Source organism: Selaginella moellendorffii, unplaced genomic scaffold, assembly GCF_000143415.4.
Source record: "Selaginella moellendorffii unplaced genomic scaffold, v1.0 SELMOscaffold_6, whole genome shotgun sequence".
Lineage (NCBI taxonomy): Eukaryota > Viridiplantae > Streptophyta > Lycopodiopsida > Selaginellales > Selaginellaceae > Selaginella > Selaginella moellendorffii.
In genome coordinates, this window is record NW_003314267.1 from 3040491 (window position 1) to 3091954 (window position 51464).

The 51464-nt window shown below is 45.2% G+C and overlaps 14 protein-coding genes and 1 long non-coding RNA gene across 26 annotated transcripts; 5 read left to right on the forward strand and 10 right to left on the reverse strand.

Moving 5' to 3' along the window:
• Positions 1–1059: 1059 nt before the first annotated feature.
• On the reverse strand, positions 1060–1508 carry LOC112344865. The gene is made up of 2 exons (XR_002991853.1): positions 1468–1508; positions 1060–1424 (listed from the first exon to the last, which is right to left on the reverse strand). It is a non-coding gene; the product is annotated as an uncharacterized LOC112344865 (long non-coding RNA).
• Positions 1509–1530: 22 nt separating this feature from the next.
• On the forward strand, positions 1531–2871 carry LOC9652047 (box C/D snoRNA protein 1). The gene is made up of 5 exons (XM_002965626.2): positions 1531–1756; positions 1807–2002; positions 2065–2133; positions 2198–2345; positions 2400–2871. Exons 1-5 carry the CDS (start codon positions 1573–1575, stop codon positions 2781–2783), a joined length of 981 nt encoding a protein of 326 aa, XP_002965672.1. The 5' UTR covers positions 1531–1572; the 3' UTR covers positions 2784–2871.
• LOC9634950 lies at positions 2806–3416 on the reverse strand. Its single transcript, XM_002965981.2, has one exon. The coding sequence runs from the start codon at positions 3391–3393 to the stop codon at positions 2833–2835; it is 561 nt and encodes a 186-aa protein (XP_002966027.2). The 5' UTR covers positions 3394–3416; the 3' UTR covers positions 2806–2832.
• On the reverse strand, positions 3399–4425 carry LOC9652048. The gene is made up of 2 exons (XM_002965982.2): positions 4130–4425; positions 3399–4077 (listed from the first exon to the last, which is right to left on the reverse strand). The coding sequence occupies exons 1-2, from the start codon at positions 4213–4215 to the stop codon at positions 3522–3524; spliced, it is 642 nt and encodes a 213-aa protein (XP_002966028.2). The 5' UTR covers positions 4216–4425; the 3' UTR covers positions 3399–3521.
• A 41-nt stretch (positions 4426–4466) lies between these two features.
• On the forward strand, positions 4467–6181 carry LOC9652049 (glucan endo-1,3-beta-glucosidase 12). The gene is made up of 3 exons (XM_002965627.2): positions 4467–4573; positions 4647–5972; positions 6021–6181. The coding sequence occupies exons 1-3, from the start codon at positions 4495–4497 to the stop codon at positions 6053–6055; spliced, it is 1440 nt and encodes a 479-aa protein (XP_002965673.2). The 5' UTR covers positions 4467–4494; the 3' UTR covers positions 6056–6181.
• A 1210-nt stretch (positions 6182–7391) lies between these two features.
• LOC9634951 lies at positions 7392–8017 on the reverse strand. The gene has a single exon (XM_024670393.1). It carries the CDS (start codon positions 7974–7976, stop codon positions 7419–7421), a length of 558 nt encoding a protein of 185 aa, XP_024526161.1. The 5' UTR covers positions 7977–8017; the 3' UTR covers positions 7392–7418.
• Positions 8018–9107: 1090 nt separating this feature from the next.
• On the forward strand, positions 9108–9719 carry LOC9652050. The gene is made up of 2 exons (XM_024670394.1): positions 9108–9312; positions 9373–9719. The coding sequence occupies exons 1-2, from the start codon at positions 9162–9164 to the stop codon at positions 9669–9671; spliced, it is 450 nt and encodes a 149-aa protein (XP_024526162.1). The 5' UTR covers positions 9108–9161; the 3' UTR covers positions 9672–9719.
• Positions 9575–11312, reverse strand: LOC9634952 (endonuclease 4). Its single transcript, XM_024670392.1, has 9 exons — positions 11012–11312; positions 10781–10952; positions 10607–10720; positions 10497–10552; positions 10332–10415; positions 10181–10270; positions 10058–10116; positions 9920–9993; positions 9575–9851 (listed from the first exon to the last, which is right to left on the reverse strand). The coding sequence occupies exons 1-9, from the start codon at positions 11123–11125 to the stop codon at positions 9733–9735; spliced, it is 882 nt and encodes a 293-aa protein (XP_024526160.1). The 5' UTR covers positions 11126–11312; the 3' UTR covers positions 9575–9732.
• Positions 11313–11345: 33 nt separating this feature from the next.
• On the forward strand, positions 11346–14519 carry LOC9652051 (integrator complex subunit 4). Its single transcript, XM_024670763.1, has 8 exons — positions 11346–12029; positions 12085–12165; positions 12215–12445; positions 12501–12695; positions 12750–12890; positions 12937–13026; positions 13075–13352; positions 13408–14519. Exons 1-8 carry the CDS (start codon positions 11346–11348, stop codon positions 14234–14236), a joined length of 2529 nt encoding a protein of 842 aa, XP_024526531.1. The 3' UTR covers positions 14237–14519.
• LOC9634953 (ABC transporter G family member 11) lies at positions 14233–17197 on the reverse strand. Of its 2 annotated transcripts, XM_002965985.2 has the most exons (11): positions 16605–17197; positions 16458–16537; positions 16047–16339; positions 15818–15989; positions 15655–15768; positions 15471–15599; positions 15200–15394; positions 15055–15141; positions 14721–14993; positions 14550–14657; positions 14233–14492 (listed from the first exon to the last, which is right to left on the reverse strand). In XM_002965985.2, exons 1-11 carry the CDS (start codon positions 16927–16929, stop codon positions 14268–14270), a joined length of 2001 nt encoding a protein of 666 aa, XP_002966031.1. In that variant the 5' UTR covers positions 16930–17197; the 3' UTR covers positions 14233–14267. The 2 variants fall into 2 exon arrangements, with proteins under 2 accessions (XP_002966031.1, XP_024526458.1); XM_024670690.1 differs by having other exon boundaries at positions 14233–14657.
• A 289-nt stretch (positions 17198–17486) lies between these two features.
• Positions 17487–19711, reverse strand: LOC9652052 (histone deacetylase 9). Of its 3 annotated transcripts, none has more exons than XR_002991908.1 (14): positions 19626–19711; positions 19459–19571; positions 19280–19397; positions 19147–19221; positions 18865–19084; positions 18747–18810; positions 18496–18697; positions 18398–18447; positions 18254–18344; positions 18127–18200; positions 17973–18071; positions 17826–17892; positions 17625–17770; positions 17487–17569 (listed from the first exon to the last, which is right to left on the reverse strand). XR_002991908.1 is itself a non-coding variant. In XM_024670691.1 (13 exons), exons 1-13 carry the CDS (start codon positions 19663–19665, stop codon positions 17688–17690), a joined length of 1296 nt encoding a protein of 431 aa, XP_024526459.1. In that variant the 5' UTR covers positions 19666–19711; the 3' UTR covers positions 17487–17687. The 3 variants fall into 3 exon arrangements, 1 of the variants encoding a protein (XP_024526459.1); XR_002991907.1 differs by having other exon boundaries at positions 17487–17574; XM_024670691.1 differs by having other exon boundaries at positions 17487–17770.
• A 34-nt stretch (positions 19712–19745) lies between these two features.
• On the forward strand, positions 19746–21056 carry LOC9652053 (thioredoxin reductase NTRB). Its single transcript, XM_002965630.2, has 2 exons — positions 19746–20781; positions 20837–21056. The coding sequence occupies exons 1-2, from the start codon at positions 19758–19760 to the stop codon at positions 20905–20907; spliced, it is 1095 nt and encodes a 364-aa protein (XP_002965676.2). The 5' UTR covers positions 19746–19757; the 3' UTR covers positions 20908–21056.
• A 38-nt stretch (positions 21057–21094) lies between these two features.
• LOC9634954 (aspartyl protease family protein 2) lies at positions 21095–22934 on the reverse strand. Its single transcript, XM_002965987.2, has one exon. The coding sequence runs from the start codon at positions 22706–22708 to the stop codon at positions 21191–21193; it is 1518 nt and encodes a 505-aa protein (XP_002966033.2). The 5' UTR covers positions 22709–22934; the 3' UTR covers positions 21095–21190.
• Positions 22935–23119: 185 nt separating this feature from the next.
• LOC9652054 (7,8-dihydro-8-oxoguanine triphosphatase) lies at positions 23120–25989 on the reverse strand. 9 transcript variants are annotated; one of them, XR_002991915.1, is made up of 12 exons: positions 25222–25989; positions 25091–25169; positions 24935–25024; positions 24778–24871; positions 24674–24721; positions 24541–24623; positions 24321–24414; positions 24169–24276; positions 24004–24085; positions 23801–23943; positions 23575–23740; positions 23120–23478 (listed from the first exon to the last, which is right to left on the reverse strand). XR_002991915.1 is itself a non-coding variant. In XM_024670694.1 (7 exons), the coding sequence occupies exons 1-6, from the start codon at positions 25410–25412 to the stop codon at positions 24541–24543; spliced, it is 585 nt and encodes a 194-aa protein (XP_024526462.1). In that variant the 5' UTR covers positions 25413–25989; the 3' UTR covers positions 24150–24414. The 9 variants fall into 9 exon arrangements, 2 of the variants coding, with proteins under 2 accessions (XP_024526462.1, XP_024526461.1); XR_002991911.1 differs by having other exon boundaries at positions 24004–24052; positions 24169–24414; XR_002991912.1 differs by having other exon boundaries at positions 23120–23475; positions 23807–23943; positions 24169–24414.
• Positions 25518–27067, reverse strand: LOC112340407 (protein MIZU-KUSSEI 1-like). The gene is made up of 2 exons (XM_024670692.1): positions 26977–27067; positions 25518–26895 (listed from the first exon to the last, which is right to left on the reverse strand). Exon 2 carries the CDS (start codon positions 26752–26754, stop codon positions 25996–25998), a length of 759 nt encoding a protein of 252 aa, XP_024526460.1. The 5' UTR covers positions 26755–26895; positions 26977–27067; the 3' UTR covers positions 25518–25995.
• Between the last annotated feature and the right edge of the window lie 24397 nt (positions 27068–51464).

Below are 51464 nucleotides of genomic sequence, written 5' to 3' on the forward strand. Positions count from 1 at the left end.
CAGGCACTAGGAGAAAAAAATTTTGGGTGGGGGGGGGGACACACACTAGATTCCCCCCCTTCCCCCAATTCCAATCCTAGATCACTAATGGGGTGTATGGAACAAAATTCCCCCCCTTTAAAAACATCCCCCATAGGGACATATAAAGCTTTGGCCTTATATACTATACTAGATAAAGATAAAGATCATAAATCCAAGTTAATATAGGCCTTGGAAGCTGACTAAAGAGAAGAGGTAAAAATAGGTTTTATTGATAAGTCTAAGCTAGATTTAGAGGCTCCCTAAAGGGCAAATATAAAAACAAGATTTTCCATTTATTACAGTGATGTTTGGTGAACAGTTATTCTTGAAGTTCTCTACTTTCGTTATAGTTTCAAAGTATTTGGTAGATATGCAGAAGGTTATAATTGGTTAAATGGGATTTCATAGTTAGTTGATATCTATGCCATGGATTTGTGGGGTAGATCCATCGGGGCCTCGCATTGAGATTAATCTTGTATTTATAATTTATAAACATGTTTATAATGTAAACTTTCATTTGATCCATTGGATTAATAAATCTACTATTAAGAAACATAAGTGTTGTTGTGATACACTACTATTAAATGTTGCTGCATGCACCATATCCAACATACAATAAATTATTCAATATAGTAATAGTTTTAAATTTTTATTTACATAAATATGACTATGTATAAATAATTTTTAAACATAAATCACATAGATGTTTCATATAAATAGCTAGCTAGAACATGAAAAAAATTCAGGCCAAAGTAGATAAACAGATCCTCTGATGCAAACATCAGAAGTCTACCATCGGTTTCTGCAAAACACCAAACTCAAAATCAACACATGCTCACAAAGAATCCTAGCTACTGGAGGTGGAAAATTAGAATCCATGTGAGGAGGCTGAACATTAGAATCCAACTGCTGGGGTGTCACCACACGATCTACGGCATCCAGCACTTCCGCCCAATCAGAGGGGGGCATCGCTCAATGCGAGGTAAGTTTCTGCTTCCGCGCGCGTCGCAAAACCCTTAAACTGAGCCATAGCTTCAAAACACGAACACGGCATTCAATTTTTTGAACACGAACACAGAACACGGAAATGAACACGGATAAACACGGGTGAAAACACGAATATTCTCTAGAATATTCTACTTATCACTCCATCTCATCTAAAAGCTCCTCATTAGCAGGATCATCATCTTCGTCTTCGTCCTCTTCTTCCATGGCTTCAATATCAACATCAGTAATTTGAGGAATACTTCCTGTCTGGCTCAAGTCACTTGGAGCATTGACCGAGTCAATGAACACGGCCTGTGTTAACACGGCTGGGGGCCGTGTTCATGTCACCACGCCAACATGCCGTGGTGCACGGCATGTTTTGAAGCACTGAACCGAGCACCAGGGTAGCGATGAACCTAGGATAAAATGTAAATCCAGAATGAAACAAGCGCAGCAAACCTGTGCACTGCACTCCTCCCATGTGTGGTAGATCCCAGGCTGCCGTCCACACACATTCTTGGGCGAGTGAAGACTTAGGGTTCTTGGGTTTAGGGTTTTGTTGCGATGAGCGGCAAATGCGAGGAGTGTGGGCAGAGCGCCGCCAAGTACAAGTGCCCCGGCTGCGGCTTGCGCTCGTGCGGCTTATCCTGTGTGAAAGCGCACAAGGCTCGAATCGGCTGCACTGGGAAGCGCGATCCGACAGCGTTTGTGAAAATCTCGGATTTCGATGACAATCGGATCATGTCGGGTAAGTGGATTCGATTTGCACCTAGTGAGGATTCTTATGTGGAGTTGTAGATTATAATTTTCTCGAGGAGGCTCTGAGAGTGGCTGATGTTGCGAAGCGATCGAAATATAAGTCTTTTGTGGGAGGCCGCAAGCCGGGCGTGTTGAAGGAGCTGATCTACCAGGCTCGCTTTCGCAAAACCAAGTTTGTTCACATGGCAAATGGAATGTCGAGAAGGATAGCTAATACCACGTACTTCAACAGGAAGTAAGCTCTCCCACTTTCCTCCTCACGGATTGTTCTTTGCTAAAGCTTTAAATGCACTCTAGGCGGAAGTGCATGTACTGGAGAGTTGAATGGATCTTTCATTCCACCGACATTCGCCTTGTTGACGAGAAGTATGTTCATCCCTGCTCGACTCTTCAAGTGTATTGACTGACACGATTCCTCTATTTTTTCCAGTTTGGACGAGCATGTCAACCTTGGTACCGTGCTTGAGAAACATTTATCGCCCCAGTCGCACAGTCCGACCGCTCGACACCAATTGCGGGACTTTTTGCAGCAACCAGTAGATCAGCTGAAGCTTCTCTTCAAGAAAGAGCTCGATGATGTAAGAACTTGTGTGTGTGTTTTGTATCCGGTTGCTAATTCTGGTAACCATCAGGCCAAAGAATCGTACTACGAGCTAAACATCAACGAATCTCTTCGCCAGCAGCTTTCTTTCAAGACAGTATTGGAGTTTCCAGAGATCAGGGTCGTGCTGCCGTCCGATATAGACAGGTTTTCCATTGTAGAAGAAGAGCCGAAGCCCGTCAAGCCTGCTGCTTCCCCTGTTAAATCAGTGGCGGAAGAGTTGGTCGAGCAAACTGGTAAGACGTTTCGAGAAGAGGAAATCAAGGACGAAGAGCAGGACAAAGAGCAGGACGATATGAAAATGTATGATTTCCTCGGAGATCTACCAGGACAGGCAGACTTACTATGGAAAAGTATGGAGGTCCAGCCGCCAAGTTTGATGAATGACGTGGAAGACGGAGAACTCTCGGGCTAGTTTCTGGGACACACAGGCTTTCTTTTCCAAAAGTTTTGTAGAATTCGCATTAGAGTTCGATGAAAGCAAAGAGAACAGATGAGATGAAGATGAGGAGACCAGAGGCCGACAAAACTATGAGGGGAATTCCAGCGCGTTCCGTCCAACTGCTATCACAACTAAAAGGTCCCAACCTCAGCTCGATGAGACTAATCATAGACAGCATGAGGAAGATCGTCCCAGCGACAGAGCCTATGGCCGATGCCAGCATTCCGAGCCTCAAGAGGCGGTTGTTAATCTCCGCGGCCTGGGATTCTTCGATGTGTGTGCTGTTGGCGAATATGATGTAGAGCTTGAGTCCGTGAGCTACAAGGCTAGAGAATAGGAAGGAAGCAAACGCGAGAACTTCGTAAAGAAAAAGGTACTTCACTGCATCGGGTCCGACGGGGCAGTCTGTTTCCAAAGCGGCTGCTTTGGTGCTGGAGAATGAGAGGCCCAAGAACACAGCTATGGTGAAGAAGGAATTCACAGCTACGACTTCGTCCAGCGTGGTGACATGAACCTGGGTGGCTCCTTTGAAGGAAACCATTCTGCGGGAGGAGCTAGATGGGAGCAGCGTCTTGCCGTCCATTGGGAGAGAACGCAATAGCAAAGGTGTCGAATTACGACAAAGTTCTCGACAGTGACAATTCCGTGGGGACCGTGTTTACGTTCTGACCGGGTCACGTTGGAAGAACACGCTGTCTCCCGGGTGCCTTGTCAGTGAAGGAAAGCATAAAAGACAGCCGAGATGAAGATGACAACGCCAGTAGAGACGAGGACGATGAGCGGGACGGCAGCCTGAAGCACCCAGGAATCGCCGCAGACGAGGCTTCCAAATCTCAACTGGACGTAGTTGATGAGGGAGAGCATGAGGAAGACGGTTCCAGCGCCAGATCCGACTGCTGACGCGAGTATCCCCAGGCGTAGCAGCTTGTGGTTCATCGTTGCCGAGTCCACCGAAGCCTCTTTGCTGTTCTTGAAAACCATGAGGAGCTTGAGGCCGTGCGCCACGAGGCTCGAGAACTGGAAGAAGCTGAAAGCGACGACTTCGTAGACAATGAGACGCTTGAAAGTGGAGGGGCCGGGGATGCATTCGTGCTTGGCGTCGTTGGGAGAGCCAACGTGGAGGTTGGAGGTGGTGAGCGTGATGCCGACGAAGACCGCGACAGTGAAGAAGGAATTGACACTTACGACTTCGTCCAGGGCCGTGACGTGAACCTGGCTTGTGCTTGCGCTGAAATGCCGGCGAATGCTCTCCAGCTCCGATGGAGTTCTACAGCGAGAAAGAACTGCTTGAGGAGGATCAAGTCGGAAGAAGCTGTTACCTGGCTACTCGGTAGGGGATTTTGTCCATCGCCTCGCCATCATCTTCCATTTTTTGCGGATCGAGCTCTTCGTCAACAGGGCACATAGGAGATTCGCAGATGGTCCAGAGGAATCCAATGCTCTTTTACGCCGAGATTAACGGGTGACTTACGGGCAGCGTAAAACTAAAGGACGCTACCGTTTTCGCATGAAAGCTTAAAGAGGAAAGTCCAGATTTACGATGACTCTTCAAGCAACGCATGCAAGCTACACGACTAAGATTTAGTAACTTCAGTTTACGGCAGTTGGAAGATCTGAGTTTCTTGGATCCGTATAAATTTCGAGCTCAGGAGATGGCACCGCCGCGTCGCGAAACCAACCAACCATGGGTGGAAGAACAACGCAGATTGTTGCGGCCGTTGCGTTTCTATGGCTGGCTTGTCTAGCTCGCGACCGCACTGCTGGTAAGTCATTCCTTCCTTGTATTATATGTTTCCTCTCGTTCTTATTGAGTCTTGTTTTGCTTGCGTCCATCAGATGCACAAGGAATGGGAATCAACTATGGAACTCTTTCAAACGAGATTTTGCGTCCGCCAGAGGCTGTTGGACTGATCAAGGACCTCGGGTTTGACAGAGCCAAGATCTTTAGTGCCGACTCCTCGATCATCCGGGCGTTTGCAAACAGCGGCGTGAAGTTGTCGGTGATGGTGGCCAACCAGCAAATCCCGGAGATAGCATCAAGCCAGAGCAGTGCAGACGCATGGGTGAAAAAGAATGTAGCTGCGTACTATCCAAAGACAGCCATAGACTCTGTTCTAGTCGGCAACGAGATTTTATCAGACAGTAGCATTCGAGAGTCGACTTGGCCGAAGTTGGTTCCGGCGATGGAGAAGATTCAATCAGCGCTTGAGAAGTTTGAGCTAGCAGGTTCCATCAAGGTGTCAACGCCCCTGGCTTCCGATGCTCTGGGAAACTCTTATCCTCCATCGGCTGGCTCGTTCAAGAGTGACATTGCAGAGTCCATCATCCAGCCGCTTCTCGAGTTTTTGTCCCGAACGAACTCCTTCTACTGCGGGAACGTCTATCCATACTTTGCTTGGGCTGGCAATCCTGGCGAGATCCCACTCGACTACGCGCTCTTTGGCTCGCAGCAGGAGGTGGTGAGAGATGGGTCACTCAGCTACACAAACTTGTTTGATGCGATGGTCGATGCCACCATCTCTGCAATCGAGAAGCTCGGCTTTGGTTCTCTCGATTTTGCTGTGTGCGAGACCGGCTGGCCGAGTAAAGGTGACGGTTCTCAGCCAGGCGCTACAGTCTCCAATGCTGCTCGCTACAACAACAGGCTGATCGCGAAGACCCTCAGAGCTCAGGGAACTCCCAAGAAGAGAGGCTACTTTCCGACGTATATCTTCGCTCTCTTCAACGAAAACCTCAAGAACGGTGCGGTCACTGAGCGGAACTTTGGCGTCACGTATCCGAATGGAGAGCTGGTTTACGCTTTGGATATCGCGGGAGGTGAGCGTGACACCCATGATGACACTGGTTCTTCTGGTGGTGGAAATGGTACTGAAAGTCCTCCCGGCGGTGAGAATGGTGGTGATGGAAATGGTAGCACAGGACGGAAGGAATGGTGTGTTGCCAACTCTGATGCTTCTCAAGCGCCGCTTCAGGCTGCTCTAGATTATGCTTGCTCCAGTGGAGGGGACTGCACTGCGATTCAACCCAACCAGCCGTGCTTCTTTCCGGAGACGATGGTTTCTCGCGCCTCGTATGCGTTTAGCAGCTACTACAGCAAGATGAAGAGCTCCGGCGGCACTTGCGACTTTAACCAAGCAGCTCACGTAACCCAAACAGATCCAAGTAAGTTTTTTGTTTTGTTTCTCTTTTCTTACGAGCTTCTTTACGCAGGCTATGGATCTTGTGTCTATCCCAGTCCAGCATGATCGACTCTTGGACTCTTAACTACTTCAATGGCTGTTGTACATACGAGCGGTTCGTTTATCTTTTATAGACTTACATTGTGTCACGTAACGGTTTTTAAAGTTCCAAGCCAAGCGCTTTGACAAGCTTTTGTGATGGATTTCAGAGGATCGCCATTGGCTTTGTTCTCTCAGTTGTGGTGGTGTTTGCAGAGAATGAGAACGATCCTCCTCGAGTTTCTGTGGTCGAAGGGATCGTCTACTGTCAGGATTGTCAAGGGCATTGGACAAAGAAGATCTCAGGTACTTTGAAAGCTCCATTCTCACCAGGATTTCCTTCTTCTTTTTCTCTCTTCACAGATGCTCTTGTGAGCGCTGTCTTCAAGAACAAGGCAGGTTGATCACAGCGTACGCCATGGACAACAGTGACGACTCTGGTCAAATTTCCAAGCCTCCACCAAGAAAACACGACTTGCCTTGCACAGCTCGTCACAACATCTGACGAGACTTGCAACAAAACGACCAACGAGGGGGACGGTGCTCAAGGTGCCAAGCTGCGTCCATTCGCTTCTTATTACAACGAGATGTTCTTCAGAGTCGGGCCATTCGCCTTCACTCCACACTACGTACTTCAACAGGAAGTAAGCTCTCCTACTTTGCTCCTCACGGATTGTTCTTTGCTAAAGCTTTAAACGCATTCTAGGCGGAAGTGCACGTCGTTCATTCCACCGACATTTCGCCTTGTTGACGAGAAGTATGTTCATCCCTGCTCGACTCTTCTCGACTCTCCAAGTGTATTGACTAACACAATTCCTCTATCTTTTCAAGTTTGGACGAGCATGTCAATCTTGGCACTGTGCTTGAGAAACATTTATCGCCCCAGTCGCACAGTCCGGATCAGCTGAAGCTTCTCGTCGAGAAAGAGATCGATGACGTAAGAACTTGAGTGTGTTCTTTCTTTATATCCGGCTGCTAATTGTGGTAAACATCAAGCCAGAGAATCTTCCTACGAGCTAAACATCAACGAATCTCTTCGCCAACAGCTTTCTTTCAAGACAGTATCGGAGTTTCGTTGTGCTGCCGTCCGATATAGACATTGTAGAAGAAGAGCCGAAGTCCCGTCAAGCCTGCTGCTTCGCCTGTTAAATCAGTGGCGGAAGAGTTGGTCGAGCAAACCTGTAAGACGTTTCAAGAAGATGAAATCAAGGACGAAGAGCAGGACGATATGAAGATGTATGATTTCCTGGGAGATCTACCAGGATAGGCAGACTTACTATGGAAAAGTATGGAGGTCCAGCCGCCAAGTTTGATGAATGGCGTGGAAGACGGAGAACTCTGGGACACAGGGAAACGGGCTTTCTTTTCCAAAAGTTTTGTAGAATTCGTATTAGAGTTCGATGAAAGCGAAGAGAACAGATGAGATGAAGATGAGGAGACCAGAGGACGACAAAACTATGAAGGGAATTCCAGTGCGTTCCGTCCAGCTGCTATCACAACTAAAAGGTCCCAACCTCAGCTCGATGAGACTTATCATAGACAGCATGAGGAAGATCGTCCCAGCGACAGAGCCTATGGCCGACGCGAGCATTCCGATCCTCAAGAGGCGGTTGTTAATCTCCGCGGCCTGGGATTCTTCGATAAGGTTGCTGTTGGCGAATATGATGTAGAGCTTGAGTCCGTGAGCTACAAGGCTAGAGAATAGGAAGGAAGCAAACGCGAGAACTTCGTAAAGAAGAAGGTACTTCACTGCATCGGGTCCAACGGGGCAGTCTGTTTCCAGATCGGCTGCTTTGGTGCTGGAGAATGAGAGGCCCAAGAACACAGCTATGGTGAAGAAGGAATTCACAGATACGACTTCGTCCAGCGTGGTGACATGAACCTGGGTGGCTCCTTTGAAGGAAACCATTCTGCGGGAGGAGCTAGATGGGAGCAGCCTATCGTCCATTGGGAGAGAACGAAGTGGCAAAGGTGTCGAATCGCGTAACAATCGAACTTAAAGTTCTCGACAGTGACAATTCCGTGGGGACCGTGTTTACGTTCTGACTGGGTTGCGTTTCGTCCGGGAGAGCATTCGCCGGCATTCCAGCGCGAGCACAGGCCAGGTTCACGTCATGGCACTGGACGAAGTCGTAAGTGTCAATTCCTTCTTCACGGCATCAGCATCACACTCACCACCTCCAGCCTACATGTTGGCTCTTGCAACGACGCCAAGCACGACTGCATCCCCGGCCCCTCCACTTTCAAGCGTCTCATTGTCTGGGAAGTCATTGCTTTCAACTTCTTCCAGTTGTCGAGCCTCGTGGCGCACGGTCTCAAGCTCCTCATGGTTTCAAGCACAGCAAAGAGGCTTCGGTGGACTCGGCAACCATGAAACCACAAGCTGCTATACTCGCGTCAGCAGTCGGATCTGGCGTTGGAACCGCTCTCCCTCATCAACTACGCCCAGTTGAGATTTGGAAGCCTCGTCTGCGGCGATTCCTGGGTGCTTCAGGCTGCCGTCCCGCTCATCGTTCTCGTCTCTACTGGCGTTGTCATCTTCATCTCGGCTGTCTTCTGGATGACTTGTCAGTGAAGGAAAGCATACGAGAGAGCGTGTTCTTCTCGAGGAGGATCAAGTCGGAAGAAGTACCTGGATACTCGGTAGGGGATTTTGTCCACGTCTTCCATTTTTGGCGGAACTGCTTTTTACGTCGAGATTAGTGGGTTAAAGCACTCTACCAGCTTAAAGACCATGTATATTTGCAAATAATGTTCTAAAAATGGAATGACACCAGATGATTTACGATGACACTTCAAGGAATGGTGTATTGCCAATTCTGATGCTTCTCAAGCGGCCATTCAATCTGCTCTAGATTATGCTTGCTCCAGTGGAGGGGGGGACTGATGCTTCTTTCCGGAAACGATGGTTTCTCACGCCTCGTATGTGTTTAGCAGCTACTACAGCAAGATGAAGAGATTGCAACTTACCCAAACAGATCCAAGTAAGTATTTTCTTTTTCTACGCAGGCTATGGATCTTGTGTCCACCCCAGTGCATCATGATCGACTCTTGGACTCTTAACCATCGTGTCACGTCTTTGCAAACTTGGGCTTTTAAAGTTTCGAGCCAAGCGCATTGACAAGCTTTTGTGATGGATTTCAGAGGATTGCCATTGGCTTTGTTGGCGCTCTCAATTGTGGTGGTGTTTGCAGAGAATGAGAACGATCCCCCTCCAGTTTCTGTGGTCGAAGGAATCGTCTACTGTCAGGATTGTCAAGGGCACTGGACAAAGAAGATCTCAGGTACTACTTTGAAAGTTCCATTCTCACCAGGATTTCCTTCTTCTTTTTCTGTCTTCACAGATGCTCTTGTGAGCGTTGTCTGCAAGGACAAGGCAGGCTTGATCACAGCGTACGCCATGGACAACAGCGACGACTCCGGTTACTTCCAGATCAAAGTTCCAAACTACGACTGCCTCCACCAAGAAAACACGACTTGCGTTGCACAGCTCGTCACAACATCCGACGAGACTTGCAACAAAATGACCAACGAGGGAGACGGTGCTCAAGGTGCCAAGCTGCGTCCATTCACTTCTTATTACAACGAGATGTTCTTCAGAGTCGGGCCATTCGCCTTCACTCCTTACACTTGCAACGAGTAAAAGCTAAAGAATGTGTCAAGGATGTCAGCTTTTTTACATACACACTTTGGAGAAATCATTTCTAGATGCTCGACTCGCTCGATTTTGCTCCAAAGATCCGGTTGAGTATTGACGCCAGCCTGACCCCACCTTGAGCTAGACGTTGCTCCACGATTGGAAGACGTGATGAGAAGTAGTCATCTATGTAAACAATCAGTGAGAAATTGTCCTCGGAAGAAAACTAGAACGATTTGAAAGTGATGACTGACCTTCGAGATAGGTTCCTTCGAGGGCGTCTTTGTAAGCCCATCTGCAAGAAGTATGTATACTTTCTGTGGCATAGCTGCACGAGGAAGAACAAGCAAAGAAGTGTGGTTAATAGCTCAAACTCGAGGAGATTATTTTACCTGTCAATACAAGCCTCTGGATCGGTCTCACACCTGCTCCACGCATCAAAGTTTTCCTTCTGGAAGAAAAAAGATAACACGTTGTTTTCAAGCAAGCCAGAAGAAACTAGGTCGAGTTCTTACGGTTATGCTCATGCTTATGTTACGAAGCATCCTGAAAATGTCGTGGTAGTATAGACGCTTGGCTCTATCAATAAATTCGGTATCCCAGATCTGGCACACAAAAAGTCAGCACAAACAGAAAATTATGTTCGCTTGAGGATCATAAACTTACATGGTGTAAGTTTGCCTTTCGTCCAAACCAGTGGACATGGACGCCATTCCCTCCAGCATCAGCCGTAAAGGCTACGTGCAGAGGCTATACACAAAAACGCATGTTTTAGATCCTTTCGAGAAAGAGAAAAGGAAAAAAAGAAAAAAAGAAAAAACAAAGACCAACCTGGTGGATGTCTCCAACATAGTGAGCCAGGAAGAGCAGTGCCTCGGTCAAGTTATCTGGATTTGAGAAAGAACATGAGATACTCAACACGGATCCAGCGAAGAACTTACATGATTTGTGCAAAGAGAGCTTTGCTTCCTGAAATGTTTCTAGCTGCCGTGAGTAATTGTTGATAGCACCGGCGACACACATATCCTTTTCTCCACGAGAATCGTGGCAGTCCCCTACGGAAAACCACGCAAGGCCATGAAACTACCAAAGAAGGAAGTTTCCAAAGAGCTTACGATCGTAGTCATAGCCACAGAGATTGTCGGGCGTGTCAATGTAGTGTAGCGGGCCAGTCCATCGAAATCTATATGATCTGCGAATATCATCCGCCCAGGAGCACAATTCTGGCAAATCTCGTCCAGGGAGAAGCTCCTCCAGAGCGGCCTTCGATTCGGAGCTAAGGAAAGGCTGCAAAAGGAAAGAAGAAAACTATGAATCTCCAAACGAATTGGAAATAAGCGCTGTACCTCCGCGATCATACAAGTGAGACGATGGCCTTCTCGCCCCCACGCCGCAGCTCCCACTGCTATGGAAGCAATCAAGATCACACACAGCGCCATTCCATACGCCTTCTCCGCCATGGCTCCTTACGCGAAGCCCTTGAAAATCCCCCTTTTTTTTGCGCTTAGAAAACGCTTAGATATGCTTGCTGCTACGGCAAGAAGGATCGACCGGTAGCGAAAAGGATGGAGAGCTTCCATTCGATCACGCATTGGCATTCGATAGCGCATTGGCAAGAAAGCTTCCAAAAGCTTTAGCTCGATGGACAAAGCCATGAGTAAACCCTAAATATCGGGGACGATGAAGAAGAGGCGATGGCTGGAGCGCGATGGCGATGGCGATGGCGATGGCGCCACCGGGCAGTCGTCTGAGGATTGCATGGTGCTGGTCGCGGATCCAGAGGTGAGAATGCGCTCCATCGCGATCTCTGGAATGATTGCCGGGGCGCGCGGTGCTCAGCTGGGGCCTGTGAGGGAGGCAATGCAACGGAGGCTGTGGGAGGAGCAGGAAATATCGGTGGTCCAGCAGATTGTCACCGCTCTCTCGTCGATCTTCGCGGATGAAACGACCACGTCGTGCTTACAGAGGTACTATCTCTTAGATGGCTGCCCCGAGCCGATCAAGATTCGCATCCTCGCGTCCCTCGTTCGGATTTGCAAGACGAGCAACGAGCATTCGGAGGTGGTGGCGGCACTCCAGCCGGCCTTGTTGCAAGATCTTTACGGGAAGAATCCGGTGCTTAGAATGTGGGGCTTGAAGTTCGCGACGAAGTTCTTTGAGCAGCAACGAAACAAGAGCTGGATCATCGCTGCGCTGCACAAGAGATTTTTTGATACTCATGCTTTCGTGAGGAAAGCTGCCTTGGATGCTGTCATCTCCCTCGACGCGGTGGGATTTAGCTTCCTCGATGGTTTGAATGCTATTGCGCTCCGGCTCTTGGAGGATCACGTCTCGGAGTCCGTTCGACTGTCCGCCATGGAGCTTGTAAGTTTGTTTGCAATTTCCTTGTCCTCTGATATATCTCGTTTACTTTGGGCAGCTCCGGCTATGGGTGATGGAAGTTCAAGCTGGAGAAATCACGGCATCGCAACAACGCGAGATAAACTATACTTATCTAGAGGTAAGTCTTTTGCGCTCTCGATTAGAACTTTCAAGACGTCACTACCCAGATTTGCACCATGCTCACAGACCCGTGCACGCGAGTAAGGAAAGAAGCTTGCCGTGTGCTTGGCACTATGACATCAGTAAGCCAGAAAATTAAGTTGCATTCGGTGAACAAGAAGTCAGTGCTAGTCACCAGTGGTGATCCTTTGATCTCGTGCAACATTAATGGTAAATCGCCACGGACGGCAATTGTGGCGGGTGCTTTTGTTTCTGCTGTCGAGGATGAGTTCCCAGAGGTAGTGGACTTTCTTTTATCTTTCTTATTACCATCTCGTGTTCGCGTGTCCGCAGGTGAGATCTGCTGCTGTGCAAGCTCTTTCCAGCTTGAGTCTGGGTTCTAAAGAAGTCGCAAATGCCGGTGTACTTGGGCTTTTCCTGGACATGTTGAACGACCAAGATCCCGCCGTTCGCAGGGCTTCGATTCAAGCGCTATATGACCTTGCTGGCTGTGGCGTTTTCTGCGTGGAAGACAAACATCTGCGTGTGGTATGTGAAATTGGTCTTTTTTGCTACATGGTTATCACATCACTGATGTTCCAGATTACTGCTACGCTGGAAGACCAAAACAACGAGCTCCGACATGCGGGTCTAAAACTTTTGTCTTCCTTGAAGCTCCCGACGCTTGTCATGTTCGAGTCTGCAGTTCAAACTTTGATGAAGTGCTTAGATCGTCATCCGCAGGTGCCTTTGGTATCTTAATTTCTTTACATGACACTCGATGCTTCAGGATAGGAAGAACGTCTATGAGGCGCTATTATGCCTGGGGAAAGGACACGGCTCTCATGTAGAGGCTCTAAAGTCTGAGCTTTTGACTCAGGTAGCAAGCTTCTTCTTGGAACAATGCTACTAACATGTCTTTTCGCAGGTTAAGTTCGTTGTGAATGGAGAGAAGGGGTTAGATGATCCCAGGTTAAAAGCTATCCTGAACCTTTGCTTGCCAGCATTGCGATCGACAGGCTGGATTTCTTCGTTGCTTCCCAGTGAAATGCTCTCCTGCAAACGAATTACGGATTTTACAAAAGAGCATGCCCCTGCTGAATCTGGTGACAGTTCCAGTACGGTGTTGATTATGGTGCAGCAAGCTATCAAATGTGCTCTACGCGCAGGGAGCGTTTCAAACGACAACCAAAGAGAAACCATCCGGTAAAGAACATCTCGTCTGGATTGTTCACGCTAACCTGTCAAATTGTATCTCCAGCGGCTGCAAGAAGTCCTTACTAGTACTGGAGCGCACTTCGCTCGTCAATTTGGGACTGCTGTACATGGACTGCCTCCAATTGGTCGCACAAAAAAACTCGGCAAAAGAACCTGACCATCAGAAGCTTGGCTCGGTACTAGGACGCATGCAAACCTGTTTCTCTGGATTCTCAGCCTCAGGTGCTCTACAGTTGCTGGAGCTCAACGCGTTTTATATTGTCATCCAGGTGGAAGACGACTCCGAGCTCGTCCAGCGCTTCTCTCAGCTGGCTTCAATAGTCGAGGAAAGTAAGAGCTTGTCGAGCACTTCGGTAGCGTCGTTTTCGCTCTTGCAAGCAGTGGAGGAAAGTTTACGCAGTCAATCAGATCCGGAGAACGTGAGCACTCTCAAGGCAGCTGCTGCTTCTTTCTGGCCGAAGCATGATATTGTCAGTGCCAGTGTCGAGGAAATGCGAGCCGATCTCGCAGTAAATTCCAGCAGCTTTGAGCACCGGCTGAAAGTTTTGATGGCGAAGTATCCTTTTCACTTCACTGCGAGCGGTGCTGTGCATCACATTACAGCCGGAAGTAGAATCTGGGTACAGATGGAGCTGGAAGGATTCCCGTCGCAGTACAGGTGCTTGGAGCTCGAAAGGAAATCCAAGGAAGACAAGTTAGTCGAGTTTAGCGAAGAGCTCGGCTTTTACAACGTGCCATCGGTTAGCAAAGCGGCCTTACGAGTTTCCATCGTTGTGGAACTTGCAAAGGGGAAGCTTTCGGCTCTGCGCGGCCCTCAAGCTTGTCTAGCTCCAATCTCTCCGGAACGAGTCATCTATCTCGAGGGAAGTTAAGCAAAAGGTTCTCTCGTCCATATTATTCTTCTCAAGTTTTTCCAGTCGCTATACACGTCCTCGTCAAGGAACGAACTCTATACGAGAGGCGGATCAACACTACAGACAGCGTCCGGTAGAAAATTGCCATCCCGGCGAGAATGAGAAGACTCCACCACTTTCCGGGGCTTGCGGGAAAGTTGTACTCGCCGTAGACAATGTAAGCTCCGGTGTGACCACCGTAGCGAGACCCCAGGAACTCGTTTTGAAACATTCCCTGTGAAAGTAACCCACACATCAACAATCCTTGGAATCCTGGAAGAAATCTTTTTACCCGCAGCGAGTGTGCATGGAACGAAATGTAAGACGATGGATACTTCCAAAACGCCTTCGGCAGATTGTTGTCGTGACGAACGTATCCTCCGACCAGCATGAACAGCACCTGTGATCGTTGCAAAGAGTTTTAAGAAAACAACTTGGAAATGTGGAAGACTGCTCTGCAAACCTGGACGCACGATCCTAGTATCATTCCAGTGTAGGCGTTTGGAACAATGCAAGAGATGGCCATCATGAGGCTCTCGCTGACGATCAAGCTGAGGTACAAGTTGACGACGAAGTAGATGAACTTGAGTGCTCCAGAGTGGAGACCCGCCAGGAAGTACATGCTGCAAAGCGGGACGAGGGAGATGAGTAACAGGAATGGAAGCGACGCGATTGAGTTGGCAACGACGAAGTTGGCGACGCCGTAGTGACAATTAACCATTTCTCTCACGTGCATCTGATGTAAATAAAATAAAATACTTCAGCCACCTCTTAGTTTATGTTTCCAGTTCGTCTACCTTGACCTCGTTGTACATGTAAGGCACGCCTCCAACAGACAGGTATATCATTCCTTCGAGAGCGAGAAAGATGCACGCTGCTCTGGCCTGTGGGGGAGGGGGGGACAACAGCGAGGATTGGAATATCAAAATTTTCGGATCAAACCTCTATAGAGCTCTTCGAGTGATCCAGTCTCAGGAAAATTGTGCCGATTGAAAGCATGTACAGGAACGAGAGAAGTATCCGGATCCAGTAAAATCCAAGAGCTCTCGTTGTGTTCAGCAACGATCTGTAGCTTAGAGTGAAAAATTCAGAGCGTGAGGCAGGACGCTTTATCCTGTTCACCAGTACTCCTCCTTTCTGCATCACGTAACAGTGTGTTCTCAGCGTTAGTATATAAACATAGAAAGCCCTCGAAGTTTTAAATAAGTCTTGCCTTCTTGACAAGCGTATTAACTTTACAGACCAATGCTGCATTGAAATCGGAGCTTTGATAGGACGCTGATAGGAAATTAACTATCTGGTGATGGTCCTCCTTTGCAAAAGCTTCAGCTTTTTCCGCGTCCTGCACGGATTGATTAATACATGCCTTACGAGAATGAGAAACAGGGTCCTAATACCTGAACGTAAAGAAATGGAGCACGAAGCTTCTCGAATTCGGCACCGATCGTATAAAGGAAGTGATCACTAGGATTATGATTAGGCGGGCAAGGAAATCCCGCCGTGGAGAAGTGCTGAAGAAAAACCACGTAAGTAACATACAGATATGTTTGAGATGTTTACCTCCACTGCTGCGATGTTGTCACCAAAAAACACCATTTTCCCATTGCTTAGCAAGCACAAATCATCCAGAAGTTCATAAACCTGGCTGGAGACATGCTCAGTGCACATAATGACAGTAGCTCCACCTCTGGCCAATCCCTTCAGCTTGATAAGCAAGGAGAGCACAGAAGCTCTAAGAACGTAATATGAGTAACTTAAAACCAACAAATATTTGAGAAGTAAAACATACCCCTCCAGGCCTTTGAATGCATCATCAAAGTAAATCAAGCTGGGACCAATAAGCAGTTCCACTGCAAGGTTGACAAGTCTTCTTTCACCCCCACTGATTCCCTTGTGAGGGCACTTTCTAACATATCTGTAGGCCAACTCAGTGAGACCCATTTCTGACATTACGTGCTCTGCCACCGCCAACTTCTCTTTACGGGGAAGGTTAGACGGAAGTCGCAAAAACGCAGACAGAATAAGGTGTTCTTTGACGGTAAGACTGTCTGGAAGAACTTCATCGTCCGGAGTGAGAAACGTCTGAAACAAACAGCAATTCGTGAGGGAAAAAGCAGAAAACAGTCAGCATACAAGAAATTTGTGTGGCTTTGCCAGTATATGCAATGCTAGAGGAGAACCTGAGGATTAGAAAGCATACAGAAGTGCCATATGTGAGCTGCTGCCTTCTTCCATTGATTCGAATGTCGCCTTGGTACTTTGCTTTGCGACATAGCCTCCCTGCAAACACACAAGGAAGCGAGGTGTGAGAAAACCGATGAAACTCTAGTAACACCAAAAGCTCTACCGGAAAGCGCTCGAAGTAGAGTAGATTTCCCGGATTGAGAAGGACCCATGATAGTAAGCATTCTGTATGGCTCTGCATACCCTGCGACTCCATCCAAGACGACCTGAGGGGACGAACTGCGCTGCTCAAAACTCACAGTGACATCTTTCCAGGACAAGCTCGCAGCCGACTCTGTATCGACTTGGGAGAGTGGTATGGAGGACGCACTCTCTGGAGGTGGACTAGTGATGGGGCTGGCCTGGCTTGTCAGCGGAGATGGAGAAGGCTGATACTGAATGCTGTACTGCCGCAAAGGTAAATTATCACCAGTAGGACTCTGCGCCATGTTGAAGCCAGTTGCTTGAGCTGAAAGTCTGTTACTCCAGTTTTCTGCTGCTTCCCTGTTTGCTGGAGAATGCTGGGCAATTCCTAAAGTGGCTCGCCTCTAACAGACACTTCCTTCGCCTGTTATCTGGGAGCTTCACTCCATCCTTCCAATCACTCCGTGTTTGAAGATCCTTCATATCTTCCATTCTTATGAGCAACCAGCCGCATTTATCTGAAAGTGCCAAATGCCAGCTTGAGTCCACAAGTGAGCGACTTCCCTCCGGTTATCCAAATAATATCCTCCATCGTAACTGTTAGCATGCCCCTGATAAGACACCAGCCTTCTTTCCAAAAGGCTGGCAGATGTCGAGACAGAGACAATGGTCTTAATCCCTGCTTTTGAATGACGCGTTGTTTTCTTCTTTTCAATCGAGAAACTTTGCCTGTCCGTGTGAATGGAAAAAATAAACCTTCCATCCCTGTCTATCTGACACAAGGATTGACATACGCACCTGTTGGCCTTTACTCACCACCACCGCAGTTTTACAGAACAATTCGGCAGCGGCACCCGGAGAATTATCCGCTGTCTCAAAATTCACGAGCAGCGTTTTCTTGACTTCACTTCATTACGTACATCTGGTGAATTAGTACCTGATAATCTGGCCTGCAGAACTTAGAGAAACATCTAAATTCTTACAGCTCACAGTTTCTTACCAGGTCTACCAGCCGCACAAAATACAAGAAAGGTATATTGTACACGGTCGAACTTGAAAATGCTCACGAATCCATGTCATGGTCATTATCGTTGTCGCCATCGTAAAACTCTTCGTCACGCTGCACACTTTTATCTTGCGTATGTTCTGCAGACAAAGCTCGAAAATAAGACTACTGACAAATGCTATACACCAAACTTACGGTCTAGTCGCTCATCGGGATTAAAATCCTCCTCGTCGAAGTCTGGGAAGTAGGTGTCTGGCGGAACCTGACCCAGATTTTAGAAAGGAGAAACACTAACACACTCGCACAAAAAAACAAATAAAATAAAATAGAAACATGTAGTACCTCATGCATCTGAACCCCTGGAGCATGCTGTATATGACGAAGATTTTCCAGCACTTGCATTTTTATGGCGCTGAGATAAGCCTTTGTATTCAAGTTATCCTATATACAAACATGCATTAGGCCGATAAAATTTTCCATATCATTCTTGAATTACCAGGTTGAGTCCGTGATTGGTTTTCAAGGTGTAGTCGGGCTTGAAATACTTGATATAATCGTTGGACGGTATTTCTGTAAGCCACGTTCATGTAAAGGAAAAAAAAAGATTAATCTGGCATACTTACCATTCGGAAGCTCCGTATCCAAAAGCACACCCGTTTCCACGGTCCAGCAACGCGCAACATTTTCCTTGGTGTATCCTCCTCCACCGGTTACCTTAAAAACCAAGTGAGCTTTGCAAGAGCAAAAAGAAACGGTCCAAAGCATACCAGGAGAGGAATGCCAAGTTTCTTCACAAAATTCACGCACTCCGCATGCCCTGTTAGAATACGTAAGCAAATGTAAGACTGAAGTTGGGAAATAAAACCTTGAATGGAAAGATTAAAGCATCCTAGGCGATCTCCAGCAAGCGAATCAGCTCCACATTGCAGCACCACCGCCCCAGGTTGATAGAACTCAACGACTTTTGATATTACTACTCGAAACAGCCGTATGAAGCTTGAGTCGTCTATTCCATCTTTAAGAGGAACATTAACAGCGTAATATTTCCCTTCTCTCTCTCCAACATCCTGAAACGGTAACAATCAAAACACGTACAAAGTAAGGAGACACACCGACCTTCACGTCCCCAGTTCCAGGAAAGAAATAATCACCGAACTTGTGAAAGCTCACAGTCATTACTCTGAAACGATGGAGACGGCGTGAGCATATAGCAAAGCTAGAAAGCGCAACAAACCTGTCAGTGAGGTAGAAGGCTTCTTCAACGCCGTCTCCATGGTGAATATCGATATCTATGTATAGCACTCGCGGGAAGTACTTCAGAAGCTCCAAAATCCCAAGAACCAAGTCATTGACATAGCAGAATCCCGATGCCTCGCACTTCTTGGCGTGGTGCAAGCCTCCGGCCCAGTTGATTGCAATGTCGCAGAGTCCGTGATTAAGCCTATGTGCAGCATCTGCTTAGCATTTTTCCACCATGGAGCATTTATCAGAGAGCAAGAGAGAAGAAGAGACGTACCAATGGTACCACCCGCGTAAATCTGGCAGAACTCGAAGAGGTTGTCAAAGACTGGACAATCTTCTCCCATGTTATCTACATCGCACACACATCTAGAAAATCAAGCGACAGAAAAATCAAAGGAAGATCTTACACATAAGAAGCTCTTTCGCGTATTGGTCTTGCATTTCTGGAGTTATTCTGTGAAGAAAATCAATGTAGTCTGTAGAATGGAACTGCGCAAGCTCCGCGGGATAAGCTTTCCGAGGTCTCTGTCGAAAGAAAGAAAAAAAATGCATCATCACCAGACGAAAAAAAGCAAAGAAAACGTACATAGATTTCCATCTTGTTGTGGAGGCCATAAGCTAGAACAAGGCTATGCGTCATACACAAGCGATGGGGCTTCATCGGATGATTCGGTCCATAGTAGACGCTTCCAACATCACCTGGAAGGAATCTCGCGAAATCCGTGAGCCGCGAGAGCTGCGTAACGCGCTTACCGTCGTAGAAGTAGGACACTCGATCCTTCGCCGGTGGCATCGATCGGCCGAAGCGCTTTGGCGCGCCCTAGCGCCTAGACAGAAACAAAAACCCTACACTAGTAATAGGTCAAGCAAAGCTCTCACATTTTTATGCGAAGCAGTCTCTCCGCGTTCTTCCGGAGCTTGTGCTGGCGCCAGGGCCGCCGCGCCGCCCCATTCTCATCCTCGCCACCACGAATGGATGCGCCGCCGCCGCTGCCACAGCTCCAAACACCGGTATGTATCATTGGATCCGGCCCCGCTGCCCACACAGCCGCGATCTACACCTCCCGCGCGGAGCTCCAGCCGATCCTCTTCGAGGGATGGATGGCGAACGGCGTAGCGGCGGGCGGGCAGCTCACGACAACGACGGATGTGGAGAATTTCCCCGGGTTTCCACAGGGCATCATGGGAGGGGAGCTCACGGAGAAGTTTAGAGAGCAGAGTCGCCGGTTTGGGACGAGGATCTTCACCGAGACTGTGGACAAGATCGATCTCTCTAAGCGGCCGTTCGAGATCTCCAGCGAGGAGAGGAAAGTCCTGGCGGAGACTGTGATCATCGCTACCGGAGCTATTGCCAAGAGGCTCGACTTCACAGGCTCGGGGGAAGGAAGTGGTGGATTCTGGAACCGCGGCATCTCGGCGTGCGCTGTTTGCGATGGAGCGGCTCCACTCTTTCGAAACAAGCCCCTGGCAGTGATCGGAGGTGGCGACTCCGCCATGGAAGAGGCTTCGTTTCTCACGAAGTATGGCTCCAAGGTCTACATCATCCATCGCAGGGACGAGTTTCGAGCCAGCAAGATCATGCAAAAGAGAGCTTTCGACAATCCAAAGATCGAAGTTCTTTGGAACACCACCGTGGTGGAGGCCGTTGGTAACGAGAGTGGCAGCCTCGCGGGGCTCAAACTCAAGAACACCGTGACGAACGCTTTGACGGACCTCCAAGTTTCGGGATTGTTTTTCGCGATTGGGCACGAGCCGGCCTCAAAGTTTTTGGGTGGTCAGCTCGACACAGACAAAGAAGGATATATACTTACTACTCCAGGAACCACAAAGACCAACATTCCTGGTGTGTTCGCTGCTGGGGACGTCCAAGACAAGAAGTATAGGCAAGCGGTGACTGCTGCCGGTACCGGTAAGTTTTATAATCTCTTTCTTTTGTGATCACTGCTAAACTTTTCGATTCACAGGATGCATGGCTGCACTGGACGCGGAACACTTCTTACAGGAGTATGGAGTCCAGCAGGGAAAGTCGGATTGACAATCACAGGGCTCTAGCCGCCTATAAGCTCGCAAAAACGGTCTAGTTTTTCTAAGGAGGCACTCTTTCATTGTTTGCTCCTCTTCCTTCTCTTTTTGTTACGAGGAGAGAGGTTTCTGGCTTTTGAACGAATTCTTCTTAGTTTTCTAACTCCTTTTCCCAAAGCTACTGGTAAGTAACGTGTGATTCGATCTTTCTGACAGTTCGGTGTTTACATTCCAGGCAAAAAGACTGGCTTGTTACATACAGTTATATGGCTTATATATTTTATAAGTCGATGGAATCAAGTGCATTGCCTGGGAGCAAAACCAACCCGAGACGAATCCAGATCAATGGCGACACGCATAGTCTGCTGCTGGATGTTCCCGATAATGGACAGATCCAACGAAGTCTTCGAGAAGGCAAAGCAAAACGTCCCGGACGTGTCAACCGGCACCAAGTAGTTACTCGGCGGCAACTGGACGCTCGCCCCGCCTTCGAAGTGGAAAGACACAGTCGGGATGGTGACGGAGGTCAGGGCCGAGAAGTCATAGCACGTATCAAATAGCGAGAAGTCGGCTGCCCGAGGCAACTTCTGCGTCGCCGACCGGAACGCGTCCCTCATGACCGTATACGCGTACGTCGGCAGCCGGGTGACGGAGGTGCCCGAGTCGATGATCACGCCCCCGCGTCCGGTGCTGCTCGAGAGCTTGAAAGCCGTGGAAGGGATGGACAGAAGCGTACCTCCGATGCTGATCCCGGACAGGCCAGCGTAGTAGAAGGTGTCGAGCTTGGGATTCTTGAGCAGCTGCGTGTAAGCAAACGAGGCCGAGGTGGGAAGAGCCGAGTCCCCGAAGAGCAGCGCGCTCGAGGCCCGGACGCCATTGTCGCGGCTGACGAGACAGTAGGAGAACTTCCGGCTGGAGAGCTGGGATGGAAACGAGAGCTTCCCAGCGCCGAGGCCGAGAAGCCCCGCGGCGCCAACGAAGAGTCCCTCGTTATCGTGGCCACAGCCGAAGACCACCGGGCTCGTTCGGCCTCGGCTAACCAAGAAGGAGTCCGAGGCGAGGTCCCCGACCGTGAAGGAGCCATCGCCGTACGAGACCTGGTAGAGGCAGCGATTGTCCGTACTCGCGCAAGCTTTGACGTCGAGGAGCTTGCACTGCGGCGTGGAGCACGAGAGGCGGCGGAAGGAGGAGGACGCGCGTGGATCGAAGACGGCGTCGTTTTGCTTGTAGCAGCTCTTGCAAGGCGAGCACTGGATCCAGGGGACGTCGCTGCCGGTGTCCATCACCAGGTACTGGAGCTTGGTGGGCGATCCAATGCCGACGCGCACGAAGTACTCGCCGGATCCAAACGCGAGGCCGGACGTGACCTGGCTGCCCGAGGAGGAATCGGCCTCGGATTGCGAGAAGACGGTGGCGGGCGACGAGGATGCGTTGTGGACGAGCGTGAGATCGCGGTGCTTGACGCCGTTGAGCGCCATTTCGAGGCGCTGAGCGATGGCTTCCACGCGCGCGGCGTCCATCTTGAGCCGCGCCTCGAGCGCCTCGCGGTGGGATCTGGTGGAGTGCGCGGAGAAGTGGCTCGAGTGGACGATGGACATCACCTCTTCTTCCTTCTCCGCTACTGCATTCTTCTCCTCCTCGTCGATCGCTCCTTTGGCCGGACGATGGAGGAGAGATTGGCGCACCGCGTCCACGTCCAGCACTGTGGATTCGTGGCTGCTCTTGAGCAATCGACCGCTGCTACCGGCAATCGCAATTGGCGTCGATCCGGCGAGGAAGAGAAGAAGAGCAAGCGCCAGCATGCACGACGCCATTGAATTCTCTTCCTAGCGCCTTCTATCCGCGACTGATTGATCCGAGCGAGCTCGGCCTAGCACTAATGATTGGAATGGAAGCAATGCATCGATTCAATGATCTCAAATTCTCTCCGCCAGGGCGGGCATGCATTCACTCTCTCGCCAGGATCAGCTTGGGAGGAGCTGCCGCTGCCCTGCACCCAGGCTTTACAAAGGAGAAAGAAGGGGTATTTTCTTACTGTACACCAGTACGGAGGTATACGGGCTTGACCCGATTCGATCCCGTGACCCCTGCTTTTGTTTAAAACCTCTTTGGAGTCTTCAAACAAATGGAGCGACCACAAATCTGGTCTTCGCCTTTGGATTTGTTAACGAATTTCTTGGATTTTTTCCTGGCACCGCTATTGAGAATCGTAACCAAACCACCACTTTGGCCAAGCTTTTTGTTAAAAATACAATGATCCATCATAGCTTTTGTATAAGCGGTTGCTCCTTTGCTTTGCTTCCACCTTTGTGGATGAGAGGCTTCCAAAAGGGAAGTCTTGATAAAAGGCGAAGGTGGTGGGCTTTGTAAAGCTGGAAATGGGGAGGGCCCGTGAGGAGCAGCAGAGATAATGCAGAGCTCCAGCTGGTTTCACAGTCAGGCCTCGCGCGCAGGCTAATGAATGAATGCAAAGGAGGAAAAAAATGGCTCACGCACCATCGTCAAATCCACCAACAGCACCTCTCCTATGTGCCAAGAAATGAAAAAGCTGCTGCTGCTGCTGCTGTTCCTGTTGCTGCTGCTGCTGTGCAGCCCCACCAAAGAAAAAAAAAGAAAGAAGAAAAAAAAGGAGGTGAAGCAACCAGATCAGAGCTCCAAAATGTGAAAGACGGTACGGTACCTTCATCTTTGTTCCCAAATCTCTGGTGGATTCCTCTTTAGCATCTGGAGCACGAAAGCCAAAAGAAAAAGGAGGGGATCGAACGCGTCCGCCGAGACGGGATGAAACGTCAAGTTTGCTCTTCTGTTATGGCTTTGTCCTCTGTGTTTGCTTGCTGCTACTGCAACTACGAGATGGTAAAGGCTGGCAATAAGAAACAAATGCGAAAGGAAGACCATATACATACCGCCACATTTCATGGGAAACTTCAGCTTGCTCTGCTCCTTAATGCAAACCGATTGATTTCGACTGCTCACTGGTCATATTCTTCTTTGATCTCATCCTCCTCGCCTTCAAGGAGAGAGGAGGTACTTCTCCATTCATTGCCAACTACACCAATCAAACAATCCCAATCGGTCAGTGAAGTTTCACGTTTTATCTCAGACTTACTTGTTGCGGTCCGAGACGCAAAGGCGCTTGTCTCGAATGATGGAACTCGCTGCAACACATTTTCCAGCACTTAAACAAAATGCTGAAGCAATAGAATGATTTCTATCAGTATCGCCAAGAGTGGTGATCCACTCGACGAGCAAAGAGGCGTCTCTAGAGAATCACCTTTAAGCACTCAACTCGAGAGTTGAGATTTCTTGAAAGCAACAAGCTGACCATGGAGGCTTTCTCCTGATAAAAGAAATGATCTAAGGACAGCTTGGTCTTTGTCTCCTGGTAAGGTATCCAACTAAGACTGAATAAAATACTTGAGCTACCTTGCTGTGTTGCGCTACTAGAAGTGTACGTAGCTAAAATATCTATCTCGCTGAATGGTGGAATACTCTAGGATGGCTATGTATTTGCTTCTTTCTGCGAACACGATTGATTTCATTAGTTGCAATAGATTTTAAAAATCGAGACACTGGATAGTGCTTTCCACTCGACAACAAAAAAACATAAAAAGTTTGAGAACAAAAAGCGAGGCTTACTGGCTACCTAGAGAGCCGAGACGATCTCAAAGCTGTGTGAAACCAGATCGTGTGTGTTTTCGAAAACAAAACTGCCTCGAAACATTGATCCTGCTTCACAGACAAGAGCTCAGATAAAACAAATACCGTGCACTGCTTACCTTGAAGAAAGTGGGGGTACCAGATGGGATCGTCCTTCCACATTTTGTCTGGGAAAGAAAAATAAAAAACTAAGAAACCGAACAGTTCCAAAGGTCAATCTTACCGAAGGGGATCTCTTGAGTTAAGAACCAACGAGGGCACATTTCTTCTGTTTCGCAAGGATCGCCAACAAAATGCTCGACATGGTAAACATGGACCTAAACATGAACAAAAAGGCGAAGTATTTACACAAGAAAACTCCTGAAAGCCGCCAATCTTACCTCCCATGGCACTGGCTTGTCGTCGAAATGGAAAGTGAGAATGCCACGCTTGTCCATTTTCGTGGGAGTAATTCCAGCTTCTTCCTCCAGCTACAAAACCAAACCACATTAATAAGATTCTCACTTTCTCGTGCCTAAAAAACAGCCCAAACAAACCTCTCTTGCCGCCGCCTGTTCAATCGTCTCCCCGTCCTCTACCTTCCCACCAAACCCATTGAAATACCCTTCTCCGAACCTACACACGAAAACTTAGATGAGTGCCAGAACCAACAAGCACAAAGCCATACCCGCGCTTCTTCATACCAAGAAGAACTCGTCCGTCCTTGTGAACAATGGCCAAAGTCAGAAGCTTCACTTTCGCCTTGGCGGTCATCGCCATAGCAAACAAGAGCTTTCGCCTGAATGGACTGCGCCCTACCAAGGGCGAACTCCTCGACTTTGGTGCCGGACAAGCAGAGGGTATCCAAGGAGCCATCATATCTACAAAGATTTAGCCGGCTGCTGCCCTGGTATCTTACTGGTCCCGTATCGAAAGTTCGTGTTTGCCTCTCTGTCACACATACTATCACGGTCGCAGTCGTCGTAACAGCCAAAGGTCTATCACTTTCGAACGTTTCCCAGCATCCACCAACCAAGTAGCCAAATAAGCTAGCTACCTATAGCTTTCTCCATCTCCGGTGTCTCACATTCTCGCAATGCTGTCGGTCGATCTGATGCTTCGGGGTAGCTTTGAGCTGGGCGGCCATTTCCTCCTATCGAACTATATAGTGATTCGGCTGTTGTTGTCATCAATGTCTTTTATCTCGGCTCAAAGATGCGGCTCCAACCAACACCACGGGGCCGAAACCAATCCCTCCGTGACAGCCGCCAAGAAGCTTTCAACTGACTCACTGACTGCCCGAGTAACTCCCGCTACGAAGTTGTGTATCTGTGTAAATGCGTCTTTGTCGTGTGCCTAGACTATCGTTGCGATTTAAAGTGCCACCCAACCCAAAACTGACTGACTGCTGTAGTGTTGGAGTGTTTTTTTGTTCTCTGCCACCCCTGTTTTGTTAGTTTCCTCAGATCCGCAACAGAAAGATACTTAGCTCGGGTCCCCCAGTTCCATCCGGATTCATCATGTAAAACGCTTCCGAGTCCTTTGATCCCACCACCCTCTCGAAGCGGGCTCTCATATACATGAGCTCGCCATCAGCCCCTTCCTCGTCCATTGGCAAAACCCCGGCACCCATCGAAACCGCCTGGACCATCCTCAGTATCTGTAGATCTGAATCGGAGCAAATCCTCCGCAGAGCGTAGCCACTCTTCCTGCCGTTGCAGTACATCGTCCACACTTGCTCCAGGAAGAGCTTCCCCCGATTCATCGTCCTCTCGCATTCTAGAGCAATCCTGACAAGCCCGGACGCCATCTCTTTCACCAGCGTACTCGTTGGAGTGGTAAGTTCCAGCAGCAGCACCGGAGGTGACTTTGGATCCTCTTGCACCGCGAAGTGGACATGGCCTTTCCTGTTGCCAAAGAGAGTGCCAGTGACGCGGCTCCCTAGAGCGGAGGACTCGGACGGCCCTCCGGGAAGTGACATCCGGCGGCACGCGATCTGGACGGGCAGGAAGTGGAAGAAGGAGCGGAAGGCCGAGAAGAGCTTCTTGTGGCGATTGGATGTGGTCCTGGAGAAGGGAAACATGGCCGAGAAGGCCGCGTACTTGGAAGGATCCCTGGAACTCGGCGAGCTCTCCAGCTTCTTCTGGTCCGATGCTGCGCCATCGCTGCCGCTCTTGGATTTCGACTTGTCCATGGCGATATTCTCCTCTCCCTTCATCATCTCGGGAGAGAAATGCGGCGACTGGCAGCCGATCACGACGATTGCCCTTCGATCCCGGAAGAAAACCGACCGAATTCCCTCGAACGGACGAAATTCCAGGCACTAAGCGGTGGCAGCTCCCACGCCGACGCGAAATCTAATCTGGGATCCAAGAAACGAGCAAGAATCATCCAGCTCTCTCGCGAATGCTGCCGATTGCCGATAATCTAGCTAGAACAGTACCAGCGCATCGAGATCGATCGAGGCCGAGGCTCCTCCACTCTTCGTCGTCGTCGCCTCCGCAAACGCCAATTTAGAGAGGAAATAAAGTACCCTAGCCTTCCATTGACCCCCATGGTTTAGTTAAGCCTTCTTTAGTTAACAGTGCCGTTAAATGACAGCATGATGATACATTAGATGGCGTGCATGGATCCGCATGCATGGATAATGATGTTTTGGGCCATGGCCCATTAGGACATCCCATACCATGATCTAACAACAATGTATAGATTTATCAATAGTATGATCATAGAATTATGTTTTCAAGCACATGCAAGCGTAAGAAGATTCCAATTGTTTAATCAGGCGGGTTGGCTAAGCAACCAACAATGCTATTAAATCAGACTATTATACACTAGAAGAGCTTTTCTCTCGGCTTTTGGCCTTAGTTTAGAGCCGACGCTTTGTTTTGAGGTGTTTGGAGGAACACGAGGACGAAAGAGCGGCGAAAAGAAATCCAATGTATGTGCTTCCAATGTTCGTATTTTCTCGCACACTATTCTCTCCCGATGGCTCCCAGCCTTGTTTTTCTTCGCTTTATACTTTTTATCTAGTGCTGGATTGCACCAAACTCTTTCATGTGCAAGGTCGATCATGTCCAGCATTTAAGCTCCCTTTTTCTTTAGCAAAAATCCCCATCAGAATTTCCAAACCTATGAGGGTTGATGCCGCAGGGAATCGAACACTGACGGATCCATTCACCCTCACGACATTCCTGCTGCTTGGATCGAGCATTCAAGAGCTCTTCAGGCATTTGTTAAAACCCATGGTACTGTACCCCTGGAAAAAGTGGTACGGCAACTAGAAAAAATGGAAGCTACGAAGAAAAAAAGCCCCACGAGGAAAAAACCTGTTTGGTACCACTCGCCTGACTCACTTGTTTTTTAAATGTGTTTTTCTTCTGAATTCTATATTAGTGAAGAAAAAATATTAAGATCTGGTCAGGAGATGATCTGATCTATATACATTCTAGACGAGCTATAGTTCTGTCCCAGTTTCGTCTTGTCTGCCTAGGCGTGAAGTGAAGGTTCCTTTTTCCCCATGCTGCGCCTGCGTCCTTTTGTTCCCACACATTTTATGGATTAGTTTATAGGCTCTAAACTATGATAAAAGATTATTATTTAAATGTAAAGGCCTTTAACTTTTAAGAAGTGACCTTGCTGAAGTCTGGAAGCCAAGGTGGGCGCAATGTCTCCAAGTAGCATGGCCACCACCCGCGACATGCAGATCAACGAAATTGTTAGTACCCTCTGCAGCTCTTTCTTTGGGCATGTCTCTGGAACAAGTTTCTCGTCGACAGATCCACCCATCGACGCTCCTCATATAGCTCACAAGCCCATGAAAATTCACTTAATAGAGACTTTTACATTCCAGCAGAAATGACTTTGCTACCCGGCCCTCGGCCTTAAGAGACTATTGTTTTCAAGGAACTCGTAGACAAGAAACTGGTCTTCTCCTCGTTGGAAATGGAGTGAGCTTTTATTTGCAAGCACTTGATGGCAACTGGTCCAATTCTTTGTACATTTCCCTGATTGATCTCACAACCACAAACCAGATCAAAATAAAGTTAAGTTGTGTTTACCTTGTCAGCTCCCCCTTCCCGTTCTCCAGCCGCATGAAAATTTGGATGGCAGCAATGCAAAGAGCTGAAATATATCGAGCTTGCAAAAGCTTTTGGTTCATCTAAGCAAATCAAAGAAATGCATGGTAGTAAGAAAGTTTAAAACTTATCTCCCTTTTCAATCCGAAAAGACTTGTCAATCCGAATGCCAAGGCAGTCAGAACAGCGATTGATAAAACCTTGAGTTTGTTTGTGGGTTTTGCATTTGGAACTGGTGCCTGTTTCACACAAAGCTTGTCAACATCTAAGAAGAAAAACTCACTTGAAGCACTGCATGGGTATCCTCCAAATGCTTTGAGCGCCGCCAGGTCCACTTCCAAGATAACTCCGCTTGGTCCAACTCCCAGTGATTTCCATCCCGAGATTTGTGAAAATGTCGGACGACCATGCGCAAATTCTGAAGTTCCAACTGTTGAGTTGTAGAGCACCAAGTTCCAATCCTGCTGGAGCAGGAGATAGCAATTAGGCTGCTCCACCACTTGGCCTCGCACTTGGCCTCCAGGCTGAAGCCAAATCGTGTTGTTTTTAGCAGTGTTCATGATCCGGCCGCAAAGGGAGCGAGGATGGAACAAGAGGGTGATGGAGATGCCATCTCTTGGCGATCGGCGGAAGGCGGAGCCGCCACAGTACGAGAGCTCGGGGTGGATAGTGGCCAGCAAATCGCCCAGTGCGTCCTTGATCACCCCCTTGTCGAATTTTTCCAGTTGGGCATTCTCTGCAAACAAGTGTAGCGGAGACGCAGCTCTGCGTTTTTCGCTGCACTTGTTTCGAGAGAATGCCCAAGCACACACGATGCCGTTGCGGTCATCGCGAATGCCATCCTCCAAGCGAGAGTGCTCTAGCTGCAATGCTTTAATTTCATTGCGTATGCAGTTCGGCATCTAGTTGACGGCGAGCTTGACCAGACCAGTTCCATGCATTTACCCATACGAGGCATCTTTCGTACAGGAAATTACTACTTGTCTTGGTTCACATTGCCGTGCGAATTTCGTTTCGTTTCGTTTCCTCAACACCACCCAAACTTTATCTAGGACGCAAAATGACAAGGGCAAAAGCAAACTTTAATGTGTGATGGCATGATTGAAACTCTGTTAATTGCCGCAGTATATTTTGACACATGGTCCGTGATCTTGACTTGGAATTGGTTCAAGAACATTCTCGAGTTGCAAGGATGATTTGTCATGGACGAGCACTTCAAGAGCTTTTGACTAAATTACCTCGCTTTGTTCTCCTTTGTACTCATACACTTCTGAAAGGAGGCATTTTCCTTGATGATGGCGCTTCCGCGGCCATGGCCATCCATGTTTCCAGTTGGGCGTGGCATGGGAAATCGAGAAGCCTTGCGATGCATCATAGAGAGGAATTCCGAACATTTCTTCAAACGAAGCACAATGCAGGGACAATTTGGTTTTATCTGATTGACGACGTGCTTACAAAGCTACAAAGTCATGCGACTCAAAGATTCTATATCCTTTACAAATGTGCAGCATATGCCTGGGCATTTTCAAGGCAGGCAGTTACTGCTTGTACTGGTTCACTTGGCCGTGTAATCTTTCACTCTACCTAGTCTAGACCACAACAACCGTTCTCTCCTTTTTGGAGGATCAAAGCAGACGGTCCTCTGTGGTATGATAAAAACTCCATTTGTGTTGCATATACCCAAGTGTGGGATGTTGGATACATCACGTTTCACTGCTCAGCGACCTGATTCGCTTGGACATAACTCTCGACTCACGCCTCCGGAACCACCATCCTCGAAAATTCTTGATAAAGATGGTCTCGAGCATCTGGACGACATTGCTCATGCTGGGCCTGTCCGGCTGGATGCACCAGAATGCGACCCGAAGAGCCATCTCAAACTGCTCCCAGTCGATGCTCTTGGCCGTCCTCGGATCTGCTGTGGATTTCATGTTTCCCGTTGTGTACTACTCAAATGCCCAGACTGGGAAGTACCAGCGCCCGCTATTCATGGCTGGGGAAGAACATAAACTTGTCCCTTCCGCTCCCGAGCAGAACCATTCCAAAGCTGTACACGTCTACCTTTGGAGCGATTGCAACCATGCTGATCCACTCCGGCGCCATGTATCCTCGAGTGTCTCTCGCGGTGGTAACGTTTGCACTGCTCTCTCGCTTCATCAGCTTCGCGAGCCCAAAGTCGGAGACTTTTGGATGGAAGTTGTCGTCGAAGAGGATGTTTTGAGGTTTGACGTCGCAGTGGATGATGCATTCCTGGCACTGCTGGTGGAGATAAGTGATCCCTCTTGAGATGCTCAAGGCAATTGCCAACCTTGTTTTCCATTTGCACAAAGTTTGAGGTATCTGGGAGCTCGCTTCATCCACTTGTAGGCCTGGAGTTTCATTATTCTTCCCATCCTGGTCAGCTTGCCAGGGAACTATTTGCCATGTACTCGTAGACAAGCAGCCTGTGGCTTCCTTCGGCACAGTATCCGAGCATTCGAACCAGGCTGATGTGGTGGATTTTTCCCAGTGTTGCATCCTCCATCATTAAGTCACTTCACGGCCACCAGAGATGTACCGTCTGCAAGCACTCCTTTGTAAACCGTGCCAAATGCTCCAGCTCCAAGCTTATCTTTGAAATTGTCAGTCGCTACTTCAAGCTGGTGATACGTGAACTTGGTGACTACTCCATCAACTTGGTCCAGAGCTTGTGACAAGCGCTTAATCCTTTTCTCGGTGTAGAGCCACCAGATCACTCCCGCTGCTAGAAACAACAAGAGCTCGGCAGTAGCAATGGCTGCAGGAATGACAAGCTTGAAAGCTTCTCAGACTTGTTTCAGCTTGGCATAGCTCTTGACGTTAGTTTCATTTACATAGTCGAGAAGAGCTGATTAAGAGGAGCCTCGGGTCAAACTCTTGAAGCTGTCGAGACCTTGAGGAACACCAGAGATGTTGGAGGGAATCTGAAAACCATTACATGGAACTGGACCTTTAGTATAACAGGCAGGTGCCATGGCGATCAACTCTGTATACAAAGCTGAGGCATCCACAGTCTGTCACAGGGGCATCTGCATCCCTCCAGAGAAGTGGGAGACAGGTCTTTCATGTAATCATTACCATTGTAGCTGGCTCTGTCCACATGCACCCGGTCATGGTGATTACTTGACCCATTGCAGCAAAGTTGCAACCTTAGTAATGCTCTTGTGGATTGATGAAGTGAAAAGGTGGATCTAGGGGCATATTGATATTCTTCACAGTAGCCTCAAGAAGCTAAATGAGTTTCATATGAAAGGAGTCCAAAACAATATGGCTATGGAGAAAATATGTGCAAAAAGCAACACTAATGTTGTAACAAACGGCCATAAAAGAAAAAAAGCAATATAGCTTTCTTTCTTTACAATATGGTCATGGAAATAAAAAAATGAGAATAAAACAAATAGTTCAAATTATATAACAATATAGTTATAAAACTCAATTCTCCCCTTCCTTAGGAATGTCATCTAAGTCATAATAAAACATTTTCTTCATATCATCTTTAGTTTCTCATGTAGCTTTGTCCATGGAATAACTATTCCATTGAACTAATAACTTTTTAGTTGTCTTTTGGTGTGTTTTCACCAATTTCTGAGCAAGAATATTAGCCAGACTAGCCTTCTCAGCATTAATCTCTTGGACTTAGATAATAGACTAATCCATGATATCACTAGAGTGTAAACACACTTCAAACTTGCTTATATGGAACATTGGATGAGTCTTTGAACTAGTTGGTGTCAGGAATCCCTCAATTCTTGCCACATTCTTGACTCTTGCCGGATTCCTGACCCACAGACCACATTCCTGACTTTCGAGACACTTCCCTATTCCTGACTCTCGAGACACTTCTCTATTCCTGACTCTCGAGACACTTCCCTATTCCTGACTCTTTGATTTCCCGTACAATTCCCGAGTCTTGAACCACATTCCTGATGATGACATAGCACCTCCTCGACCTCAGCTATATTTAGGCCGTCCTCGATCCAAGAGTGGTGGAGCTTCATCAACCTATATATAAGTTAGCCTTGTTCCATTTCTCCACAATCTGAATCAATGTTAATCTAAGGCCATTTCTTTGTTTCTACTAGTTTTTCTCTTTGTCTTCTATATTTTCCAGTCTTGATTTTGTTGGGGGTCTTGATAATTTGATTCAGATTGTGTTTTTTTGCTTTTGGTTTAGCTTGTTTTGATTGTTTGACTGCTTTTGCCTTTTTCCCCCTTTTCTTTCTTCTTTGCTAATGGAGTCTCCAAGACATTCTGATTTCTTTGCCAAAGTCCTTGCAAAAATCCAGTCTAAGAATACCAAGCTAAAAGTGACCCTTCTTCACATGCAATAGGAGCTTGCTTCACTTTTGGCTCAAAGATCAAGCAAAGTTCTTGAACCGAAGGTGAGTTTCCTGCTGAAATTTTCAAGCAAGCATTTGGAGCTTTGCAGATTCCTGAACCAGATGGAGCTAATCTTCGCACTTCAACATCAGCGGTACCCCACTCCCGAGTCTGAAATCAGTGAGATCGGGACATTGTTCAAAGGTGCAGCTTTGTCATTGTTTTCTCCTCTCCTGGAGAAGAGCATGAAAGGGGTTGTGGTTTCGGAGCTGATGGATCTTCAGTTGTTCAAAGAGAAGCTTGAAGCATGTTTTGGTGAGACGGATCGGGTTTAGGCTGCCACCACAAATATGAGATGTCTCTCTTAGGGGTCTCATCTTGCCTCAATATATGCTACAGAGTTTCAACTCCTTGCCTTGGACACTTAGTGGGATGAGCAGGCCTTGATTGATTAATTTTGTTTCGGCCTCAACAACGGTGTCAAAAATTTGTTGCTCACCATGGAGGATCCTACGGACCTGTCGGACGCCATCAACAAAACTATTTGATGCGACAATCGTCTCTTTGAACATCATCAAGAAAGTCGCCGCACTGCCATTTTCCCATCCCAAACTCAGGAATCCCAACTTGAGTCTTTGGGACATACTCTTGAACCTATTGCTCTGGTCCCAATGGATATTTTTGGTACTTCCCAACTCATCAAAGGGAAGTTGAGTCTTGTTGAGAAGCAACGTCGAGTATCTCATAATCTTTGCCTCTACTGTGCTGATCCTAATCATAAAGCAACTATATATCCTAAGAAGCCTCCCCAACTGCTCGAGTTCACTCTGCCTCAAGGTCCACCTCTATTGCAATTGGGAAACGACCCTGTCTAAACAAAGTAGGAGGTGTCTGTTTGGACTCCCCAAATAAAAATCACTTTTCTTCTTTATCATGCTCTTCACCACCTTTCATCAAAGCCACCACTAATTCCCACAACTTCCGCATCCCATATCTCCTTTCTTTCACTGGACAATCAGGACTCAAGGCTCTGGTGCTACTAGATTCGGGTGCAACTTCCTATTTCATGGACATGGACTTTGCTGCCCGACATCACATTCCTTTTTTTCCTACCATACAGGATTTGAGGGTTGAAGGCATCAGTTGACATTTTGTGTCTCCATCTTCTGGACTTAAGGAAACATTACGTTCGAGTACACATTGGGTCCACCATTATTGATATTGCCTTCAACATTATCAACAACAAGTCCTCCTCTATGGTGCTCGGCCTTCCTTGGTTCCAACTGCACCAACTACAGATCTGTTGGAAGGAATTATAGCTCATCTCTCCCACGTCACCATCTCCCACATCTTCCCTTGCTGTTCATCGAGTCTGAATTAGGAAAAATTCCCTAAACTCAAATTGGGGTTCTATTCTTGACTCTACGAAGTTTTCACCCTCTTCTTTTCCCTCTCTTCCATCTTACACTGATAGTATCCTTGCTTCATCATTCCATTCAATCGTACGCCTCCTCCTATCTCCACAATAACTATGAAAGAACTCTTTCATGAAGAACCTATTTTCCTTTTTGCTTTGCATGTTTCTCCTGTTAGTCTTCCTGAGAAGTATCATGATTTTGGGGATGTGTTTGACAAGAAAAAAGCTAGTGTACTGCCTGTTCATCAGCCTTACAATTGTTCCATTAATTTACAGGAAGGAGCGTCACCTCCGTGGGGGCCTATCTACGGGTTATCCCCATTTGAGCTTAAGGCCCTCAAAGAGTACATGGACAAGAACCTTGCCTCAGGGTACATTTAGCATTCACAATCCCCGGCTGAAATGCTTGTCTTCTTTGTCGAGAAGAAAGATGGGAGTTTATGGCTAGTCATTGACTATCGAGGTTTGAACAAGGTGACTGTTCGGAACTGTTATCTGCTGCCCCTGATCTCAGACCTGTTGGAACGCCTCAACGGTGCCCGCTTCTTCATCAAGATCAACTTCCGTGGAGCATACAACCTGATCTGGATCTGGCTTGGCGATGAATGGAAGACTGCATTCCAAACCTACTATGGCCACTTCAAGTACACTGTTATGCCGTTTGGCTTGACAAATGCTTCAGCAGTTTTCCAACATATGGCAAATGATGTCTTTTGGGAGTTTCTTAATCAAATGGTGATCGTCTACCTTGACGACATCCTTATCTACTAAAAAACTCAGGAGGAGCACAACAAGTATGTGCGCAAGGTGTTGGCAAAGCTGCGGGAACACAGCCTATACGCGAAGCTTGAGAAATGTTCCTTTGATCAGGAGTCTGTGGAGTTCCTTGGGTACATTGTCACTCTTGAGGGTATCATGATGGATCCTATCAAAGTCAAGACTATTTTGAATGGGAGCCTCCACAATTAATGTCGAATGTTCAGGTTTTCCTTGGCTTCGCCAACTTCTACCACAAATTCATTGATCACTACTTTGACATTGTCTTTCCTCTCACACATCTCACTTGCAAGGATGTTCCCTTCTCTTGGTCTACTGTTGCCCAGTAGGCCTTTGACACACTCAAGGCGGCCTTCAATTCTGCTCCCATCTTGATCCATGCTAATCCCTCACAACCTTTCTTCATCGAGGTGGATGCCTCTCACTTTGCCATCGGTGCTGTGTTGTCTCAACTCGAAGCAGATCAGGAATTTCATCCGGTCGCTTTCCATTCTTGGAAATTCCAACTTACAGAGATCAATTACAAAATCCATGACAAGAAGCTCCTTGCCATTGTGGATTCCTTTGGAGAGTGGCGCCATTTCTTGGAGGGGGCGAGGCATCAAACAACGGTCTGGATGGATCACAAAAATCTTGAGTACTTTGCCACTTCCCAAGTTTTGAGCCGTCATCAGGCAAGGTGGGCACAATTCCTAAGTCGATTTGACTTTGTTATCAAGTACAGACCTAGAAAGCTTCAAAGCCTTCCTGATGCTCTTTCAAGGCGCTCTTATTTTAGTCTCAAACTTGGTAATCCTGCCTTCGATCAACAGGATCAAGTTATCCTTGGTCCTGATCAGCTTCAAGTTATGGCAATTTCCGGTGCCCGTCAGGACTCCTCCTTGATGGATGCAATCAGAAATTATCTTTAATCCGATGACCTCGCTAGCAACATTTTTCCCCATCTTTAGGCTGGATATCCAGTGACTCCCAACTGCCGGCGATTTGATGAGTTCGAGTTCTTAGATGGCTTGTTGTACCATGGGGAGCAACTTTACGTTCCTAAAGGTGATGCTCATAGGTTGGTCCTAATGGCGTGCCACGATAGCTCGACTACTGGTCACTCCAGCATTGTGAAAACCTATGAGCTGGTTGTATGGGACTTTTGGTGGTCTTATATGGACAACTACATCAAAGCTTTTGTTACCTCTTATGACATTTGCGCCCAAAATAAAGTACCTCACCACCTTCCTTCAGGTTTGCTTCGTTCCCTCCTAGTCTTTTCAGGTCCTTGGGAATCCATCTCTATAGATTTCTTGAGTGATCTTCCGAGTTCTAGAGGCTTCAACAGCATTTTAGTTGTGGTGGATTGCTTCACAAAGATGGTGCACTTCTTGCCATGTACCAAGAAGTTTTTGGGCAAGGACATGGCAAAATTGGTATTTAGGGAAATTTTCCGACTTCATGGGATTCTTGCATATGTGGTTTCGGATCAAGGACCTCAGTTCATCTCTTATTTCTAGCAATGGTTCTTGCAGCTTCTTGGAGTGAAGGCCAACCTCTCTTTGGCATATCATCCTCAAACTGATGGACAGTCCAAGTGAACGATTCAGACGTTGGAACAATTCCTGAGATGCTTCATCAACTATCATCAAGATGACTGGTTTAATATCCTTCCCCTTGCTGAGTTCTCCTATAACAACTCTGTTCACTCCTCCTTTCAAGTTTCCCCCTTCTTTGCAAACTCTTGCCGAAATCCCCAATTCAATCTCTCACTTCCTTCTTCATTTGAATCCTCTCATTCAAATTCCCGCTCTAAGGCATTTGTCTCCAACCTCCAGGAAATCCACAACTCCATCTCCTTCCACCTCCATCGTGCTCAGGAATCTCACAAAACATTTGCCAATGTCCATCGTCAGGATTGTCCCCCTTACAATATCAGGGATAAAGTCTAGCTCCTCAAGTGAAATATGTCCACCACTAGGCTATGTCCTAAACTCGATTTCAAACACCTTGGTCCTTTCCCTATCATTGCCATCATTAATCCTATCACTTATCACCTTGCACTTCCCTCCTCATATGAAATTCACCCCATTTTTCACTCCTCTCTCCTTGAGCTTTATATTCCCAGTCCTATTCCAAATCAGGTCATTCCTCTACCTCCACCAGTGCAGCTCAAGGATGGGTCGGAGTACGAGGTTCAGGACATCCTTGATTCCAAGATCTCACGGTCTAAACTCTACTATCTGGTAGACTGAAAGGGTTACAGACCTGAGGAACGCACTTGGGAACCTATGGACAGCCTGATTCATTCTCTTGACTTTATTCAGGACTTCCATTGTCTCTATCCTTGTCATCCCAGTCCTTATTCTTTTCATTCTCCATCTCCTGTCCCTCGCTGCCCATCTCATCGTCCTCTTCGTTTTCATTCATGTCCTCGTTCCATTCGTTCTTGAAAAGGGGGTGCTCTCAGGAATCCCTCAATTCTTGCCACATTCCTGACTCTTGCCGGATTCCTGACCCGCAAACCACATTCCTTACTCTCGAGACACTTCCCTATTCCTGACTCTCTGATTTCCTGTACGATTCCTGAGTCTCGAACCACATTCCTGATGATGACATGGCACCTCCTCGACCTCAGCTATATTTAGGCCGTCCTCGATCTAAGAGTGGTGGAGCTTCACCAACCTATAGTATATATAGGTTAGCCTTGTTCCATTTCTCCACAATCTGAATCAATGTTAGTCTAAGGCCACTTATTCATTTCCACTAGCTTTTCTTTTTGTCTTCTGCATTTTCCAGTCTTGATTTTGTAGGAGGTCTTGATAGTTGGCAAGTCCAAAGTGTATACAAGATCCCTCTCGCACTGTAAAATTGTCTAAGGCTCTAGAGACAACTTAACACTGCCACCTCCTTTCAAAGACCATTGTGTATCCAATTTGTAAACAACTAAATTTTCCATTCTAGTTTAGTCACTTAACCACACCTTTGACCACTTGAAGGAATCTCACTCACAATTTTCATAAATTTTATTCTTAACTTAGGGACATATTAACCCTATGAATGACATCTATACCATTCAGCCTTTGCACTGGGTCCAAGTGCTCCATATGTCTGATCCCATAATAAACACCTAAAGGTACCACTATTATATCAGCCAGTTATGCTAAAACTATGTCCATTCACCTTTGTCTTGGGGTAATCTAAGACCACCCATACCATATGCATGAGATATCTAATCTCCTCTAAGAAAAACTTACACTTAGATAACTTTGAGTAGAGTTTGTTGTCCCTCAAAAGTTACAAAACACTTCACACATACATCTCATGTTCCTCCATTGAAGAACTAAACATTAGGATATCATCAAAATAATCAATTGCAAACTTTCCTAGATAAAGCTATAAAATCTAATTCATCAATCTTTGAAAAGTTGTAGGAGCATTTGTTAAATTAAATGGCATCACCAAAAACTTGTAATGATCTATCCTTATCAAAAATGCAATTTTTGGAACATCCTCCAGCTTGATACAAATCTAATGATACTCTTGCCTTAAATTAATCTTTAAAAAATATTGAGCACTATGGAGCAAATCATTAATACAAGGGATTGGGAATATATTCTTCATAGTCCTATCATTCAATCCTTTGTAGTTTATGCAAAGATGGTATATGCCATTTTTCTTCTTGACCATCACTACTAAAGCAACCTAAGGAGACTTGTTGATCTATAACCACTTTTTCCGAAGGTACTTAGCAAGTTGTTTATTAATCTCCTCATCTTTAGTGGGACTAGTACAAGTCAGTTGTCACTGATAAAGAGTAGCTCTAGGAACCAAGTTAATCTTATGTTGAATTTCACGTTCAAGAAGCAAACTATTAGACAACTCATCTAGAAATACATCATAGAACTCCTCCTGAATGGAATCCATCCAAGCCCCATGCCCATGAATGTACTCCAAATCAGATATAATCATATTAGAAAGAAACAAGTACACCACAAAAGAGCTAGTTATCTCATATATGCAAATCACCAACTCTAAAGTGTTAATCAATGGAGTATCACTATTGTCCATCCTAACAATCTCTTTCACAGTGCCACCAACTTCAATATGCAGAACATTATGCTCCTAATTGATCCCTAGCTTTCTGTCATAAAATCATTCTTTCCTAAGAATAATATTTGTGTGACCAATATCCATAACTTGGAACAAAGGATGGTTAAGAATCCTTTGAATTGTCAAAAGAACACTCAGAGCCCATTCACGAGTGTTACATCCATCTACTATAACCCTAAACCTTGTGACAACAAAAACAATTACCCTCCATCTTGTCCTTCTCATGTTGATCTAAATGAGTTTCTTTAGCCTCATGATCATTTCCACTCTTTGAGCCATGATGGAACAATGGCTGTTTCTTCCCCAATATAAAGCATTGGCAAGTTGGTCATCATGTTGATAGAGTTGATCAAGTTGATTGATAATTTGGGCGAAAAGATCTGAGCCTTAATGATAGCATTAATCAATGTTGCAAGAAAATCCTTCTTGACCTTTTACTACACACCCATTAAATTTAGACTTTTGATAAAACATTGCACCTTTAGTAGTTTATGATAAATGTCTGTGAGACTAAGGCAAAGGTCATGGGTATATGCATTTAAAGACAAAGTCCTTTACTAAATCTCTAGCAACTAATTCATAAAATTAACTTTTTCAAACTTCTTGATAAATGAAGCATGGAAAACCTTTATTAAATCACTCCAAGAAGTTGACTTTTAACTATTTATGGAAAGTGTCCAAATTTACTAATTGGGCATATCTATGGAATGTAAAGATTATCCTGAATATAATGGTATTGGATTAGCTTTGATAGAGTTCTTCCACCATGAAGAAGTATGGCTTGTAAGCTTCGTCACAAAAAAAAACTTTATCCTCACAAAGATTATGAGACCAATAACTTTCCCACAATTCCAACCAAGAATCAACTTCTTAACTATCACAAACATTTAGTAATGATTTTCATTCCATGATACCATAATCCTTGGTATAATTGATATACCAATGGTAATCATGGATATTAGATTAATTCAACCCTTAAAGGTCCATGCAAAGTAAAAAATCCTTAATGAAATTGTTAGAATCTTTAACCTTTTTAATAACCTCAGAAATTTGGCATCCTTGCCACACAACAACATCATCAAGAGTCTCTTCTTCATCGTCATGGCATCAAGATCAATATTCTGCTCATCTACCATCCCCAAAAGAACATGCTAATGAAATAAACAAGGAGTCCTTAAATCCCACAGGCCAGAGAATATTCCTGTAGTTTGTGTCAGTGCACAAACTAAAAGGTCCACACACTCCATGGATTCGGCACTTGAGAAGCATTGCCTTCCAAGAGGAGTTATCTGTCATCCAGTAGCTTGCTGAATCTTTCAACTCAAGAGCAGCCAAGAATATGAGCTGTGTTGAAACATCAGTCATTTCAAACTCTGTCTCCCAGATATCAAAGCTTGCCTGCTTTTGAAAACTTGATCTTGGAGCTATGTATCAGTCAGGAGGTCAAAACTTTGCCATGAAACTGAATTGTTGCTGTGTTTGAGCACAAGATTTTCATCATCTTGCATGTCCAGTCTCACACCAGCTACTGCAACTCACGATGACTTGAGCCACCCCATTATGCAACACAAACAATCCTTGGGCTTCATTAAGCACAAGTTGGGCGAGCAGTGGCAGTCCAGATAATTGTCTCAACGAAGTGTCTCAACTGATTCCTACATTCAACTTACCAGGAGCTCCAGTGTCATTGAGGGAACCAAACCCAAAGGTCGTCCCTGGCGAGATCAGGATTTGAGAGTGCTGCCTGTTTGAATGCTTCTGCCCATTTCAATTTCGCTCGTTAGAACTGCCGCTCGCAGTATCAACATGAAAGGCGACATTACAGAATGCCATGCGGTCACGCAAATTGTACAATAGAAGATGTTTTGAAAAGGTCCTCTCCCCTGTCCAGTCAAAAAGCTTGCTTCTTGTCTTTTTACAAGACGTCTATATCTTGACTTGAGATTCTTAGATCACAACTGGTTTGGGAGATACTTGCTTGTAGATAACAATTCTATATGAGACTAGTTGTCAAGGTTGAAGCCTCTTTCTAGGACTCCCATCAAGAGCCAATATATAACGGAAAAGGAAAATGTACAGCAAGAATAGCCATAGCCATAAAGAAGTAAAATAAACACAACCTACCTTTACCTCCTTAACCAACTTCTTATATAGTCAGCTCATAACATCACCCTTCTTGTTGAACACTCTGTGGTTGTATGGTTGGTAGTCCCCTAAAGGCTTCACTAAGGTTCTCCAGTTCTTGTTCTATGATCCAAGTATCATTGTACGAGGACTTTCCAGCCCACCGAATGTGGATACAGTCTTGTTTCGCAGCACTCAATTGTCCCGGTCCATGACCCTGTCTAGGCAGAGCAACACTCTGTCGCCAGTGGCCAGTGGCGGAGCTAGAATCTCGAGCTGAGGTGGGAGCGGACCCTTGTGAGCTTTAAGCTTAGATACATGCAGCACATTATGGAGACGGGACCCAAGCGGGAGGCACAACTTATAGACCACTTTGTTGATCTTTTCTTCAATTCTGTATGGACCAAAGAAGCGAAGGTGTAATTTCGATCGAGAGAGTGCCTTGCTCCCCAACGTGTGGCACTCAGGTCTGAACCTTACATACACCCAATCCCCAACCTCAAATTCTCTGAATGTCTGATAGTTATCCACAATCCTTGTCTGGGCTGCTTCTAAGCATTGGTGCACCATAAAAATGCACTGCCTGTATTGCTTTGAGGTGATCATCAACTGCTGGGGAGGCTGAAGGTCAGATGTTGAAAGCCCTGGGACAACTTTGACATAAAGTGCCACATACGGAGCCATGCCTATGTGTTGTATTATAAGGATACTCCACATGTGGAAGCCATCACAACCATGACGCTGGTTTATCCATGCAGAAAGCTTGCAGCAGTGTCTCCAAAGTCTGGTTGGTGTGCTCAGTTTGCCCATCAAACTCTGGATGAATAGCACTGCTGAAATTGAGTTTTCTTCCCAACGTTTTAAAAAGGCTTCTCCAAAAATTGCAACTTGGGGTCTTTGTTAGAGATGATGTCATGTGTAATGCTGTGGAAACATATAATCTGAGAGAAAAAAGCCTCGGCCACCTAGTCAGCTGAGAACATTGATGCCACTAGAATAAATCTTGCCACCTTGGTAAAACGATGAACAACCACTAAGATTGCATCCTTGGTTTGGATTGAAGGGAGTCCCACAATGAAGTCCATGCTGATACTCACAAATGGGTGTCCTTTTGGGTGTCACAAATGGGTGGCAATGGAGATAACAGGCCTGGAGGGGCACTTGTCTCTGCCTTGATGCGCTGGCAAAGAAGACACTCCAAAATCCAGGTCCCGCTGCATCCCTGTCCAGTGCCTCTGAATTGCTGTTGTTGTCCCAGCCACACCAGGATGGCCTGTAAGACCTCCGTCATGGCATTCCTTGAATACCTGTTTCCAAAAATCTCTCTTGCTGCTCACCATAAAAGGCCATCATCAAGGGTATACCTTGTATGAAGGAAGTTTGCCTGTGTTCTGAAGTTGTGAAGCACCATCTTCAAGGCCTCATCCTGCTCGTATTCTTCCCATATCTTCTGGACATAAACACCCTCCCATGCCAAGAGCAAAGGGAATGTCAATGATGTTGGCTTCTCAAACTTCCTGGATAGTGTGTCTGGAAGGATATTTGAGAGCCCAGGTTTAAACTCAATAGTAAAGTCCAGTGCTTGGAGTTATTCCACCCAACGACATTGCATTTTGTTGAGTTGTGCCTGATCAAGAATAAACTTGATATTGAAATGGCCTATCCTGAGGATAAATCTGGATGAAGTCACGTAATGACTCCATTTGCCCACAGCATGCATGACGGCGAGCATTTATTATTTGTACACAAGTTGGCATGCTTCAATCTCTATAAATCAACGGCTTTCTATCAGATGCTCACCTTGTTTTAGTATGGCTCCCCACTCCTGCATTGGATACATCTGTCTCAACTATAAAGTCCTGTTAAAAATCCAGTAGATATAATAGTGAGGTAGACTCAACTTGCTTGAAAGAAAAATGAGTATTCAGAATCCCAAAAAGCATAAAATGTCAGTTAGTGGAGCAGCAATTGAATCATAATTTTCAACAAACTTATGCAAGTAGTTACATAATCCTAGGAATGAGTGAAGTTGATTTGTCATCGGGGTTGTGGCCAATAAAAAATGGCCTGTCGCTTTGCTAGATCAGCTCATGTTTGCCCCCCTACAATGATGAATCCCAGGTATGCAATTTCTAGGATTCTGAAAGAGCATTTTGTCAACTGACAACCAAGAAAAATTCATCAAGGACCTCTAGAGCTCTTTCCAAATGGAGGAGATGCTCCTCCCAAGAATTTCTATACACAAAGATATCATAAAAAAACACTATGACAAACCAGAAGAAAAAAGAACCAAAGATCATATTCATCATTGCTTGAAAAGTTAGTGAGGCCAAAGGGCATCACTTTAAATTGACTTGAAAGCTCTCTTGTAATGATCCTCCTCTGCAACAGTGATTTGGTAGTACCCAGAATGGAGATCCAACTTAGAAAAGTAACGTGCACTTCCTAGTTCATTGAAAAGATCCTTGATCGTGAACTTGTTTAGTTGATGGTAGTCAATGCAAAGCCACCACAAACCATTCTTATTTAGGACAAGGAGAACTAGATCTAGCTTGCACTATCCTCAATTAGACTTTGCATTAACAGCTCCTGAACCATCTTGCCCACTCTTCCCTATTAAGCTGAACAAAGGCTCTTGTGGATGATGGTGCTCTTTGCTTCAAGGTGATAAGATGTCAAATCCGGCCTTTTGGATCACCGCTTTCTTCATTGTCTTCTTCTGATCCCATCCGCCATCTGTCCCTTGTAGTACTGTGATGTTCCATTTGCCCTCCAGCAAGCATAAAGCTGGGTGATACCCCACCATTTCTGCTCCTTTTGCCATGAGACACAAGCACTGAGCTGCTGAAATTGTTGTAGTTGCGGACAAGGTTGTAATCTGATCCATGTATACGTGATTCCATCTTGCACAAAAAACTTTTGCTGTGTTTGAAAGTTGATAGAGATATCCCCGAACTGCACAAGAAAATCCACGCCAAGGACCACATCGATGGCCCCCATCTCAAAAACATGGAAAGTCCTTGAAAAACTATAGCCTTTGATATCTATCATGCACCTCACGCTGGAATTACCTACCATCAAGGGAGACTCCAAGTCTTGTGATTAGAGTTACAACTTTTGCAACACTCGTTTGTTGATAAAAGTGTGAGATGCCCTTGAGTCCACCACAAAGAATGCTGTCCTGTTTCCCACCTTTCCCTTGACTTTTAGGCAATAAGGTCCTGACTTGGGAATGAATGTGTCAAGGGCGTTTTTGAGCTTCTTGGCTCTTGTTCTGTCAGATCAGACTCTGATAGGGACACTTCTAGAATGTAGAATGTTCAATCAAGATCTAATTCATCATATTGTCAGGGATAAACTTCACCATCTCCTTCTTGTGCCATATTCAAAATACTATCCTTCCTTAAGGTCATTTTGACAATGTTGCTTCTCCACTATATAATTCTATTTGGTTGATGGCTGGAACTTTGTAATACTGGTAAAAGGTTTTGGGTCAAAATGGGGCTTTCTTTTATTTGTCAAGGTGTAAGTGATTAAATTTTCCATTCTACTTTAATAATTTAATTATATGTTTGACCATTTGGAAGTGTCTCATTGACAACCTTTACAAGTCCTCATCCCAATTTAAGGATTTGTTAACCCCTTGATGTAACCTCAAAGCCACATCAACTTTACACTTGGTTTAAGTGCTTTATATGTCCAGTCCTACTTCAGACACCTAAAGGTGTTATCAACATATTAACCTTTTATGCTAAAATTATATCCATTTTCATTATCTCATTAGTAGTCTCAAACCATCTATACCACAGTAAAATTGGGCTATCCATCCATGAGTGATCATTTTATTTATAACCACATTTTAGCATCTTGAAAATACTCTAAAATATGGGAACATTATCTTGTAATATCCTTTCTTAGATCCCTATCAAGTCCCTCTTCATCTAGGGTAGTGTTTGTTAATACCACCATTAGTTCAAAGTTGAATCCCTACGAAGTCCCACTAATTTTTAAGACTGCCTCACCACATAGTTATACCCTTAGTTACTAAGTAAAAGACCACTTCTTTTCTTTCCCACAGTTAAAGATTTTGGGATGATATTTTGAAACACCATAACCCACTTTCCACCACTAAAGTGCCAAATCCATATAGCTAGAGCAAGGTTTCAATAAGCCATACATATTTAAGTAAATAGTGCCACCCACACTTGGATTAGGAGTATTGACAATTCAATCTTTTGAAAGAGCTAAAGCCAATTCTTAAATACTTCATTAAATTATTCCATTTATCCATTTATATTCACTTTAGTTTTAGACTCCCCAATGTTATATCATCACCCACCATATGGGTATAATCTTCTTTGGTCACACTAACCTTTTCTAACCACATTAATTCCTCTAGAGTCCTTTATCCTATAGTGACTTACCAAATCCCTTAGGGTTTGGGAGATGATTGTTTTGGGCTTTCACTCTCGGATTTGGACTCAAATTCAGACTCATACTCAAACTCGGACTTGGACTTGGACTTGAACTTAGACTCAGACTTGGACTTAGACTCAGACTCCATCTACGTCTCAGTTCTAGTCTCAATTCAGTCTCTTTGGTCTTGGTTTCAATTTCAATCTTGAGCTTGGACTTGGTCTTAGATTCAATCTTGAACTCAAACTAGAACTTGGTTTTGGTTTTGGTTTTGGTTTTGGTCTTGAACTCGGTTTTGGAGTCAACTTCCACCTTCCACATGTTATAACACTTGCTATATATCAATATTTTTTTATCCTTTTTTAAGGACTCATTTATTGATCATTTCATGCTCATTCCTCAAGCACTTCTTTGGGAGTTTCACTCTCACTCTTGATTTTTTGAGTTAGAGCTTTTGGTTCAAATATGTTACATTGGTTAGACTTTTGTTTAGACCACTACTATATAACACACTTATGACTCCACTTTGGGATTTAGGGATTTATATATTACAAATCCACCATCTATAAACAAAGTTCGATGTCTTTATCAAATGATGACTTAATTTCTAAAATGATTTTATCATGGATTACCATTGCACTAAGCCACTATTTGCCAATGGTTTACCACCAAAGGTTCATCATGTCTTACATCTCTATTAAGAAGTATGGACCCTCCAACTTAGAGTCTCATTGAATAATTCGTATTGGTTTTTTCACTTTACTAGTTTAGATCTTGTTAAACCCACTAGAGATACTTTTTCTATCTCAATTTTACTATTTACTTTAAAGTATTCTCAAAGGATCATCCTTAAGAACTTTAATATTGACTTCTTGTGTCAATTTTCTAAATGTCTTTGACATCTTTTATTACATATCCTTATTATGCAAACTTTATTTCCCCATCCTATGGAGTTCTTTACTTGAGGACACCATCATCTCTTTTTTATCTTGTACTAACTTAGTTACTAAGTTTCACTTACTTATAATTTATATTTAAAATTCTTAGGCCTTACTATTTGGCTATATTGCCACTCCATCTTTTAAAGTTTTCACCTTTTACCAAATTAGAGCATTTAGACATCCCTTGGAAATCTATTGTTTTTCCTATAATCTATTAAAATTTATCTTATGATAGTTTCTCAATGAATTTATCATTTCGATTTAATCTAACAATTTTTAAAGCCTAGTTTTGACCACTAACCTTTTGCTCCTATCTTATAATTGTTGTATCAAAAAACATAAAATTGCTACATTTGTCCTTAGAGTATACTTTTTGTTTCATAACAAAGGCTCTCTTTGTCAAGTTTAAAGAATGCTCACCCTTAGTAAGTTTTATCAGCATTTTTTGTTGTGGGCACTTCTATGGTCTCATCTTGTGACCCTTATATGAGTCCTTCTTTATAGACTACTTTTTTAGACTTACAATACCATTGTATTGTCATGGATCATTTCACCTTAGTCTTTCCCATTTCATCACCATGACCAATCACACCATTACCAATAGTTCAAATCATTACTTTGAACTTAAAACGTGGTTCCTTATCTTAGCAAAGAGTTTGTTTTTAATTATCTATAAAATAACTTAATGATCCCATATAGACATTTCAATAGGTTTATCAATAAGTACTAGGTCTACTCGACCCTTATTATGACCTCACGAACATCCACCACACTTAGCCAAGAGTTTATAGCAACTAAGATTAAGTGTTCCTATTCTATTCATTATATCCTCAGTGCCACTTGCACTAGAGTATTCAAGTTAGATCTACTAAGCTTCCACAACAAAGGCCTTAACTATGAATTATGACTCCGGAGCATCCCCCACTTAATAGAGTGCTCAAACCAACCTCTTTACTAAGAGTTCATGACCATTGATAAATGACATTATGCTCTAGTACCTTTCAAACACTAAGGGTTAGACTTTAACTTAATCTTTGCATATGCATTTATGGATGGTATCACATAAGATGCTTGGTGTGATTCCCTATATCAATGTACTAAATTGTAAGCCATAAATTTTTCCTTTCCAATTTGTTAGCTTACCTCATTTATCCAACCACCATGGCTTTGGTCTTAATTAAGTTCCCTTGCCAAGGTTCCCGTTTATTATACAAACTCCTACTTGGTCTTATTTAATTTTAACAACTCACTGCATGAGCAATAGAGTGTTAATCATTCATTTGCGGATTCCTAAATTCTCTTTTAATCCCCCTCCTCGAATTAAACTAGACTTAAGGTTTGGCTACACTCCCCACAAACACAAGCAACCAAGCACACCAAACCTCTAAGTTTTTAACATCCCTTAGTACAACAAAACTTGATCATAGGACCTTCTAAATTCCAAGCCTTAAATGCAACACTTACTTCAAAGGAAACACCATGGCCTAACAGCCCGATATAGGTATTTTTACTCCCCCACTTCCATCTCAAAAGGAAGGCCTAAGCCCCTAGGAAGGGGCGAGGACAAATGAACTGCAAGGTACTCAAGTGGGGCATTATTATATATGAGCTAGTATCGTGAATATGATTGCGGGTATCAAAAGTTAGCTGTCGGCTAGTCCAAATAGTGCAGATTAATTAATGGCTATTTAAAATATAATATACCCTTAAGCAAGGTATATTCCTACCCCTAAATTTGAAATTGTGCATATTGGGCATTCATGCATATGTCCTTCCTCTTGTGTGGAGTATCCACGGAGGAAGGTATCTACCGTAGGAGTGTGGTACGAGTGGATGATTAGTTGCCTCACATGGAATAGCTAGTCTACACAATAAAAGGATTGGTAAATTTAGTGCAGAAATAGAGGTGTTGGTTCCCCTTGGCTCAGTAGGGGTTGTTAGTCAATAGTCAATAAGGACATTAATTAACATCTCTGAAGGGGGGGGTGAAGGGGGGGGTGAGTGTAGCGCATGTGATCATGGGATGAAATTTGGATATATTATCACCGTGAATCCTTAGAACCTTGGGGGATAAATAAGGATAAAATAGCCACTAAGGGCTTTTTCATCAAGCAATTGCCCCTTTTTCAGTTGGCTTAAGGGGAGAGAAATACATGGACTAGCTAACAGGTAACTTTCGATACCCACATTCACATTCGTGATAGCTAGGAGCACTGTAGTCAGTTTTCTTTCTGGGAGTGGGAGCTACTCTTGAGCACTTCCTTGGGTGGCCCTTTCGGCACCGCTCGAGTCCATGCTCACTCCCATCTAAGGCCTCTAAGCCCTAATCTCAACCTCAAGTCAGTTTGGAAGCACCTCTAAAGAGTTCTTTCAAGACTGGTTCCTAGACCTCACTATCCCTATTATATTTTTGGAACCCCCTGCAGTCCCCCCGCCCCCAGGAGACACATGCTTTAGGCTTTTACCCCACGACCTGTATTAGTATTTGGACTCGATTTTGGACTCAATTTCAGACTCGATTTTGAACCTAACCTCAGACCCAACCTCAGACTCTATTTTGGACTCGATCGCAGACTCGGTCTTGGACCCGATCTTGGATTTCGAACTCAGTCTCAAACTCGGTTTCACACTCGGTCTCGGAATTGGTCTTGAACTCGGTTTCGGAGTCAGTCTCAGACTCGATCTTGGATTTGGTTTTAGAGTCAGTCTCGGACTCGATCCCGGTCTCGGTCTCATCTGATGAACTCTTTATCATTTCGGTCGTGCTTTTGGGGATCCTTTAGCTTATGACACCTTGGGGAGTTGGTTTCTTATATAAACTTATACCCATGTTAATTAACTTCTCTTTTATGTGTATGCTATAGGTTATAAATTAGGAACTTAGTTCCTCCAAATTTTTAAATCCTCTCACTTGATAAACTAAATAATCAATTTATGATCATGTATGGACTCCTCCATACTTGGCTCCATGGGCCACCCCTTTTGAAGTCAACACTTTCAACTAAAGTCTTTGTTTTTCTAACTTGTTAATCCCATTTAGCAAGTCACTCAACCAACGTAATAAAGTTTTATGCATAAGTGTATAAGTCCTTAACTACTAACTTCTATTCAAAACCATCCCTTTGAATATAGGAGAATTACTCCCTTGGCTTTGATAGCCTTGCCTCATAGTAAGTGTCAAGATCTGTGCTATTATAATTTTACACATTTTTATGAATCATTTACATTTGTTTTTCTAGTTACCAACTTACCCAAAATCATCTTTGGAACATTAAAAAAGCTCCATCCTTTATTTTATTAAAATGTCTTCTTTTAAATGTTTTTTGACTGCCATTTGGTTTAATATGGACAGTTCCATATTTTAGACTCTTAGCAAAACCCCATTTGATTCCCTACTCTTAATTTGTATAACCACCCTTAACTATGACCCTAAATTTTTATTATTCAGTTTTATCTTTTTAGTATTTACTTTTTGTACCATATGTAGTATATATGGTTTTCACCCTTTATTCTATGGTGATTTACCATAGGATAAACATGGAGGGGAATCCTAACCATTGGCCATGTGTCCAAGAGCAGTAGAGCAAAACTTGAGTTTTAGGGCTTTGGGCTATTAATTGAAGGGACGGAGCTAAACTCCCTAAGGAGCAAAGGAATCGAAGTATGGAGCAACTTTTGAACATTCAACCTAAAAAGTGAAAGGATAGAAGCATGGAGTGATATAAAAATAGTTTTAGAGCATTTAACTTCCCAATGCCAAAATTAGCATGTAGAATGAAGCCAAAGGAAGTTTGATATACTAATGGCCTAACACAAGGATATGAGTACTCCACTAACTAGCACGGTATGGAATTTAGGTTTAGACCTAAGATAAATGTAAAACAAAAACAAACACACAAACAAGAGCTATATTATGCCTCAAGTTAGTTGGTTATTTTCGACTTTATCGTGAATGTGACTTCAGGTATCGAAAGTTATCTGTCAGCTAGTCCTTTTAGATATTCTTTCCTTACTGCTACGATGGCAAGACATTGGTATTGCTGGTTCCCTTTATCAACCTCTCTTGTTCAAGTGTTAGTTTATTAGGCTTAGCACCTGTACTTAGCTAGATGGCCATAAGGTAGAAACTCCTATGTGTTTTTAGCTGAGCATACTTGGCCTAGCTTTTAGTTCTCTTTTGCTCTATCTTACACTAGCTTTACAAGAACCTCATATATTGAGATTAGTCCCTCAATATCACTAGATGATAGTTTACTGTGTCTGCCAAACACCCTTGCTATCATGCCCTTTGTGTTAATCTCATTTCGGTCCCAAATACTATTTATGGAAAGTGTCTAGATTTGCTCATTTGGCATATCTACGGAATGTAAAAATTGTCCTGAACACAATGGTGTTCATCCCATGTCCAAATTTGCAATCTAAGTACATTTTGTATTTAGTAAGTTTCGAGCTTGTCCAACAATAACTAAATAAATCTCTAATGAGATCCCAATATAATAATTAATCATTTTCAATGATTGCTAGATGTAAATACCAACTTCATGTGAGACACAAATCCCTAAGCTCCAAAGTGGAGCCAAAAGGGTGCCACATGGTAGTGGCTGAAGCGAAAGCCAAACGAGCATAACACGTTTAGACTAAAAGTTCCGACTTGAAAGGTCGAGAGTGAGAGTGGACTCCTTATGACATGCTCGAGGAACAAGCATGAAGCAAACAATACGACGTCTCTAGGAAGAGACATAAA

Excerpts from the sequence above, each read along its gene's own strand:
- LOC9634951 (XM_024670393.1), bottom strand. The coding sequence starts at position 7,976 with ATGGACGATAGGCTGCTCCCATCTAGCTCCTCCCGCAGAATGGTTTCC.
- LOC9634952 (XM_024670392.1), bottom strand. The coding sequence starts at position 11,125 with ATGGCGGAGAAGGCGTATGGAATGGCGCTGTGTGTGATCTTGATTGCT. Across the intron at positions 9,994-10,057 it reads CCAGAGGCTTGTATTGACAG|CTATGCCACAGAAAGTATAC; the intron begins GTAAAATAATCT and ends TTCCTCGTGCAG. Across the intron at positions 9,852-9,919 it reads CGAAGGAACCTATCTCGAAG|ATGACTACTTCTCATCACGT; the intron begins GTCAGTCATCAC and ends TTGTTTACATAG.
- LOC9652054 (XM_024670694.1), bottom strand. The coding sequence starts at position 25,412 with ATGATGGCTCCTTGGATACCCTCTGCTTGTCCGGCACCAAAGTCGAGG. Across the intron at positions 25,170-25,221 it reads CTTGGTATGAAGAAGCGCGG|GTTCGGAGAAGGGTATTTCA; the intron begins GTATGGCTTTGT and ends TTTCGTGTGTAG. Across the intron at positions 24,722-24,777 it reads AACTCAAGAGATCCCCTTCG|ACAAAATGTGGAAGGACGAT; the intron begins GTAAGATTGACC and ends TTTCTTTCCCAG.
- LOC9652050 (XM_024670394.1), top strand. The coding sequence starts at position 9,162 with ATGGATTTCAGAGGATTGCCATTGGCTTTGTTGGCGCTCTCAATTGTG. Across the intron at positions 9,313-9,372 it reads CTGGACAAAGAAGATCTCAG|ATGCTCTTGTGAGCGTTGTC; the intron begins GTACTACTTTGA and ends CTGTCTTCACAG.
- LOC112340407 (XM_024670692.1), bottom strand. The coding sequence starts at position 26,754 with ATGATGAAGGGAGAGGAGAATATCGCCATGGACAAGTCGAAATCCAAG.
- LOC9652048 (XM_002965982.2), bottom strand. The coding sequence starts at position 4,215 with ATGTGCCCTGTTGACGAAGAGCTCGATCCGCAAAAAATGGAAGATGAT. Across the intron at positions 4,078-4,129 it reads ATCCCCTACCGAGTAGCCAG|AACTCCATCGGAGCTGGAGA; the intron begins GTAACAGCTTCT and ends TTCTCGCTGTAG.
- LOC9634954 (XM_002965987.2), bottom strand. The coding sequence starts at position 22,708 with ATGGCGTCGTGCATGCTGGCGCTTGCTCTTCTTCTCTTCCTCGCCGGA.
- LOC9634953 (XM_024670690.1), bottom strand. The coding sequence starts at position 16,929 with ATGGCGCAGAGTCCTACTGGTGATAATTTACCTTTGCGGCAGTACAGC. Across the intron at positions 16,538-16,604 it reads TCTACTTCGAGCGCTTTCCG|GGAGGCTATGTCGCAAAGCA; the intron begins GTAGAGCTTTTG and ends GTGTGTTTGCAG. Across the intron at positions 14,994-15,054 it reads ACATGTACAACGAGGTCAAG|ATGCACGTGAGAGAAATGGT; the intron begins GTAGACGAACTG and ends TATTTACATCAG.
- LOC9652052 (XM_024670691.1), bottom strand. The coding sequence starts at position 19,665 with ATGCCACCGGCGAAGGATCGAGTGTCCTACTTCTACGACG. Across the intron at positions 18,072-18,126 it reads CCAATCACGGACTCAACCTG|GATAACTTGAATACAAAGGC; the intron begins GTAATTCAAGAA and ends GTTTGTATATAG. Across the intron at positions 17,893-17,972 it reads CAGGGGTTCAGATGCATGAG|GTTCCGCCAGACACCTACTT; the intron begins GTACTACATGTT and ends AATCTGGGTCAG.
- LOC9652053 (XM_002965630.2), top strand. The coding sequence starts at position 19,758 with ATGCGAAGCAGTCTCTCCGCGTTCTTCCGGAGCTTGTGCTGGCGCCAG. Across the intron at positions 20,782-20,836 it reads GGTGACTGCTGCCGGTACCG|GATGCATGGCTGCACTGGAC; the intron begins GTAAGTTTTATA and ends TTCGATTCACAG.
- LOC9634950 (XM_002965981.2), bottom strand. The coding sequence starts at position 3,393 with ATGGACGGCAAGACGCTGCTCCCATCTAGCTCCTCCCGCAGAATGGTT.
- LOC9652047 (XM_002965626.2), top strand. The coding sequence starts at position 1,573 with ATGAGCGGCAAATGCGAGGAGTGTGGGCAGAGCGCCGCCAAGTACAAG. Across the intron at positions 2,134-2,197 it reads ATTCGCCTTGTTGACGAGAA|TTTGGACGAGCATGTCAACC; the intron begins GTATGTTCATCC and ends TATTTTTTCCAG. Across the intron at positions 2,346-2,399 it reads TCAAGAAAGAGCTCGATGAT|GCCAAAGAATCGTACTACGA; the intron begins GTAAGAACTTGT and ends GGTAACCATCAG.
- LOC9652051 (XM_024670763.1), top strand. The coding sequence starts at position 11,346 with ATGAAGAAGAGGCGATGGCTGGAGCGCGATGGCGATGGCGATGGCGAT. Across the intron at positions 12,696-12,749 it reads AAGACAAACATCTGCGTGTG|ATTACTGCTACGCTGGAAGA; the intron begins GTATGTGAAATT and ends CTGATGTTCCAG. Across the intron at positions 13,353-13,407 it reads AACCAAAGAGAAACCATCCG|CGGCTGCAAGAAGTCCTTAC; the intron begins GTAAAGAACATC and ends TTGTATCTCCAG.
- LOC9652049 (XM_002965627.2), top strand. The coding sequence starts at position 4,495 with ATGGGTGGAAGAACAACGCAGATTGTTGCGGCCGTTGCGTTTCTATGG. Across the intron at positions 4,574-4,646 it reads AGCTCGCGACCGCACTGCTG|ATGCACAAGGAATGGGAATC; the intron begins GTAAGTCATTCC and ends TGCGTCCATCAG. Across the intron at positions 5,973-6,020 it reads CGTAACCCAAACAGATCCAA|GCTATGGATCTTGTGTCTAT; the intron begins GTAAGTTTTTTG and ends TTCTTTACGCAG.